This window comes from Ictalurus furcatus, chromosome 15 (genome assembly GCF_023375685.1).
Source record: "Ictalurus furcatus strain D&B chromosome 15, Billie_1.0, whole genome shotgun sequence".
NCBI classification, from domain to species: domain Eukaryota; kingdom Metazoa; phylum Chordata; class Actinopteri; order Siluriformes; family Ictaluridae; genus Ictalurus; species Ictalurus furcatus.
The window spans coordinates 14,496,962-14,569,050 of NC_071269.1; the positions used below are offsets into that span (position 1 = coordinate 14,496,962).

General features: G+C 38.6%; 1 protein-coding gene across 3 annotated transcripts; it reads right to left on the bottom strand.

Moving 5' to 3' along the window:
- Positions 1 to 2,282: 2,282 nt before the first annotated feature.
- On the bottom strand, positions 2,283 to 58,778 carry tafa1a (TAFA chemokine like family member 1a). Of its 3 annotated transcripts, none has more exons than XM_053643453.1 (6): positions 58,344 to 58,778; positions 56,910 to 57,039; positions 11,944 to 12,081; positions 4,661 to 4,785; positions 4,514 to 4,567; positions 2,283 to 3,456 (listed from the first exon to the last, which is right to left on the bottom strand). In XM_053643453.1, the coding sequence occupies exons 2-5, from the start codon at positions 57,037 to 57,039 to the stop codon at positions 4,541 to 4,543; spliced, it is 420 nt and encodes a 139-aa protein (XP_053499428.1). In that variant the 5' UTR covers positions 58,344 to 58,778; the 3' UTR covers positions 2,283 to 3,456; positions 4,514 to 4,540. The 3 variants fall into 3 exon arrangements, with proteins under 3 accessions (XP_053499428.1, XP_053499426.1, XP_053499427.1); XM_053643451.1 differs by having other exon boundaries at positions 11,944 to 12,084; XM_053643452.1 differs by lacking the exon at positions 58,344 to 58,778 and having other exon boundaries at positions 11,944 to 12,084; positions 56,910 to 57,194.
- Positions 58,779 to 72,089: the final 13,311 nt, after the last annotated feature.

Sequence of the window (72,089 nt, forward strand, 5' to 3'; positions counted from 1 at the left end):
TGCAACTATATAATTTGTTGTTATAACATTGGCATATTACTAATTTGATGGATTTCAAGTCAATATCTTCCCAATGTGTTGATATTTTAATACTCAGAAATAAATGCACATGCACTTATGTGGAACAGGGTGTGTGCAGTGGGATTACTGCCTGCCAGGTTCTGAGTGGTAAAACAGCATTTTTTTATTACATTGAATGAAAGCTAAAAATCAAATAGCAAATTAACAACAACAACAACAAAAAAAATAGCAAATGAGCTTTTTCTTGTTTATGCTTTTGAATTTTGGACAGTTGGCTTGTTTGTGACACTACCACTAAACACTGATATACAGTTTAAACACGACAGTGATGACAAAGCATTTGCTGTAAGTTCTCTCAACCAGCGAGGTATTCATATCACTAAAATATCAACCTGAAGTCTCTAAGAGAAATCTCATCTAATCTAAACGTCACTGCAACACATCAAACCACACTTCTTAATAATACAATTATATTGCAAAAAGTATGTGGACACCTGACCATAATGCCTATATGTAGGCCTTCCCCAGACTGTTGACACAAATTTGGAAGCACACAATTGTCTAGAATGTCTTTGAATGCTGTACAGTCAAGATTTCCTTTCACTAGAACTAAGGGGCCCAAACCTGTTTCAGAATGACAATTCCCCTGTGCACAAAGCGACATGGTTTGCCAAGCTTGGTACAAAATGACTCTGTACAGAGCCCTGACCTCAACACCACTGAACACCTTTGGGATGAACTGGAACACCAACTTCATACCAAGCCTTCTTGACAGACATCAGTGCCCTCTTGTGCTCTTGTGGCTGAATGAGCACAAAGCCCCACAGCCACGCTCTAAAATCTAGTGGAAATCTTTCCCAGAAGAGTGGAGGATGCAAAGGGGAAACAACTCAATATTAATGTCCATGTTTTTAGAATGGGATGTTGAATACTCAGGTGTTCAAATACTTTTGGACATATAGTGTATATTCAAACCCAACCTCCAAGTCTGTATCAAATCCCGCCAATGCTCACTAAAATACAGGGGATATATAATGGTGCAATCGTATGCCTTATTTTTGTGCATGCACCATGTATTTGTACCATAAAAATAGGGGCCATTGATTAAAATTGCTTTCCTGATTACAAAATCTGATTGTGTTCCAATATCATGGTTCTGTAAATACATTTACAAATAGAGTAAGCAAATGATCTACACTCCTGGGCCAAAAAAAGTTGTTGTTTTTTTTTAAAAAAAAAAAAAAAAGGCTAAACCCCAAATGGCAAAATATGAAGCTTTTAATGGTCTTAACAACAAATCACTGGTCATACACTTAAGCAAGAATTAAACAAATGCACTCCTGTGCCACCATTTGCTCATTTACTTTTGCTGCAGTGAACTGTTTGGGGGAAAAGCTAGAAACAAGGAAATTCATTTATATAGTCTTCTTGTACACAAAGGTAAAATCATGATAATGATTCAAATATTTGCTGTAAAATTCAAAAATATATATTTTCAAAACTATCTGCAAGTTTACCTACAAGGCTTAAACAAGGGAAAAGCTATCCCATACTAACTTACCTTATCTTTTTGTTTAATTCGTGCTAAATTTCTGACCAATGATTTGTTGCTAAGACCATTAAAAGCTTAATATTTTGCCATTTTTGGCTTGGCCCATTTTTTTGCCCAGGAGTGTACATGTATTTTTAAATTGCACCAATCAATTAACAGGGGTATAATTAACAACATAGAGAAGGCAAGGTAATATGTTTCTATAAATAAATATTAGAGCTTTTTAAATGTTAATTCACCCCCACTGTGATTTTTTGTTGTTGAAGCCATCCTTGAAGACATGGCTTACATTTAGGACCTCCAAAGTGAAACAGTGTAAATCAATAGATGGTCAAATATATTCACACTGGCATTTATTTGACATCAGGAGAATATCCCAGGAGTTTTTCATGACGTCCTCCAGTCCCAGCTGTATGCTTCCACCTGTAGACACAATCAAATAACTGGCCATCTGGTTTTATTGAATTTTACCAGCTTATTTTTTACCAATCAGGGCTAAAGGAATACTGTAGGAAAAAGGAGGATTTAATTTAATAGAGTGATTGCACTGCAGTCAATTTTCCCTTGAAGTGTACTTTTAGTATTCATCAGTAATATTGACAATTACCTTGAATTACAGTTTGAGTATTGGAAAAGTTCCAAATTTGACTGTTTACTCCTTTTTCTTTGCATTTTCACCAGTTATAGGTTTGGTATTCATGTATACTGTATCTTATATAGGTCACATCCTCCCACAGATTTTATGTTGTATGTCGAGTTTCACTGGACATTTTACTGGTGCCATGTGGTTGGCTAGAAAAAACAAACCCATAACATAAAAGTAACTTTTTTTTTTTTGTTCATTCAGGCTCTCAAAAGACTATCACCTCTATTTAAATTGATTTTCTCTGAAGTAGCATTCAGAACCTTTCAGGACTCTAACACAGAGAACATCTTAAAATTCCACATTTTACTACCTGTTTAATGAAGGCAAAAACTCCAGATAGCTGAATATAAATCTGACTCTGAGTATTTAAACTCCATGCTATGTTATATCTGCATGCAGCAGCAGGTTTCGATCAGACCTCATTGGCTTTGATAATATGTCTCATAGCTTTCACACTGGAGTCCTCTCAATGATGCTCTATTAATTTATCATAAGTTTAATGTACCAGAAACAGGAAAAATCAGCTAGAGCTGGACTAGAGCTTCACTAGCACATGGTGGATAATGAGTTCATCTTTTCAAAACACTTTACATTATTGTGCTTTCGCCTTTTAAATCACAGTTAACTGTGGTTTCAGAGTTACAGTTTAATTGACCACAACTCAAACATCATTTTTTATATGCCATTTCATCTTGTGTTTTGCTTAACCACATAATGATGTCAGATATCTGTGGTTAGACGATGATGATGTGTCTGCGAACAATTATAGGATCAGTTTTATGTCACACATGTCCTTAACAGTCCATTTTAGTTGCAGGAGAAATGCAGTGAGCTCCTCAGTGATACCTGACGAGGCTTTACCCACTTGTTCTTATGAAAAGTCTTCTTCCTTCCGTAAAGACATGCCGTAAATCTACCACTGTAGGTGAGTTTGTTAGCTCAGTCATTTCTGGAAACAAGGATCACCAGGATGTCATGAATGAACACTATATTTTGGGCAAACTGCAACAAACAGGGTAAAGTCTCAGATTACCAAGGATTTACAGCGCAAACCAAAATGAGCAGAAACAATGGTCAAATCATGAATGAAAAGATGTCCACAGACTTCCTCAGTCAGGCGATGGTCACATTATTGGGTAGAAAGTCGAAGAATGAAATAGCCGCCTGAAATTTAACATCAAGTTCACCAGCTTCCTTCCACTGGAGTAGTTTATTTAACTGTTGTCCTGTTGTACTCCTAAAACGAATAATACACAAATAAATTACTGCAATATTAATAAAGGGGAACAAAATAAAAATGCATAAATACACACTATAATAATTAAAGATGTCCTAAAGATGAAAATTGTAATGTTTAATAGACAAAATGGTCAAATTGGGATAACTGCAGTTATGTTTCTATAGTAATTGTTTAAGAAATCTGAGTTATGGCCTATTTGGATTGGATTAGTCTTACATGTAATTATTACCAGACTATCTCTGGGATTTTTAGTCCCATCCAAATCAGTCCTGTCAGTAATTTTTACAGACTGCGCATGTACAAATCTGCAAAGATTAACCCTAAGTTATATACACCCAGTCCGAATTGACATTGTAAAAATGTCATTATATCCTGTGGGGTAAGAGGTTTTTTTTTTGCTTTTTTTTCAGTAAACAAAACCAGGTATTGGCAGAGTATAAAATGCACAACAATAAAACATAGACAACATTTAAAAGGATTTGTCAAAGAAGAAATGCTTCTTTGTAATTTTAGGTCAGTTACTGAGCTCCTAGCACAGGTTTAGCCTACAGATACGTCCAGGTCATGTGACTTACTAACGCTCACGTGCAACATGTGCAGCCAAAAGCCCTACAACAAGCAATTCTAAAGTTATAAAGGTCAAAACAAATGTTTCATATTAAAATGAGGTGTATGTAGTATGTATGGGATTTTTCCGCATGTGTGACGAGCATGCGTATATCATGAAGACCCTCCCATCTCTGTGATTTAAACAGAGATGACTTATGCTGAGCGATCATAATTACTACATTGTTTTTTGTTTACTCTTAATTTGTTTATATTTCTTGTACAGCACTTTGGTTTCAACATCTGTTGTTTTAAATGGGCTTTATAAATCAATAAACTAAACTACTACAGACGTCCTCAATGCTTAACAGACATGTCTTAAAACATAATCCCTTCTGAAAAGTACTGTAATCATTTCAGCAAATGAATCATCATTAGGATTTTATAAACTAATAACCTAGTAACAGGCATGCAGTGATGCAGGGTAGATGTGCAGAAAACAACAAACCTGTTCTGCACTGAACAGCTCCCACTGCTACAATGATGTATAGGGATGGGTGTTCTGAAATAAATACACACACACACACACACACACACATTATTATGCTTTGAATAATATCTCCATGTTAATTCATGCATATGAACCAGCTCTCACCCTGGTGGTTTTGATCTTGTTCCCAGAGTAGCACATCCAGCCCGAGTTGTCTGGCAAAGTCTTGCACTCTTCTCCCTCCAGACATGGTTCCATCTCACACCACCATTTCCCCACCACTATAGAGGCTGTGAGAAAGTGCTCATAAACACTTTTTGCAGGTTGAATGGAATAGTTCATATAAAAGAAATACTATCATGGGTAATAGACCACTGAATTAATGTCAGTAGGAACAACTAGGAATTGAGACGAGACTTAGTTTGTCCATAGTTTGCATTTGCATGCACAAGTTTGTACTAGGGGTGCACAGTGGCTTAGTGGTTAACACGTTTGCCTCGCACATCCAAGGTTGGGGGTTTGAATCTTGCCTCTGCCCTGTGCGTGCAGAGCTAGGGTTAGGGTCATGTTCTCTCTGTGCTTTGTGGTTTTCATCCGGGTACTCCAGTTTCTTCCCCCTGCCCAAAGACATGCATTGTAGGATGATTGGCATCATAGTGTGTGACTGTGGCCTGCAATAGGGTGCCTTATGCCCTGAGTTGCCTGGGACCCTGTGTAGCATTAGTAGTATAGAAAATGGGTGGATTGATGGAAGTTTGCAGTCTCTAAGTCATTAAACTGTGCTTTACAGCATGGTGAACTGTATCAGCTGTATTATATATGTGTATATATATATATATATATATATATATATATATATATATATATATATATATACACATATACACACACACCTCATGAAACTTGTTGGGGTTTTTTTTTTTGTTGTTGTTTTTTTTTTTTTTTTTTTACATTTGGACAAGCAAACATTTGATCATCTTTGAAACAGTGCCTATTAATTAATAAAGTTGATGTATTTCAGGGAGGAAAAATAGCTTTTTCAATCATTTATTAAACGGAAATATTAATAGATTTGATATTCTTCTGTGGAAAAAGTAAGTACACACTTGGCCTCAGAAGCTAGTATTGCACCCTTTCACAGAAATAACTTCTTGTAGGTGTTTTGCATAATTGTCCACCAGGCTTGCCAATGGGATTCAAATTTGGACTTTGACTGGGCCATTACACAACCCTCCATTTCCTCTTTTTGAATCATTCCTTGGTGGATTTGCTCATGTGCTTAGGATCATTATCCTGTTGAAATGTCCACTTTCAGTTCAACATCAACTCAGACAGATGGTCTCACATTATCTTCAAGCACTCTTTGATATGACGCAGAATTCATAGTTGAATCAATTAATGCAAGCTGTCGAGTCCCTGAGGCAGCAAAGCAACCCCAAACCATAACAACATTTCCACCACAGTGCTTCACAGTTGGTATGAGGTGCTTCTCCTGAAAAGCTGTCTTTGGTCTGCGCCAAACATGTCTGCTGTTACTGTGGCCAAACAACTCGATCTTTGATTCGTCTGTCCAGAGCACATTATTCCAAAAGGTCTGGTCTTTGCCTATATGCTCATTGCCAAACTGTAGTCTTGCAAAGGCTTTCTCCTGGCATGCCTCCCATGCAGGTCAAATTTGTGTAATATCTTTCTGATTGCAGAAGCATGCACTTTGACACCAACAGTTGCAAGACTTACTAGCAGATCCTGTGATGAAATTTTGGGGTTCTTGAAGACTTCTTTTTGCCTCAGGCGGTCTGCTCTTGGGCTGAATTTGCTCTGATGGCCAGTCCTGGCTTAATTGGCAGTCGTTTGATATCTGTGCCATTTGTCAATGATTTTCCTTACAGTGGAATGATGTATTACAAATAATCTGGAGATCTTTTTAAATCCCTTGCCAGACTCATAGGCATCCACAACCTTTTTTCTGAAGGCCTTACAGAACTCTTTAGATCTTGGCATGATGACACCACACACCTGAATATCAAAGGAAACACCAGCCACTAGATATGAGAGGGGTACAAATAAGACAGGTTCCACCGTCACACTCTAAACAGGTTCTAATCACTGGCACCCAACCTTCAACACCTGATTCTAATTATATAGATCTGAAAGTGTGATATATGTAGAGGTGTACTTGCTTTTTCCATGTGACCTTTTTTTTGTTGACTTAAACTGTGAAAATTACTACAAACTGTCCATTTTATGTGTTATTTCACAGAGTGTATCAAGTTAATTTATAGGCACTGTTTCAAAGAGGATCAAATGTTTGTTTGTCCAAATATGTCAAAAAAATCTTCAGTTTACATGGAATGTACTTATATTTTTCAGTGCATCCAGACATATATTCCTCACTCTCCTAACTACATAACATTGCCACTACTTTACTGTAGTTCCTGAATAATTCACAATAATTACTGGATAACATGCTTTAAGATGAAGAACAAGCCAGAATGTAAAGGAGTTACTGTAAATATCTTTTAGCACACTTTAAGGTTAACACTTAAATAATAATTGGGATGTCATATTTATACTGTATTTTCAAGTTTAATATAACTGTTTCATCATCAGTCTACACCAACTATGCAAACTAAATAGTGTTGTGTGGTATAAACAGAGTTTGATAATCTGTGTTTGTATACTTACACAGACCTAAGAACTTTTCTCTCACCATCCTGTAGATAACCAATGATAAAAAAGTCAATATGTGACATGACATTAGATTCAATTGTCTAAAAATTTGTCTTGTTTCCTGTTATACGTATTGCCCTGCAAAAGGCCTTATGCGCAGTAAAATGCTACATTAGTTTATTTGATTTCATTTCACCCTATATCAACTCCCAGTCTAATACCACATACACCTATAATTCAGACAGATTTGCTGCCAGTAATGGGGCAAAATTGACATAAATACAGTTTAAGTTCATGGTTCATTTCAATGACTTGTCAAAAGATCAGGCAGTGTAGACCTTATAAAAAGCTATCAATTTCACTCACTTTGTTCTGTGAAAGAGTGATCATTTTGAAATGGCAAGAACTGAGGCATTATATGCAGAGAAGGAGAGCAATCTGGCACAGTGATGGGTGATTTATAACTGATGTGCTATGAATGCTAAAAGCTTTTTAAGCTCTCATCATGCATATGGTCGTATTGTAACAATAGAATAATACTGATTTAAACTAAGGCATATTCAGGAGCAGTGTGAATGAGCTTTTTGTCCACAATTTAAATTCTATGTAATATTTCTGTCAGACATTATACAGCAGTATATATTAGTCACAATATTTTAAATGATAGTTTCAGTGTTCTTTTTCGTAATAGTACAAGTGACAATCTTTAATGTCACTATCTGACATATTACACCTGATACCTGTTTGACAAAACTAATTGGAAAACTAAATGCTTAGGCATTTGATTTACCATTTATTTATTTCATCTCTTGAGAGGTTGGAACCATCCCTAAAACTAATTATGCAGATAACTGTTGTGTTTTTGCTCCATTAAACGATTCATAAAAGAACATGGGACGACCACAGAAATTTTTATCAGGCTTGCAATCTAAAATAAATTCAAAATGGTTGAAACTTTTCGCTATAACAGTTAGGATTTATTAGGACAAATCACAAATTATCATCATAAATTGAAACAGCGGACAATGTACTGGTAGATAGCATTAAACAAAGGTTATCCATGATCAAAGTAAAAAAAAAATATTGATTTTGATACACAAACAAGCTCATGCGTTGGCTTTGATAATGCACGCCATAAATCAATCACTTCATGTGTGTTTGCCCCATTCTCCTTTGTTGTAGTATATCATGCGATAGGGGAGATTTAACTAGTGGGTGGCAACTAGAAAGGTCAACATGAGGAAAAAAAGGAAAAAGATATTTCTTTTTCACACATCAGCAGAATTGAAAAAAAATGGAAGAAGCTAGAATATAAGGCTTGGAACTGTATAAGACTTCACAATTAAAAGAAACTGCCGGGTGTAAATAGACAAACTAATCAAGGTGAAACAAGGAACAGGTTCACACAATCAGGGAAACCAAACCAATGAGAGGACAGTTGCAAAGACAAGACTAAAATAGAAAAAAAGCACATGGTGCTCGTTGCCTTGGGAACTACGATATTCCATCTGTGCTCAGACATCTGACCTGTATGCTGACCTCTTTGTTTATATCTTACCTTGTGCAAGCAAGTAGGGCTGTGCTGCATTCCGTTTCGCAATGTTCTCGTTTTGTCTTTTTAAAAACCGTGCGCCATTTTTCTATACAGGTGCGCTTTCGCCCCTCCCTGAAAGCCAAACTCCCCCCCCCTAAGCTGTGGCATCTTTATTTTAGCTCGAGCCAACATGAGAGAAAGAGAACCTTTGGTCGACAAGAAAGATAAAACCATTTCAGCCATTTGGAAAAATTTGGTTTCGAGGAGTCCGATGTGGAACGAAAATAAATAACGTTTGGTATCATTGGAAAGCTCATTTCCTCTAGCGTCATGACAGCTGGTCTAAATACGCTCATTTCCTTAGAGCTCACTAATAGTGAGAAACTACAAGCTGATCTAAACCAGGAGACAGAATTTCATTGGCTAAGGAAGTTCAAAGTTAATTTCTGGCGACGCAATTCGCCGAAACGTGTCACGTGACGTATTTCATTTTGTTTTAAATATTTTTTTTCAGTTGGATTATATTCAAGGAAATCCACTGTTAAAAATACAATAAAAGTTTTTTTTTTAAGTTCAATAAATGCATGATGTTTCCAAAGTCAATGAGCTATCGTGTTTAATAATTGTGATCTCACTACTGACCAAAATAATCGTGATTATGATTTTTGCCATAATCGAGCAGCCCTACAAAAAAGCTACTTCTTTTAAAATAGAAATCCCAATTTTCTCCTCTCTCTGATCCTTAACTGATTCAAACTGGCCACAGTTACAAAGTAAAAAAAAAAAATCAATATCAATATAACCTCTGGCTTCCTTCAAAACTGCCTTCTTGGTTCTGATTTTTACAAAAAATCAGTTTAAAAAGCACTCTCATCCTTCATAAAGTAAATAAAATGTCTCATACATAAGCCATAAACCTGAACCTCATGTAAAGCTTTGACAGGAAATTGAAGCGTTTGCTCCTTGTGTTTCTGACATTCCAGCATATCGGTTTCATGAAGCAGACAGACAGATGCAAGTACAGATTTCTGGTTTTATTAAAACTACTGTAGCAGATAAACCAAAGGGCTAGACAAGACACAAAAACATGAGTCAAGCAAATGGTCAGGGAATACATGCTAACTTGGTAAATGTGACGCAGGTTATGGTCAAAACATTGATAAAAACAGGAAGATAAAGGTTTAGACTCGCCACTGACACAATGCTGGCACGAGATTCACAAAGGAACACTCTTTGTGTCTGGGTAATTTAATTTGAGCATTGTGATTGCAAAAAAATTGGTGTTGTTAATATTTAGGATTTCATGGACTTTTTTGTGATTTTTCGGGCCACAAATGTTTGATTTTGCTACATGGATTTTCAAAATTTGCGATGCAACATGCAGAGTATTTAAAATTTTTTTTGCAGAAAACTACTTGAATTGGTGAAATTACAATTGCACAAAATTGTTTTACACGGTCTTTCACAGTGATGTTTGTTGGTAAATGAGACCTTTTAATTGTACTCATGTTCGATGCACGTGAATCGAAGAGGGCTTTGTGATGACGTTACATGACTCGTCTTGGCCCAAATTTGGGGAAAATTTGGAATATTGCGGAGTTTGCTTGATTTTAGGTTCATTTCTATGATCAGAAAATCGCAAAATCCTGGAGGGACTGAATGATCAGGTTACTGTGAGCAGAGATAGGTGCTTGACTGGAGGCCATGTGATGAGGCTTTGGGCTGAGGATCATGAGAGTTAGCAGTTAGCAGTCTGCTAATTTCAGGAATTGCAGACAGGGGCGTTACAATGAGCTTTATCTCACATGAGATAGAGGACACTATCAATGATCTGCTTTAATGGCCACCAGTGAGACTTCAACTGCATCCATCGTTCAGCTTAACTGAGATTTACAACCACCCACAGTGCTTAAACGCAAATGAGATGGGTTAACCCTAACTATAAGTGTCTTATACTGGACTAAGCAATTCCGATAATTATGACTACACGACATTCCCTAAGGATATACATTTGAGGCTTATCCAGGTCATTATTCTTGTGTGAAATGTGGTTTTTGGTTGGTATTTCTTGGCACAGCTGAGGCTAATGCTCTTCCTGCAGTAGCAGCTCAGAGCGACTCATTTGTCAAAAGGACAGAGTGGTAATAATAAGAGGTCCTCAAGAGGCCCTTGGGCGAGGATACTACAAAAGTGACCTGAATGCAGAGCCCGCTCAAACACTGCACACTTAAACATTCATTCATTTATTCATCTTCAGTAACCATCATCATTCATCTTTATCCTGCTCAGGGCCATTGTGGAGCTGGAGCCTATGCCAGGAACACTGGGCATGAAGCAGAAATAAACACTGGATGGGACACCAGTCTGTTATAGGACACTATGTGCGCGCGCACACACACACACACACACTCACATTTAGGGGCAATTTAGAGTAGCCAATCCACCTACCGGCTTATTTCTGGGAGGTGGAAAGAACATGGGGACCTAGAGACACAGGGAGAACATACACAGAAACTCCACACAAGTTTGAGTTCAGGAACAAACCCTGGAGCTGTGAGGTGGCAACACTACCCACTGTGTAGGTCTGGGCGATATGACAAAAATATCATATCACGATAATTTAGGACATTTCTACGATACACGATGCGTATCATGATATATAATATAGCTATATAATAGCTGCCTATTATATAGATATATAAATGAACACACTGTCTGCAAAACAGTAGTAAAATCAACAAGAAAAAGTTCAAATGAGTTTGACGATACTTTTCTTTAATGCCTACAAAGATTAAGTTTTTTTTTTAAATACGTCAAATCAACAGCATCCGTTCAGTACCATTTATTTTGTAATTATTAAAAACGTTTTAAAAAATAGATCACCATACCAACGATATCTTAGAAAAGTATATCATGTAATCATTTATCACGATATCGATATTATATCAATACATCGCCTATCCCTACCACTGGGCCACTGTACTGCCCAATTATACATGTCCTGTCCTTATTATTGAACATGGCAGTGTACAGTCAGGTAATGCTTTATTACTTGAATGACCGCTGGACCACACTGTATCTCAAAATATTCTGTGAAATATGAAAATATGCACATACTGTATGCTCACTTGTATGCTCATACTGTCTACCTGAAGTCTGCAATAGCTAATGGAACAAACATGAATTTTCTGCCAAAGGGCCATAAACAGTGCAGCAGTTTCAGCTTACAGCTCAATTCACTCACCGTCCACACAGGAGGGTTTATTCCTCGTGGTTCCTGCTACTTTCCCTGGTAAACAGGAACACTTGACTGTCTGTGATCGCTCCTCGATCTTGTTTTTGTTACAGCATCTGTGTGCAGCAATCACCTCGCATGTCCCTCCTTCTGCCAAAAAGGGGGTTGGGGGTTAAAAAACAACAACCAATTAACAAAACGTCTCAGAGAGTTGAGTCTTTCTTAATCATGCCTCATGCAAAATTATTACATACAATGTTGCTAAAGTCATCGTCATCATCATCATCATTATATTATGACTCTGCATGTCATAAAAAATGAACCAGCAAACGCTGTAAAAGTGGGTGAAGTTCTTAAACTGCAGTGTTTCCAGTTGGGAAACTTTAGTTATGTAGATTAATGTTTGTCCCCTGTGATTAGCACAGTGCCGTGGCACTAAGTAAGAATGATGTAGTGTGTGTGTCGCGGTAAAGATTAGAGGCCTGGGAGGGGGCTGCTATCTGTGTAAAAATGCAATAATGAGGAGGGTGGTGGAGTGGGAAGGAGGTAACACATAAAGACAGGGGGCTTGCAGTCACACACCATGAGTGAGTGATTACTAAACACTCCAGTACGTCCCCACGGGGACGGAGGGACACACGCTCACAAAGAATCTGAATAGTACTACTGCAGTGTGGATTGAATGGAACTGAATGTGAGAAGTGAAATATTTATTTAAGTCATGTGGCTTCATGGTCTGACGTGTCGTCCAGCAAGACCTAGGTTAAATATTAAATATTAAATAGCATTTGATCCAGAGTATAAAAATATAGTAAGGAAATAACGTCTCACGACTCATAAAAAAGAAGCATGATTCATAAAACAGAAGCTTGGCGCTTGATCAACCCCCATCTGGAAATATAACACTCCCTGTTAGGTTAATGACGAGACAAACAATTAAACATAAAAGCATGGGTAGAGTACGCCATAAAGACCCAGGAGAGTGATTAGCTGACTTCCTCTCGCCTGGGTTTCCACTGATTAGGATTGGAATGGCCCAGGGTTTCCACATCTGGGATCAGGTTTGGCTAAGATGAGCAATACGCTGAATAATGCAGCTACCGGCAATAGGAGCGGGGAATGCTGGGAATATGCTGAGCACCGTGTGGGGTGTTGAACAGCGTGCTTTTGCGCTACATTAATTATGAACCGCTCCAAGATCCAATGGAGCTTCAGATAGAATGCACTGAGGTTTGTTTGCTTTAATGTGCAGATATGGCCAGTGCAGTTCTTGCCTGTTTTCCCCCTAATGCTAAGCAGGGTTGAGCCTGGCCAGTACCTGGATGGGAGACCTCCTGGGGAAAACTAAAGTTGCTGCTGGAAGTGGTATTAGTGAGGCCAGCAGGGGGTGCTCACCATGTGGTCTGTGTGGGGCCTAATGCCCCAGTATAGTGACGGGGACACTACACTGTAAAAACAGCACATTCACTAGGATGAGATGTTAAACTGAGGTCCTGACTCTCTGCAGTCATTAAAAATCCCAGGACATTTATTGTAAAAGAGTGGGGGTATAACCCCAGTGTCCTGGCGAAATTCCATCATGGCCCCCTAATAATCTCCATCCCAGAATTGGCTACATCGATCTCCACCAATAGCTGGTGTGTGGTGCAATTCTGGTACACTATGGCTGCAGTTGCATCATGGTGGATGCTTCACACTGGTGGTGGTTGAGGAAACCACACCCCACCCCCCATACTATGTAAAGTGCTTTGAGTGTCTAGAAAAGCGCTATATAACTGTAACTAACTGTCTTAATTACATAAAACAGAAACTTTGATCTAAAAAAAAAAAAGGTAACTTCTTGACAAATACCCACACTTCACTCAAAGTAAACAAGAAAACAAAATAAATGAAAAAGAAAAAGAGTGGTTCCCATCTTAGAAGTTAGAAACTGAGTTAATAATACCCCTTGTTAAATGCACTTTTAAAAATCAATAAAAATGTAAATATCATGAATATCTTCAGCAGGATTGGGGGTTTCATTAGCTCCTGAGTGAAGTCAGTCAAAACAGAAGTAAGAGAGGAAAATAGTGAGACACAGAAATCACAGCCTGAAGAAAGAGAAAAAGGCGAATCAGAGTGAGAGTCAGCGAGAAACAATGTGTTGCCTGCTGACTGTTCTAACAGCATAGCTAAGGGTTATGAATATTTAAAAAGGTGACACTGGACATCTCAGAGTCATGTAGGAGAGTGATTGCTTTTCATATCTGTTCAGTCTGTGTGACAGAAGGAGAGATGACGGTATTACTCCAGGGGCCAATGCTGTCACAGCAGTAGTCTGTGTACCCGCTTTTAATGAGCGCAACGCATTAAACACTGAGTCGAGTGTTAAAACACACTGAGTTTCGTGAGTGTGAGATAAAAAAAAAAAAACAGCTTGTGAGATCAGTTCTTGTCCGTTTGGGTGCTTGTGCTGTGTCAGATGCGTGGGTGAATGTTGGTTTGTGTTTGTATGTGCATGCATTCATTTTAAATACGGGGCACCATGCACCCACACATTCACACACATTCCCACCTAGGAGAAAATTTAGAGTAGCCAATCCACCTATCAGATTTATTTTTTGGGAGATAGGAGGAACCTGGAGGAAACACAGACATGGGGAGAATGTGAAACTCTACACAGACAGTAACACAAGTTCAGTAATCCTGTAAGAGGTCAACACTACCTGCTGCACTATCGAACCACCAATATTGTATAAATATTGAACTATGCAATCATGCCATCAGATTTCTTATAAAACAATGTCTTATAAAGTGATTAAATCTAGATCCCTTAAGAGCTTTTAGCTTGTCCCTTTGGAGTAACCCTTAATGGTCCTCTCTAGAACCCTATAACAGTGAATTTCCCTTTCAATGAGCATTCCAAGTATATCTTAATGATCTATTGAAGCTTGGAGGAAATGTCTTTATTATGAGTGTAAAGATTAGTACTAACACAGTTTGTTCTTATTGTTACTCTTTCAGAGATACTGTATCTGTACCTGCTACAGTCTTTATCACCTCAGGTGCTTTTCTGTACTGATTAGTATTATATTAATGGAATGTCCTTCACACTTCTAATCTTTTCTTTAAAATGGTTTTGTATTGTGCTGTGCTATGCATTATTAATATGTCTAATGTTTTATTACCAAAGCTCTAAGATGCTACATTGGGTATTGAGCAGAGCGGTTTGCTTTGTTGTCTTTGTTCTCAGCTTAGTTCCCAACCCCAGGTGCATTGACAAAATAACATCAATCACCTGGACTACTACTCTGTAACTGCACTTGTTCTTCTCTCATTTAAGTGTTTCTATGCAGTACACTTCAGAATAAATGACACCCTTTATAGAAATGAGAAGGAATGAATATATAAAATGATTGACATAAGCAATAAGTGATATTTTGTCCTTAAACATAAGGGAAAACAGTACAGTACATTTCAAACAGAGTGAATTTTTTCAGTACTGCACCCTTTTCAAATATAACACAAACCTTCTCCTATTCCCGCCTAGCGAGTTAATGTGCTGCTTGAATGGTTGAGTGGTTTTCCTTCACCACACCATGTGGTGTTCACTGCTGTGTCTGTCAAATTAGCTGGATTTCTGCTAATATGCAGCTCTGGGGTTGGAGTCGGTTTTCACTCCACATAATGGATAATGTATTTCCTTCTCTTGGATTGGATTTTCCCCATAGTTCACACTACACCGAGTGGTTAGATCCATCCTGTATAGAGGCACTGTAATATAGCAGTTACTATATCGATTACTGTAACCTAAAGGGTGCTTCAGTGTACTTTAAACGAAGAAACGGAGAATTAGAGCACTGTGCTTGTGCTTGTGTACAGCTTCTTTGAATCCATTTCGTCCACTCTTCAGCAGGGACCTTTTATAGGCTACCTATGTGGGTCAAGGTCATGAGGAAACTACCCTGGCACTCTGAACCTCCACTGAAGGAAACCACCATGGCAGTCTAGAACATAAGGAAGTTGAACTGCCTTTTTGCTAGCGATCGCTTCAATAAAATTTTGGGGGGAATTGCATGCCCTGGGAGATAAACTCGAATTCCATGCTTTGGTGGCCAGATAATTCAGATGACCTTGTGGTTGAATCCGGGACTTCTGCACAAGTTCATATCACCCAGCATGGTGAATCAGTCAATTTTCTTTGCAGCTTTCAATAAAGGTGGGCTCGCAGAGCATTCCCTGCTGTCCCACTGGGTGGTGGACATGAACATGTCCTATTCCTACTGCAACATTCTACATGCACAATATTTCAAGTGGTAGTGGTAGCTAAGTAGTTAAGACGTTGGCCTTCTGGTTGGACGGTCGTGAGTTCAAATCCCAGTAGTGACAAGCTGACACCTCTGGGCACTTGATCAAGACCCTTGATGCTCAATTGCTCAGTTGTATAAAAATGAGATGAATGTAAGGTTCTCTGGATAAGGTGCTCTGCCAAAATGCTGTAAATATAAAATTCAAGAAATCAAATAATATGTTCCATTTATACAGAGCTTTTCTAACACTCAAGGTTGTTGTCTAGACACATAACGTGGGGGGGGGAAATGTCTAATTGGAAGAAAAAATTGAACAGGGGAAGGCCTCATCATATGTGCACAAGAAGGTATAAAGTTGAAAACCCTGTTGGTTTTCCAGGGTTCAGAGAACCACAGTTACATACTTAACTAGCACTTATGGACGTGTCCTCAATTCAGACCACAGTATGAGTTAAATCCATAGACTGAAACGACCAGTGACAAACAAACACTAATGTCAAAAATCTGGTTAAGATAATTACTCTTAACACTGATGTTGTCTTTTAAAACTTTGCCCATTGCGCTGATGGGTGCCAAAAATTCTGGAGCCATCTGTGTGTACACCACACACTTGAAAAGCACATTTCATGGTCATATGAAGGCTGGCATATGGAACAGAGGCACTTCTCATCAGGCTTCCCCAATTCCCAGTTGAACTATTTCATTCTGGTTCCTTTGTTTGGCTTTTTCAGACTGTCTTTCACAGAGGACTACCCCTTTAAAATTTATGTATGAAAAGTGACAACGTTATTTTCCGGTTGAACTTTGGGGTTAGTAGTGAAGGTCCAGCCTCTAGCACTCTATATATCATTTCAGTGTGAATGGGCTCATGTGTATCTACTTATACAGACAAGCAGCTGGGGAGACTGATCCATATATAATTCAACATCCATAATGATACATGGGGATGTGCAATGTGACGAAGAAGATGAAGAAGAAGCAGCTTGCATTATGTTGTATACAACTAATTCCATAAATACTTCTATGTAAAAATAGTATAAGATGCATGTAAATCCAACTCAAGGACCTGTTTATACACTTTTTAAATGTACAACTATTGGCAAACATGACTCTTAATTCTTTAGATTCTTTTACAGTTTTGAATATAAACACATTAAAATCTAAACAGGTTCCTATATAGCACAGAATAGAAGAATATTGAAAATAAATGTGAGTAAACTGTGGAAAATAGTCCAATACCATACAAATCAGTAGAGCTGCAACAAGTAATCGATAAAATCGCTAATAATTGATCAAATAATCGATAATAATCGAAAAATAATCGATAAAATCAATAATATAATAATAATTCTGAAAATCATTGTCAATGAATCTCATCATCGATTAGTTGGTCTACGCACGTCACGGGTCACGTTTACTCACTGCTTTACTTCTGTTCCGAAAACACACTTTGGAGAGTAAGCCGCTTCCTAGGCGATGACACATGACTCAGCATATAATGTCAAGTGAAGTGCGGTGATAAAGACTGTACATGCCAAAGTGCATAGGTCAAACATATTCTCTGTATGTCAAAATATTTAAATTATGAAAGCAAACTTCAAATATTCAGTTTGTTACACTATTTCCTCCTATGTTATTACCTCATTTGTTTTAGAATATATGGTTACTTCTCTTTACAAAACAGTTCCTTTGATACTGTCAATTTACACCAAGTTTCCAGTCATGTCTCAGACATGGACTATCTGTAATTGTGTATAATAATTATAAATATTTCTCTCTTTTTTAAGCTCTACTTTGCTGTGCAATCACTTTCAAACACAAAAATGTTAAACAATGCAGTGCAAAACCTTGCATTCCTGAAACCATGTTCATTAATGCTTAGTTTTATTCATATTAATAGGCATGTAGGGCGAATGGGCCCCAGGATTTGTTTTTTTGTATAGAGATTGTCATGAATTTCCCTGGTTTATGTCTTCTCTCCGCCCCGTTACGTTATTGGATGTCTCCCTCACGTGTCATTATTATTCACAGCTGTTTATGTTTTACCTTTGTTTTCATTAAGTACTTAAACCCCTTGTGTGTCTTTGTTCGCTTCAAAGTATTGTGGGTGTTTGTACCATACCAAGCCTTTTGAGCCTCAGTTTTGTTTCATGGTTTTTTCTTTTTCTTGTTCTCGTGTCTTGACGCTAGTCCTAGCCCAGTTAATGCCTGTTTGCCGTTCGCCTGATTCCTCATTTGTTTTTGACCACGGTTTTGCCTTACGTTTTTGGATTTGTCTTCAATAAACGCTTTAACTGCATTTGTATCTGTCTCCTAAAACCTAATACATGACAGAATACTTCGCCTACAACATGGATGCAAGCTTCCTCAATGGACTTCCTCACATCCTTATAATGGATTTTTTTGGCTGCCCTGAGTATTACCTGTTCGACTTCCAGTTACATTTTTCAAGCCTGGCGAATCCCAAGCCTGACAAGAGGCAGTGGCTAGGGTTCATTTTGTCCCAGTTCTTTGGCACAGCCCACCAGTGAGCCGAAGTCCAGAGTACACCCCTATTCTGGATGATTCTGGATGGATGGATCTTTTGGCCTGGGGCTGGACCAGTATGATGAGTGAGCCTGTTCTGCTGTTCACCACCTATTGTAAGAATGCTGACAGTGCGGCCTCCACAGCTCCAGCCCCAGGCCGACAGGATGGCCTACACAGCTCCAGTGCTCCAGCATGAGACCCACGAGGTGGTCTCCCCTGCAGAGCTCCAGCCGGAGTTCAACGTGGTGACCTCAGCTCCAGAGCTCCAGCATGAGACCCACGAGGAGGTCTCCACTGTAAAGCTCCAGCCGGCGGTCAATGTGGCGACCTCAGCTCCAGAGCTCCAGCATGAGACCCATGAGCTGGTCTTCTCTGCAGAGCTCCAGCTGGAGGTCAACATGGTGACCTCATCTCCTGAGTCCCAGTGTGAGAACTATGAAGTGGACTATCCAGCTAGGTCAACGAGGCGACCTCCCACACCATGTTCCTGTCTGAAGCCGACAAGACGGCCTCCCAAGCCATGTTCCTGTCTGAGGGTGAAGACATGGCCAACCAAGCTCTGCTCACGCCTCAGGCCGACAGGACAGACAACCAAGCTCTGCTCATGCCTCAGGACAACGGGACAGCCAACCAAGCTCTGTTCATGCCTCAGGCAAGACATCAGGACGGACAACCAAGCTCTGCTCACGCCTCAGGCCGACAGGACGGACAACCAAGCTCTGCTCACACCTCAGGCCGACAGGACGGACAATCAAGCTGTGCTCATGCCTCAGGACGACGGGACAGCCAACCAAGCTCTGCTCACGGCTCAGGCAGGACGACAGGACGGACAACCAAGCTCTGCTCATGCCTCAGGGATGGAGAACTAAGCTCTGCTCACGCCTCAGGCAGGACGACAGGATGGACAACCAAGCTCTGCCTACGCCTCAGGACGACGGGACGGCCAACCAAGCTCTGCTCAGGCCTCAGGCCGACAGGACGGCCCAGCAAGCTCTGCTCACTCCTGAGGCCGACAGGATGGCCCACCAACCTCTGCTCACACCTGAAGGTGACAACACACCTTCCCAAGCCTGATTCCTGCCTAACGACCCCAGCGAGCCTGTCCCAGCCTCATGTCTGCTCCTTGAGGAACCAGCTATTTGTTGGACAATGCCTGCCTTGGGACTTGGAGGGATGCGTGTTTTTTTTGCCCAGAGGGAAAAGAGGGGGGGAGGCCTTTGGGGGGACTCTCACGTCTGTCACGTCTCTCATGGAGCGTGGAACGAGCAGCGCGCTCTACTGCCCAAAGTGCAACAGCCCGTGTTTCCGGATTTTTCAGTGACATTGACTTTGTTTACTTTTACACGCATGTTTTGTTATGGTTTATGTCTTGTCTCCACTCCTGTTACATTATTTTCAAAATTCTTAAACTTTCTGTTGGAAACTGTTTGTTTCCATGGCTCTGAGGCAACCACTTCAGACTCAGCAGAGGATGCTTCATTTCAGGAAGGGCTGAAATGAAGTCTTTTTATGCATGCAAATTCATTTACAAAGTATTATTATTATGAGTTTATTTTGAGAGCTAATTATTTTCGCCATTCTCCTATAAAGACTTTGAGACAATCTTCCCAGGCAAGTTATTACAGGATACGAGTTCTCGCTTTGTCTGCAGTCATTCCTCCATGGAAATGGACTCAGTGATGCCTTTACAGTGTCACTGTGTGAAAGATGTACTTTTTTCCAGTGAATCCTGATGGCTTACAAGTGAATGTCAGTTACTGTCTCTTTCTCTCAAAAAATCTGTCAAGCAAATTTGTTAGGCAGCCAGATGGTGCGGCAGATAGTATTGCCACCTCACAGCATTGCGGTCACCTGTTCAATCCTGAGCTGTTTAACAGACATTGACATTATTGCTTTCTTTTATTTATTCTTTATCTCATTTCAGGGAGGAAGACAATTAAATTCCTAATCAGCTGTTGACACTCCTGACTATCACTATATTACAGCTAAGTACTTTATTGTGTAATTGTTCTGGTAATGGGCACTGGTGTAAAAACCTTGTATCTAAGGTCAGTCCACAAAAAAAAAAAAAATTATTGTGTCTGTGTTAGTGTCTTATGAATCAGCACCCCAATAGACGGAGTTGTGCCTCTGCTTCTTGCTCTTTGGTAAGTTACAGCCCCCCTGCACAGCTGTAGAGACGCCCCCTCCCCATGCTGGTGATGTATATGTATGAGCAGTATTTTTGTAGAAATGTCAACTAATTTTATATGATCAGAAGTGATATTCATATTTGCTCAATTTGGATACGCCTAAAGAGACAATGTCAAAATCATGCACATAATCTGAATGTTTGTAAGTCATTTCGTACACATGTTGCCAAGGGGTATGTGAACCAAAAAATAACTTGTGAATCTCAAGGACTTTGACTTCCAGTTTGATGCTGTATGACACGCTATTTGCATGTCTATAGCATTTCTGCATTTGTTTCATACTCCTTAATAGAAATTCAATTCAATTTTGCTTGTATAGAGCAAGAATAGAAATACAGATATAGGGTCACCTCCAAAAGCATTGAAATGACAAGGCCAGTTCTATTGTTTTTGTTACACACTGAAGACATTTGGGTTTGAGTTCAAAAGATGAATATGAGACGCCAGATCTGAATTTCAGCTTTCATTTCCTGATATTTACATTTAGATGTGTTAAACAACTTAGAACATGCCACAATACTTGCAAACAGGAAGAATTCACTAGAAGAATTGGACACTGTATATCCATCTGTATGTAACAAATAAAGAACTTGAACTTGAACAATGCCCCTGTGCACAAAGTGAGGTCCAGCAAGACACTGTGTGCCAAGGTTGAAGTGGAAGAACTAGCCAGCAAAAAAGCCTGAAAAAAGGCCTGACCTCAGCCCCACTGAACATATTTGGGATGAATTGAATTACTGATTGTGCCCCAGGCCTCAGTGCCTGACCTCACTAATGCTCTTGTAGCTGAATGAACACAAATCCCCACAGCTACATTCCAATATCCAGTGGAAAGCCTTCCTAGATGAGTGGAGGTTATTATAACAGCAAAGGGGAACTAAATCTAGAATGGGATGCTTAAAAATCACATCAGAATGGTTAGGTGTCCACAAACCTTTGGCCATATAGTGTAAAACTGATTTGAATTGAACTGAATCATTGTTTATATGGAGGAATAAAAGTGGACCAAGAACATACCCCTGGGGAACCGTAATGAGGCTGTAAAGTTAAAGTTCATTCTACAGCTGTCTTAACATCCTAGTATTAATATTTGGTTTCAGGGTTTATGTTTAATTTAGACAGCATTCAGTCATCAATCAATATCTATGACATTATTAAATAGACTACATAATAGATATTAATTCAAACTGAGTGAGCACAATACCCAACTGATGGCCTGCCTGTAGCGCTGATGCTGCACCAGGAGCTTCATTACCCTGGGCGGTTGTTAAAGCTCCCATAGCATAATAGCACTATGTTTCAGATTGACTATAGGATTCTCTAATTGATCCTCTTTGTTATCATAGTGCCAAAATATATTACCCATTAAATGCGTTTTAAGGAACAGTCAGGGACACTAAAACTATTTTAAAGCTTCTCCTAGGTCTTTGGGGTTTTTTTTTGTCACAGGCGTCTTTGGGTACAATCTTTTTAGGGTGGTTAGTTTTAAATAAATTACCCACTGCCTGGAACAATTAAGAACCAAAAGGCTAATTACAATCTTGCCCCACTCCTATTTAATGGACATTTCAGGGACAGATTACGCTGCTTTGTCATCTCCACCACTTCATTTGTGCATGCAACTTCATCACTGCTGTAAATGAGCCCAGTTATTGTGGTGTTATCATAAGAATTGATGAGCTGTTTTTGGTGACCAGTCACAGGCAAACAGTAATGGCAGGCTTGGGCAGCAGCCGTGACATGACAATGTGTCCAGGATCAGGTGAAATGAGGTCCTTTTTTTATCACTTGCAAATTAATTGGGACACACAGTGTCATAGATGTGAAGCTCCACTCCATTGCAGCTGCTGTGCTTTGCCACTCTTCGTTTCTACAGTCAGCTCAAAAACATATTTGAGTGAGATACAATGGATATAAAAAGTCTACACTTCCCTGTTAAAAGGTTTTTGTAATAATAATAAAAAAAATTAAACCAAGATGAATCATGTCAGAACTTTCTCTACCCTTAATGTGAAATTACAATTTATAAATGTTAAGTGAAAAACAATCAGAAACATTTAGGGGGGAAAAAAATGTCACAATAACCTGGTTGCATAAGTGTGCACACCCCTTTATAATTGCCGATGTGGCTGTGTTCAGAATGAACCAATCACATTCAAGGTCATGTTCAAAAGTAATTATCATACAGCTGTCATCAATTATTCTGATTAACCCCAAATTAAGGTCTGCTGTTTCTGTGGGATATTTTTTTTAAATCTTGGATTTATTTGACTGCTGAAGCCATGGTCTGCAAAGAGCTGACAAAGCATGTACAAGGCCTTGCTGTTGAAAGTAATCAATCAGGAGAGGGATACAAAAAAAATGTCCAAAACATGAAATGGGCCATGGAACACTGTGAAGGCATAATCAACAAGTGGAGAAAATGGAGCACCACATTGACATCACCAAGAACAGGACGTCCTTCCAAAATTTACGAAAGGACAAGACAAAAACTTACCAGGGAGGCTGACAAGAGACCTATGGCAACATTAAAGGAGCTGCAGGAATATCTGACAAGTACTGATTCCTCTCTGCATGTTGCAACAATCTCTCATATTCTTCACATGTCTGGGCTATGGTGTAGTGTGGCTAGATGGAAGCATCTCAAAAAAAGCTCAACTAAATCAACTCAATAGAGGTGGCAGCTGATTTTTTTTTCAGTTGGAACTCAGGCTTTAATCTGTATGGAAGAATAATGAATAGCTCCAAATACCAGTCAATTTTGGCACAAAACCTTAGACTTCTGTTAAAACACTTAAGATGAAGAGGAATTTCACCTTTCAGCATGACAATGACCCAAAGCAAACTGCCAAATCGACAACGGAATGGCTTCACCAAAACAAGTTCAAGGTTTTGGAATGGCCCAGCCAGAGTCCAGATCAAAAGTCAACCAAAAATCTGTGAGGTGACTTGAAGATTTAGAATCCTTTTGCAAGCAAGAATGACAAAATATTAGTAAGTCATGATGTGCCAAAATGATTCACTCTTACCCAAAAAGACTGCCATGATATAGGTTGCATAATAGATATATAGGTCACAATAATAGTAGAAAAGGTTCTGACATGATTTATTTTGATTTTATTTTTCCATCGCAAAACCCTGCCATTTTAACAGGGGTGTGCAAACTTTTTATATCCATTATATCTGGTGAGCTGAACAGTATAAGGATTAATTTAAGGCTATTCTTCTTTAGAATACACAAACAGTTTTGGTTTTAAAAAACACTGTTTTAATGAATATACAGTGGGGGAAATAAGTATTGGACGCATCAACATTTTTTTTCTGTAAAAATATTTCCAATGAGGCTATTCAAACTCAAGAAATCAAACTCAAGAAATCCGGAAATATAAAGAATTCACATCATTAAAGTCCATAAATGAAGTTATGTGTAATAAAGAGGAATGACACAGGAAAAAAGTATTGAACACACTAACTGAAATTTACTTAATACTTAGCGGAGAAGTCTTTGTTTGTAATGACAACTTCAAGACGCTTCCTGTATGAAGAAATTAATTGGCCACAGTATTCAGGTGTGATTTTGGCCAATTCTTTTAAACATATTGTCTTTAAATCTTGCTCAATTGGATTCAAGTCAGGTGATTGACTGGGCCATTCTAAAGCCTTGATTTTTTTTCTCTGACAGCAATTGAGAGTTTCCTTTGCTATATGCTTTGGATTGTTGTCCTGCTGGAAGTCCACCCACGTCTCATCTTCATCATCCTGGTGGATGGCAGCAGATTCTTCTCAAGAATCTCCCGGTAAAGGGCTCCATTCATCGTTCCTTCAATTATCTGAAGTCTGCCAGTACCATGCGATGAAAAACAGTCCCACACCATGATGTGTCCACCTCCAAACTTCACAGTTGGTATAGTGTTTTAAGGGTGAGATGTGCAGTGCCATTTCTTCTCCAAACATGGTGTGTAGTATGACAGCCAAAAAGTTCAATTATGCTCTCGTCTGACCAGACTACACTCTCCCAGTATTTCATAGGCTTGTCCAAATGAGTTGTAGCAAACTTTAAACGAGCTTCGACATGCTTTTTCTTTAGTAATGGAGTCTTACAGGGTGAGCATGAGCAGTGGAGTGCATTGCCTATTGTTTTCTCTGTGACGATGGCACCTGCTGCCTCCAAGTGTTTCTGTAGCTCTTTCCGAGTGGTCCTTGGCTCTTGGGCTACTCTTCTGACTATTCTTCTGACTCGCTGGTCAGAAATCTTGTGAGGAGCTCCTGTGCGTGGTTGGTTGATGACGGCATGATGTTGCTTCCACTTGAGGATAATGGCCCCATTGGTGCTTACTGGAAGATTCAGAAGTTTTGAAATACGTCTGTATCTGATTCCATCAATATGTTTTGCAACAATAAGGTTGTGAAGGTCTTGGGAGAGCTCTTTGCTTTTACCCATCATGAGATGTTTCTTTTGTGACACCTTGGTAATGAAAAGCCTTTTTATAGACCAACAATTTACTAACCCAGCTGATATTAATTTGCACACATAGGGGCATAATTACTTACGGATTTCAGCCGGTTCCTTGCCTTACTTTGCCTTGGAGAACTGCTTTTTCTTAGAGTGTTTCCGCTAAGTATTAAATAAATTTCAGTTAGTGTGTTCAATACTTTTTTCCTGTGTCATTCCACTTTATTACACATAACTTCATTTATGGACTTTAATGTTGTGAATTCTTTATATTTCCGGATTTCTTGAGTTAATACTGATGTCTGGTGAAAATTTTATGTGAATAACCTCATAGGAAATATATTTACTGAAAAAAATGTTGACGAATCCAATACTTATTTCCCCCAATGTAAGTGCTGTTTATTTCACACACTTAATTGCTTTCTATCCTCTGGACCTGAAAGTAAAAGATTATTTTTCACACCTTCTTGTAGAAAACAAGAAAGAGAAAAAAAGGCTGATGGCTTGTTTGCCAAGTCCAGGTTTATTGTGACAACCATGCCAAGTCAGACTGCTTGCTTAATAGTTAAAATGTTTAAGGTATCTAACAACAACATACGTAGAAAATAAAATTAAGACAGGTGAAAATGAACAGTTGTCAAAATGTTCTTTTCTTTTTGAGCACTACTGGTCCTACTCCATATGCTAACCAGGAATCCTAGTTACTGCTACATCTAAAAAAAAAAAAACAGCATGAGCAATACAATAAAGAAATATAATTGCAGATACAAAAAATGATCTATTTACTTAAGGGCAGTTATGAGGCTATATTTCACCTTCATTTATGGCACTTGAGTCTGGGATGACCATGCCCCATATAAACTCAGCAAAAAAAGAAATGTCCTCTCAATTTCAACTGCTTTTATTTCCAGCAAATTTCTTGACATGTGTAAATATTTGTATTAACATAAAAAGATTCAACAGCTGAACACATTTCACAGACATTTGACGAACAGAAATGGAATAATGAGTCCCTGAACAAAGGGGGGGTCAATATTAAAAGTAACAGTCAGTATGTGGTGTGGCCTCCAGCTGCTTTAAGTACTACACTGCATCTCATCCTCATGGACTGCACCAGATTTGTCAGTTCTTGCTGTGAGATGTTACTCCACTCTCCCACCAAGGCATTTACAAGTTCTCGATCACGTCTGGGTGGACACATGGTTACACGTGGTTTGCCACTGCGAGGACGATCATCTGTCCTTCCTGTCTCCCTATAGTACTGTCTTAGGCGTCTTACTTTACAGACATTGCAGTTTATTTCTCTGGCCACATCTGCAGTCCTCATGCCTCCCTGCAGCAGGCCTATGGCATGTTCACGCAGGTGAGCAGGAACCTGAGGCATCTTTCTTCTGGTGTTTTTTCAGAGTCAGTAGAAAGGTCTCTTTAGTGTCTTAAGTTATTGTAACCGTGACCTTAATTGTTAACGCCTGTAAACTGTTCGTGCCTTAAGGACTGTTCCACAGGTGCACGTGCAATAATTGTTTATGGTTCATTGAACAAGCATGAAAAACATTGTTTAAACCCTTTCCAATAAAGATCTGTAAAGCTTATTTGGATTTTACAAAATTATCTTTGAAATACAGACTCCTGAAAAAGAGACGTTTTTTTTTTTGCTATAACAAGAGAATTATGAACATTTTCTCTGAACCTTAATTAAAGTGAGTATTCTTTTACTATTTAGATTCCACTTATATTTCCACTAAGATCGGAATGGATACCATAGGTTAATGCTGCTGTATTTTTGGTTTTGCTGTCATGTTTTCTGATCTGCTGTTGCATTTTTTGGTTTGTTAATGTGTTTAAGACTTAAAGCCCACAGCAAATCTGTCATGCTGAATGTCTACTAATAAAATGTTCTAAAATACCACTGAACACTTTGATGACAGGGATTGAAACACCATCCAGGTCTGCTACTCTGCAGATATTTGCTTTACATTACATCCTGCAATGTAATGCTCATAGAGGAAGGACACTGCTATGTTCAGTCCCCCTTCGGCATAGGACATAAGACAATTATTCAGCTTAGTGGATATACAAGCAATTAATTTGAGACTATTTTCCTGTGACAGCTGGTGTGAACATGAAGAGAAATAACTTGCATACTGCATGCAGGTCACTATAAAGTAAGTCCTACTACTCCTACTACTGTCTAATTAGGCACCAGCAGTGTGTACTGTCTTGAGGGATTCACAGCTCATGTCCTCGGTAAGTATCCCTCCAAGTGCCACCTGCACTTTTGACAAGGAGGTTCCTCTTCTTCATAAAATAATCCACCAGGCCATCAGAATATAAACAAACAACAACAGTACATAAACATGCACAATATGGCTCTGTCTATGAATTTATAAACTGTGGTTAGGTGAGTGCAAAAGAGACAGGGAAAGTGAAAAGGCAGAGTGGGGAGAGAAGTGAAAAGAACCTCAAGGAGAGTGAAGAAAAAAAATCAAAGGCAAGTAAACCATCTTCGCTCTCTCTCTCTCTCTCTCTCTCTCTCTCTCTCTCTCTCTCAAAGCTGGAACCCATACAGATGGATGTGTTCAGAGACTCTTCAATTCACACACTGCACCTGACCACACTGAGGCTCATATTAAATTCAGGTAGCTTCACTGAGGTGTGAGGGAAACATTTCGCTGATCCATCACTTGCTTAGCAGCACAAAATAAAATGTTCTACCTAAAGTTTCCAAGCTAGAACACACACACACACACACACACTCTTGCTTGACATATTTACATATGTATCAGAGCTAAGCTAAGCAGTGTTGGCAAGACCATGTACGCAGACCTACTGGGCAACGATGGATACATCCATCCGTCCATTCTCTGTACCGCTTATCCTATACAAGGTCGCAGGGGAGACTGGAGCATATCCCAGGGAACTCGGGGCACAAGTTGGGGGACACCCTGGGCAGGGTGCCAACCCATTACAGGGCACAGTCACACACACATTCACACACTACAGACAATTTAGAAATGCCAATCAGCCTAAAATGTATGTCTTTGGACTGGGGGAGGAAACCGGTGTACCTGGAGGAAACCCCTGAAAGCAGGGAGAGAACACGTAAACTCCGTGCACACAGTGCAAAGGTAGGAATCAAACCCACACCCCTGGAGGTGCGGGGCAAATGTGCTAAGCACTAAGCCACCGTGGATACATGTCAGGGTATTTTTCCACATAGTAAATGATTCACATAATTAAAATGGACATCCACAAACGAATGTCTTTGAACTGCCTGCGTTTGTTTGTGGATTTCGAAACACTTCTCAAACTGACTTGTTTTTTTTTCCCCCACTGGGTCTGAATCGGCTAATCTTTTTGCTAATACCCACGTTTCTTTAGCGATGAATGTAGCCATTAAATGATAGGTGGATATGTTTATCTTTTATTTGTGAAACACAAAGCTATCTCACATCTCACTAATTAAATTTTTTGATGGACACTCATGTTATTTATTTTTGGAAATTATGCTACACAAATACCCCCACAGATAAATATACCAAAACTATTCTTCCACCTGTTAGGACTGATTTGCGGAATTTCTTTGTATTTTTTACAACCCCAATTCCAAAAAACTTGGGACGCTGTGTAAAATGTAAATACAAACCGAATGCAATGATTTGCAAATCTCATAAACCCATATGTTATTCACAATAGAACACAGAAAACATGTCAAATGTTTAAACTTAGGAAATGTACCATTTAAAGAAAAAAAATAAGGTAATTTTGAATTTGATGGCCACAACAAGTCTCAAAAAAGTTGGGATGGGGCAACAAAAGGCTGCTAAAGTAAGTGTTACTAAAAAGAAACAGCTGGAGGTTAATTGGCAACAGGTCAGTAACATGATTGAGAATAAAAAGACTATCTTATAGAGGGAGAGTCTTTCAGAAGTAAAGATAGGCAGAAGATCACCATTCTGCAAAAAACTGTGCCTACAATTTGTGGTGCAATTTTAGAATAATGTTCCTCAATGTAAAATTGCGAAGACTATGAATATCTCATCATCTATAGTACATAATATCATCAAAAGATTCTGAGAATCTGGAGAAATCTCTGTGCGCAACGGACAAGGGTGAAAATCACAAGGGTGATGGATTATGAGATTTGCAACTCATTGCATTCTGTTTTTATTTACATTTTACACATCGTTCCAACTTTTTTGGAATCGGGGCTGTATAAGAAAGGGAATATGGGTACTGTGCACAGGCCCACCGAATAGGTAATGCGCACACCAGCAAAATCGGAACAGTGAGTACGAACCTGCAGTGCTGTGTGTCAGGCAAGTGCTGATTAGTTGAGCAGGGAAGTGTAGCCAGTAGCACTGAGGTTGGGACCTGAGCCGGTGTAGTTTTTTCCCCCCAGCTAGACATGGTGGACTACTCCAGCACTTTATTTCTATTTCTACTTGCACATACTATTTTCTAGGGAACACAGTTCAGTCAGATTCCCCCAAATGTAAGCAAATAAGTCATTTAAGCCTTATTAAGAGAGTCTTTCTTCCCTTTTAATAAACACAATAAATAGACTGATGGCTTTCTCTTGCAAAAGAAAATTCACACAACAAGGAGTGCTTAGAACAAACACAAATAACTCTTTTTACCTGCTGATCATGCCAATTAACACAAACAAGGAAGGATGCAGTTTTGCAAAAAGAGGAATTCAATTCTGGCAGCAATTTATTTCTCTTAATGTCGAGTTTATCTAGGTGAGCTTTAATACAATCATGAGCCTCGGAAGCATGATCCAGCCGCGCTTTCTTATTCCATAAATATACAATTATTTTGGCGGAATAATAATCATTAAGTAGAGATCATGTCGTGGTATCTTTATTTTCCGCTCAATCCACAAAACTATTTTGTTAGAAGAATAGGCAATGTACGACATTTTCAGGGTAATGTTACTACAAATTATCCTCAAGGCCAGTGAAAACAGCTCTTTATCACATCCACTCCTTTCACTTTCATAATTTCATAGAGCTGCAACAACTAATCGATAAAATCATTGATTATGAAAATCGTTGTCAACGAATCTCATTATCGATTAGTTGGTCTGCGCACGGTACATTTACTCATTACGTTATTTCTCCTCCGAAAACACGCATCGGAGAGTAAATACTAAAGTTCTGTACCAAATGACGTACTATACACTTACACTATTCCCTACTCTACCGTCTAGTGCAGTATTTCTCAACGTTTTTCATCACCTTTGACCTAACCACATCACCCTCAACGTGACCTCAATGCCCAACCTCAAGCACAAATGCATCACTCTCAACTAAACCACACCACCCTCACTTTTTTTAAAGCAACTTTAATTGAAGAACACGTGAACCTTGTTGTGATGCCTGTACAAATTTGTGTTTGATATATGTTAAAATATACTGTAGTTACTAAATAAAGTTAATATGAAATATAACACAGAAATGTGGTTGATTGAATGGAAGCTAGAATTAATTTTTTTTGAACCACAGTATTTGAAATTTCTAAAGATTAACTTTAAGGTCTAAATAAAAATTAAATGAAAATTGTTCATTACAGAAAGTTAAGGAAAATAAGTCACTAAGATAACATAATAAACATAGCAATTTGGCAATGATTGGAGTGCGTTCCACCTCTGCTTTTAGGGGACATTTAGAGCACAAACAGATCAAAGCATACATTAAAGGACACACACACACACACACACACACCGTTTTCATTGTGTGTATTAATACATCCATGCTTAATTCTCTCTCTAAACTGGCATCAGTTTTCAAAAGACATTCACTGGGTCTTTTTAGTTTTTGAAACATGATTAGCACATTGGGGGACATCTGGTCCACGATGAAGCAAAACAAATATATATACACATACACGCAAAAAAAAAAAAAAAGAAGAAATTTCATGGTTAAGTGATCTTACATTGTTGCTTTACTTCACTTGACATTAGTAATAAACACATTGTGAGTCAGAGAGTCAACTGGAGGAAAGCGATACAGTTCCTGTTATAAAGTGAAGCATGTGTGGCTCAGCGGCACTGAAGGTTTTGTCAAGGTGACCGTGATCTGACTGAGAGCTCAATCCCCCTGTGTGCTGGGGTGGAGTCTGACGGTGCTGTCAACAGCTCTGTCAACAGTAGCTAATGAGACTGCAGACTGATCTTACACTCACGCACAGATTTACACATGCAGAACTGGAGCACTGCAGCTACCCCATAATTCTTTATCCCACTCGAAGTCCACCATCGCAGTGTTTCCTCTCCTAGGACAAAACTGAAATTGGTGTGTACCTGCTGGCAAATTGCTGATCTCTCTCAACCCTCGCAACAATTTTGTGATAGTGTAGAGGGAGCACAGAACACATGACTGATCAAATTCACAATCAAACTTATTTCCACTAGATGGAAGGATGAACAGTGGGGCAATGAGCATAGTATCTTTATCTGTCTAAAGGCAATTCACGGTAAAATATATCATATAACATTTCTTTTGTTGCGCATGAGAGGCACAAGCGTTTTAATCCGCACTGGTTGTGTCAGAGACGTGTTAAACTTCAGCCCTTTCATCACCCCTATTTTCTATATGTGTATAAGTGAGCATAAGCTCGAAAGTAATCACAAGCGCTAATATTTACAATGATGATCTACAAAGATGTCATGATTGTACAACCTATAGATTTATAGAAAAGTGTTTGTATGGTACTGGTAACCAGAAAAATAATAGGTTGTTTATTTACCGTTCTCATGGTCTCATGCCACCTTTTTATTGTGTAGTAATTACCAATGCCCCAGCTGTGTTTTGATTGACGTGTCTGCACATTTGGGTCTTATGTTTTTTTAAATATATTATTCACTGCCATTTTTGTGCACCTGTTTTTATAGCTCCCTTTATTCCAGTATTTTTTACTATTACTCTTTTTGATGTTGTGCATATCTTTATTTAAGATTCAGTGTGTTTTGGTAGATCTGCAATTCTGCTTTTAATTTTATTGTTATGCTACTGTAACATAATTTCCCTCATGGGAACAATGTCTGTCTGTCTGTCTGTCTGTCTATCTATCTATCTATAAAAATAAGGTTTGCTGTTGTGCAGTGTGAACGGAATGTATGGTTATGATATACGCAGCCACAACACTTACATTGGTCCAGTGTGAATTCAGAGATTGTACCTGTCCATTACTCTTTGAATAAATATAAGCTGACAGCAGCCTTTACACGGAAACTTCCACAAACAGCAAAGCACACTGACTATTACTGTTAACCCGGAGGGAAAATCCTACCAAGTCTTTTTCATATCTATAAGAGGTGAAGTCCAAATGTAATATCGCATACCAAATAATCTGCACTCTGGCCCTGATTTACAGCGATTTGAGTGTGTAACATGTGCAAAATTAATAGCACCTGTAAAGCTGATTGATTAACTAAGAAGGGCCTGTGGGGTATTGTGTCTTTCAAATGAGGAAAATAGCATGTCTTGTTCATTATACACATTTGCCTTAATGAATGTTTGGGGTGTTTCTACCTAAAAGTGCTAAATACATTAAGTGCTAAATTGCAACAGCAATGTGATTTACTAAACTTGAAAGTGACTTCAGAATGGACAGGATTTTTTGTGCAAATTAATATGTCTGGAGACCAATTTGTGGAAATCTGTTTCTGCCAGATAAAGACATTGGCTATGTCCAAATATGCCTACTACCTTACTATACAGTAGGCAAAAAAGCAGTACACCAAAGGAGTAGTATGTCCGAATTCTCAGTATTCATAAAACAGTAGGCGAGAAAAACCCAGATAGCTTGCTGCTTTCACCAAGATTCTGCAGTACGAAAGCAATGGACATTGCGCTATCCACATAAGGCGATGGGACTGCTGCAGAAGAGATGTTAGAATCAAAAATGGAGGAAGGCAGCACGTCGGCTCTTTTTAAGTTGTAGGTTACATGACAGTGCCAACATGGTGAATGTAGTATGTCCTTATTGTATTCATACTACATACATATACAGATCAGTATCAATGGCCGAGCAGTCGGTACAGAATCTGGCACTGTATGCAATTTCAGATTCAATCATTCACTAGGTTTTAGTACTGTGAAGGATGCATTTGATTATGTCTCAAAATGTTTCTTAAAATAATGACCCGGCTTGGGGAGTAACGGAATACATGTAACGACGTTACGTAATCAGGATTAAAAAAAACTGGTAACTGTAATCCGTTACAGTTACATAAAAAAACAAAGTAATCAGATTGCAGGTATATTTTGTAAAAAGAAAAAAAAAAGGGAATACTATAAGGATTATGTTTTTTTCACTTAAAAACAAAGAAATGAATCTTTCGACATAACACTATAGAGACAGCTGCTTGATTATAGTTCTGGATATCTCTTGCAAGTCGTGGCTCCTGGTGAATGTGCAAATAAATTATGCACAAAGTTAATTTGGTAGAAATGAACACAAACTGTTCTCTGAAATGCTTTTGTTAGGGTGACCATACGTCCTCTTTTTCTGGGACCCTAAAAAAAGTGTCGAAATTTGAGAAAATGTCTGGGACTCGGCTTTAGTTTCATTATGATGTGCTTATGGTGTAATACTGCAACATGTGTGCACATATGTGCATTCCTTTAACCCCTCTCTGTAATTCTCGCCTTCTTGCACACTGATTGGTCTATTATTAAAGGCTTGTAGGAACTACTGGCCAAATTCCTGCCTCTCAACCGTTAGCCTACTCTCAGTAAACGTGCGAAGGTGAAGCGCTGTTGTGTACGCATCCACATAGCAGCAAATCACAGCTGTCCTTAGTTGAAACAATGCCCATGGCCATATAAGGTCATTTTTAATTTCATGTTATCACATTGCTTCGTATTACATGGCCATTCAAATGTGTAAATGATGATAGAAGATACACTCGTAGCATCTGATATGTTATACAGCTTGGCCGGTTAGCTAATAATGCCAAGGTCAGGGGCATACAGACCATTTGTGGTAGCTCAGTGGTTAAGATGGCGGACTACTGATTAGAAGGTCATGAGTTCAAAACCCAGCACTGCCAAGCTGCTGCTGGGTCATTGAGCAAGGCCCTCAACCCTCAAATGCTCAGTTATATAAATGAGATAAAGTCACTCTGGATAAGGGTGTCTGCCATATGCCATAAAAGATATAAATGTTATTTTATTCCATGGACATTCAAAAGAATGTAGGAAAAATATAAAACATGGGCATAGTGAAACCAATTTTATTATACGTACATATATACATATACATATATATATATATATATATATATATATATATATATTCATATGCATTTGCATATGCATTATATATTCATCTGCATTCATAGTAACACTGTTTTAACACTATTATAATTAGCCTTAACTAGAGATGTGTGTGCACTTTAAATACATCCTGTGCAGTTATTATTTTAGTTTGCACCTGTCTGTGACAATTCCTCCTGCATGAAAGCAAAACCCTCCTGCTTGTGCAAGTTTTTTGTTATGTCCTGTGGGATCCCAGTCCTGATGCACAACTCTAGTCTCAACCAGATGCCTTGTGAATACCTTTCTAGCAATCTTTCCGGAAAAAAAAGAATAGTACATCTCCTAGTTGTATCTACAATGAATCCATTTGTATCCGTTTAGAACACATTATCTGTTCGTTCTGAATAATGTATTCATATTTAGTTATATCCTTAGTGCTAAGCAACAGTCAGCAATTGTATCCCTACAGAGTTTACTGGTAGATTTACTTTATCAACTGGCCACTCAGTGTATCTTCAGTACAGACAAGTCAACACAAGCGCAGTGGTGGCTCAGTGCTTAAGGATTTGTGCAAATCCCAGCACCACCACTGTCACTGTTGTGTCCTTGAGCAATATCCTTCAAGCTCATCTGCTCAGTTGTTTCCGGTCTCAACTGCAAGTCATTGTGGATAAAAAGCATCAGCCGAGTGAACAAATGTAAACAGAGAACATGTGTACCTGTGAATTCAAAATGATGCACACAGAAAGATTTGAAAATGTATACCTCACACAAACAACTCTACACTGCATGTACAGCTGCGGTCGGAAGTTTACATACATTCATCATGAACATGAAGGTCAAGGCAATATTGGGCTTTCAAAAATTTCTTTGAACTATTCTTTTTCTGGGGAAGAATGATTGCACAACATACATCTTTAATAAAAAAAAAAACAAAACAAGAATTTGGTTCACAAGTTTAAAATTATTTGGGATTTTCTGTAGTCAACACAAGGTCAAAATTATACATACAAGGTCAAAAATATTCATACAGCACACCTAATATTTAGTTGAACGTCCCTTAGCGAGTTTCACTTCAAGCAAATGTTTTCAGTAGCCATCAACCAGCTTCTGGAAGAATTCTGGTTGGATATTTGACCACTCTTCTTGGCAGAATTGGTATAGTTAAATGACATTTGTTGGTTTCCTGGCCCTGACTCGACTTTCCACAAATTTTCAATAGGGTTGAGATTTGGGAAGGCCATTCCAAAAGCTTAATGTCTGCCTGCTTTATCCATTCCACAACCAGTTTTGATGTGTGTTTGGGGTCACTGACCTGTTAGAACACCCAACTGTGTCCAAGTTTCAACCATCTGGCTGATGGTTTGAGATTATACTGAATAATTCTAAGGTAGTCCTCCTTCTTCATTATTCCATCCACTTTGTGCAATGCACCAGTTCCACTGGCAGCAAAACAGCCCAGGAGCATAATGCTACCACCACCATGCTTAACAGTTGGTACAGTGTTCTTTACTCCTCCAGACATACCTCTGGTCATTGTGGCCAAACAACTCAATCTTTGTCTCATCTGACCATAAAACTTTCCTCCAGAAGGATTTTTCTTTGTTCATATAGGCTTGAAGGTATCGATTTTGGAGCAGGGCTTCTTTCTTGGATGGCAGCCTTTCAGTCCATGGTGATGTAAAACTTGCTTGACTGTAGACAGTGACACTGATGTTCCAGCAGCTTCCAGTTCATTTTTTTTAATCAGTTCCCCATGTGTTAATATCTCTCCTGTTCTCAATGACATGGTTTGATTTTTTTTAGTCTTGTCCCAGAAGTCAATAAGAACAATAAGTTTTATTTCATGCACCACAGAGATTGTCCCACACTTTCATACCTGTTAAAAGGATGAATAATGAAGAAGGAAACTTCTCATTCTGAAAGAAAGAAGCAAAACCATTCAAGTATAATCTTCTATAATTACTGATATAAGATAAGAGTACTTGTGCTAGTTATGTTGATTCACATTACAGGCAGTTCTAAAGTAAAAAAAAATAAAAGGGGGTTTCAATGCAAGCCGGACAGGGAAACAGCCCCTAATTCCAGACACCTGCCTCTACTTCTTTTATATCAGAAATGATATTAGTTCATGCTTTTATGCTTTTGCTACTCACTACTTTGCACTGGCAAATTAAAGCAGCGACTTCCCATTACTTTCCAGTAGTCTGTAACTTTCCAGAAAAATAAGAGAAATATGACGGATGCTCCTTTTGAAATGTTCTTTAAGACTTATGGTCACTATTAATTATTTTCCGTATCATTACTGTTTTTTTATGTGGACACATTTTGAGGCTCACAAAGGGTCTCATCTACAGCATGAGAGATTTCAATTCTGAAGTGGCCCTTTTAAATTAATTCAGCTATTATTCTCACAGTGGGCACAGTTTACACATGGGTGAAGCAAATAACAGCTGAAAGTCTGAGAAAGCCAGTCACAGATCACTAAAGGAGACAGGGGGTTTATGGAAAACCGCACATGCCTCAGAGCACTGCCACCAGTGCATGGTATAGAAAGCCAGTCCGCTCAGTGTGTCCCATATATATATATATATATATATATATATATATATATATATATATATATATATAGGAAGAAGAAGAAGAAAATGCAGATCATCTCCAAATGTTGTGTGAGCCAGTGTTGATTTCAGATGAATGAGAACAACATGATTAAATATAAGAGAGAGGAGGGACAGGAGATGTGCATGGGGAAGAAAGGGGATTTTCAGGACAGTTGGTGAGTTTGAGAAAGCAAGGCACAACAGAGCAGAGGCAGGGAGTGAGGAAATATTTCGACCCCATCAGTATGTGCTCCCTCCAAGCCAGTCAGACTTGACAGTCACATTCAGAGGAAGGATGAAGCACAAGTGGAAATGATCTAGGGCATGAATCATATTCAGCCTGAGCTGAAGGGCCTTAAGAACAGTTGCCTGCTAAGAAATATTGTGCAGGCTTTGTTTGGGCAGCATGATGCATCTCGTGCTTACAGTATACCGTCTAACTACAACTCCTCCTCCTGCTCAGAGCAGGTCAAACACAGTTAAAGTAAAAGGAAGAAAGTAAAGGAAAGACATGACTATAAAAGCCTCAATCTCACAGTATCAGAATTAAAGAAGCAAACATCTTAAAAGAAACTATCAGCAATAAAACGCCTACACAGGTTTTCAGTCATCCGTGTTATTTTGAAATAATAACACCAGCAGAAGTATTTTAAGGCGGCTGACCATGCGGTATAATCCTGAAGACATTTCACTAGTTCTATTAAATTGAACCAACGGAAAACTGATTTTTTTTTAAACATTAACACGTCAATGAACACTCATCAGCCACTTTATTAGGAACACCTACAGGTCAAGAGCTAAAGTTAATGTTCACAACAAAAATATGACCTCAATGACTTGGTGGCAGATAAGCTGGTTTTTAAGTATTTTAGTAACGGCTGATCTTCTGGAATTTTCATGCACAACAGTCTGCAGAGTTTACCCAGAAAAAAGAAATGTCTTGTTGATGACATAGGTCAGAGGAGAGTGGCCAGACGGGTTCCTGCTGACAGGAAGGCACAAATAACCACACTTTACAAACATGGTGAGCAGAAAAGCATCTCAAATGCACAACATGCCACACCTGGAGATGGATGGGTTACAGTAGAAGACCACATCAGTTTCCACTCCTGTCAGCCAAGAACAGAAATCTGACTACAGTGGACCCAGTTTCACCAAACCTGGACAGTTGAAGATTGGAGAAACATCACCTGGTATGTCCAGTTAAGGTGAGCTTGTTGCCACTATTGTACAGTATATAAAACCATTTCAGAGTTATTATCACCCTTCAAATGGCAAAATGTATTCTACATAGTGTCTTCAAACTTTTGGCCAAACAGTTTGCCATAAAGAAGATGTACAAGCATACTGTCCTTATAATGAGGATGATGGCGAGGGAAGAACCCAAAGATCACAGTTTGGGGATTGCACATTTTGATTAATTCTTTGGGTTGTGAACTTTCAAAATCTATTAAATACCACTTCAGTAAGAACAAGCTGTTGGGGAGAGTTTTGCAAAATAAAAAAATATATAGTTAAAAAAAATTAAAGAAATTTTAACAAGCAAGAAGGAATTTTTAAACCCATTTTCTTCCAACTATACTGTTGTTAATTCCCACCCGCTAGTTAATTAAGCATCCAATGCATATTTTCAAACAGTTTCTCACATAACAGCTGAACACACTTGGAGGAGACTGCCATCTTCTGCAAACATAAGCTAACAGACATCCATAATTGGCTAGCCTAGCTCCAATCATGCCGAGGAAAGAGTAATTTTGTAGGATTTCATACAACTAATAAAATACTATGATTGCTATCTCTTCCCAAACCTATATCTTATTCACCTTTTATGAGAGTTGTGTATTTTACACTCTCCTGTATATAAGACTGTATTACAAAACCATGTTGGATGTGGACATGCATCTTCTCCCTTATGCTGTCTTTCACAGCAGTGTACAGTAATTAGGAGCGCTTTACTACCTCACTGAGGTTATGAAGGGGCCGCTGGATGGGCTTCCTCATATGTGGAACAAGCTGAACAATTTCCCACTTAACGCTTTAGAGAAGTGCTTCAAACAAAGACAATTATACAGTGAGGGCTTCGGCCCACGTACATTCGTAATTGAGACATGAGAGCTAGCCAAAAGGGCTAACTCAATTTTCTCTTGTATGTACAGGCAGACTGAAACAAATACTTTTTTGTATTCAATTAGCTGAGGTATTATTCAAAATTCTCTTGAATATAAAGGAGGTCTCGGATTGTTGGGCCAGCTAAGCCTACAGTAACCTCGGTAGACTGTAAAGTCTACTGGTTCACCCAACATCCTGAAAAACACACCGCAAAACAGTGTAATTGTCCTTTCATCCTCTAGTAGCTGGAGAAGATGCTGTCCTTGTCTCAGTTACATCACTCAGCACTCCTTCATTATCCTGCAACTTCATTATTTGTTGTTAAAATGCATAAGTTAAAGAATATAGGATAATGATCCAGAATCATGTTGAAGGGATGCCATGATAAGAGAGATTTTATGCTATTATATAACAATACAAATAAAGGACAACAGTTTATATGAGATTATATGAGAAAAGTCTGATTTTATATATATAAGCAAGACAGTGGTCGTCCTGGAGGTGTGTTTGGGGTCGTTATCATGCTAGAATACTGCATACTGATCATGCTCTGCTTCAGTATGTCACAGTACATGTTGGCATTCGTGGTTCCGTCAATGAACTGTAGCTCCCCAGTCCCGGCAGCACTCATGCAGCCCCATACCATGACACTCCCACCACCATGCTTGACTGTAGGCAAGACACACTTGTCTTTGTACTCCTCACCCGGTTGCCGCCACACACGCTTGACACCATCTGAACCAAATCAGTTTATCTTGGTCTTATCAGACCACAGGACATAGTTTCAGTAATCCATGTCCTTAGTCTGCTTGTCTTCAGCAAACTGTTTGCGGTCTTTCTTGTGCATCGTCTTTAGAAGACGCTTCCTTCTGGGACGACCATGCAGACCAATTTGATGCAGTGTGCGGCGTATGGTCTGAGCACTGACAGGCTGACCCCCCCACCCCTTCAACCTCTGTAGCAATGCTGGCAGCACTCATACATCTATTTCCCAAAGACAACCTCTGGATATGACGCTGAGCACGTGCACTCAACTTCTTTGGTCGACCATGGCGAGGCCTGTTCTGAGTGGAACCTGTCCTGTTAAACCGCTGTATGGTCTTGACCACCATGCTGCAGCTCAGTGTCAGGGTCTTGGCCATCTTCTTATAGCCTAGGCCATTTTTATGTAGAGTAACAATTCTTTTTTTCAGATCCTCAGAGAGTTCTTTGCCATGAGGTGCCATGTTGAACTTCCAGTGACCAGTATGAGGGTGTGTGAGAGCGATGACACCAAATTTAACACACCTGCTCCCCATTCACACCTGAGACCTTGTAACACTAACAAGTCACATGACACCGAGGAGGGAAAATGGCTAATTGGGCCCAATTTGGACAATTTCACTTAGGGGTGTACTCACTTTTGTTGCCAGCGGTTTAGACATTAATGTCTGTGTGTTGAGTTATTTTGAGGGGACAGCAAATTTACACTGTTACACAAGCTGTACACTCCCTACTTTACATTGTAGCAAAGTGTCATTTCTTCAGTGTTGTCACATGAAAAGATATAATCAAATATTTACAAAAATGTGAGGGGTGTACTCACTTTTGTGAGATACTATCTATCTATATATATATATATATATATATATATATATATATATATATATATATATATATATATATATATATATGTATGTATGCAAAACAAGAAAATCCAAACCCTACAACACACTGAGAAATGAATGCATGTAATGCATTTAATGTTAAGACTGGAATAGAGTTGCTACCCTGCTGCCATTTTAAGGAACCTTCAGAACGCATCAGCCTGCATCTTTACCAGGAGACGAAGCATGCTACCAGTCTTATTCAAGCTAAACTGGCTGCCTATCAAGTCACAATTTGATGACGAAGTCCTGCTCATGACATTTGTAGTGCTGAATGGTTTAGTGGCAGTGTATCTTGCTGATCTCCATAAACAGTATAGTCCATCCCAGGTACTTTGCTCAGCTCAGGCAGACCTACTGTTAGTCCCAAAAAAGATGTTTTTTTTTCTGGTGGAATATTAAAATATAATAGTGTTTCAGAGAACATTAGGAATGTTATTTCCATTACTGTTTTTAAATCCAAATGAAATATTTGTATTAATTGACATATTTTTAATCCTGGTACTTTTGTATGTAAATCCCTTCAAGTAAAGCATTTCTAAACTAAATAGTCTAATTTAGTTTTAATGGCAATTATTCTTGTAAATGTCTGTATCTGAGTGACAAAGTGATGACCAAGTGGACAAAGAAATATTAAAAATGGCTAAATTGACAGTTTTGCATTTATATAGAATCACAGTAGTGCCCGAGTTTAAACCCCACATGAATGTCAGTTTCTTTAATCACCATGTTTTAGCATGCGAATTCAAAAGCTTTAAATCTATGCCTGAGAAAGCCTTAGAGACAGGCTGTATAGTTTTGTTAGTGTTTTAGTTTCTGCATTCTCTCCTGCACAATAAGGCCTGAATCACACTGGGCCAATTTAACTCTCATTACAAAGATTAGTGTTCAAGCAGCCCAGGGCAAGAGAAAAAAAACATCAAATTAATACGTCTTAATTCAAGCACAGCTCTTTTATAGCTCTGCTTAGTTGCATTACTAAGATGGCTCTACATGCAACTGGAGTCGGACTGAGTAACACGTCTTATTAAGCCAAAAGATATTCCATTCATTTGTATTCATTTGTGTTCATTTGTAAATTAGTTTTTCAGATGTGGTGACCAACACGAATATTGAACATCTACAAATTTTGCAATCGCAGAAATTTGCACAAAACCAAGCAAACTCCACAGTACTCAGAGGAGCATGCAATTTTTCAAAATTACCACAGAATTTCCACAGATTTGGACCAAGATGTGTAATATGACGTCATCACAACACACATTCAGCCTAAGCCGTTTTTGATTCACGCCCGTCAAACATGAAAGGTCTCATTTACCAACAAACATCACTGCGAAAGACCGTGCAAAACAATTTCATGCAATTGCAGTTTCATCAATTCAAGTAGTTTTCTGGAGAAAAAAAAAGCACAAAAACTTGAAAAGCACGAAAAAAGCCGAGCAAAATCAAGCAATTTTGGCCGCAACAATCACAAAAAATACTGTCCGGACTGAACATTGTTAACTACTTTTATTGTCTTTCATTAAATCTTGTTCTGAATTTATATATATTTTATATATAATAATTATATAAATTTGTCTTGTGGTCTCTGGCACATTTTGCTCCTATGAGTTCTTTTCAATGAGGGAAAGTTCTCTCCTGTTCTGAAAGCATCATTGTGTCTAGCACTCTAGTAAAACTCAGTAGAGGAGGATATCCTCAGCACCTCACTACACCATCTTGCCTTGCCTCTTTCTTTGTTTGAAGTGCCTTTCCGTGTGGTGAAGAACGAACACTTGTATTTCATACTGCATGACAGGAAATATGGGTTTATTATTGATGGTGAGCCAGTGGTGAGCTTTTACAATCTAATGTATTTGTTCTTTTCTTTTCCCTTTTACCAAAGCAAGAAAATAACAGGCAGGAAAGCATGACAACTCTGTACACATCTGTACAAATCCAAACCAAAAACGGACTGCAATGCCTTTTGCATAAAGTGAAGTATTAACAGACTCAATTAACATGCAAATATAAGAAGCGATAAATTGTTGTCCTGTATCAGATTCACATTGTATCACTGTATGGTTTCTATTTATGTGAAAACAACTCAATTTCCACTAAGATTTCTTTCTCGCCAAAAGAGGTGATTACTTCTATTAGTGGTATGGCAAGCTTACTGATTGATTACCACCCTGTTTGCTGATAGCGCTTAAGCATGCAAAACAATTACCTTGCTTTGCTAGAGGTTTTGCTGCAGGGAGAGAGGGGTGGAGTCACCTCTGAAAACAGCTACTCCACACTGGCATGTTTATTAATGCACTGCGATTCTATAGGAAGGTAGCAGCTGAGAGTAAGGCAGTGTGGGAGGGATGAGTGCAGTCTAATCATTTAAGCTGTTGGCAACCAAAATCCATTTTCACCAACCGCGACCTGTACGGTTTTCAATTATTCTTGCTGTTTAAACAATTACACATGAACATATTCGTGTTACGCATGCTGCATTATTCATCAAATCCAGTGGGGAAAGAAGTTTGGCTGCACAAATGCAACACTAAATTTTACACCCACAGATGTGGGAAGGAACTGAAAAGTCGGAAAGAATGAGCAGGCGTAAGGGTCACCACTGGTGTACGCTGGTATATTTTAGTGTCTGTATGTAGGTTTTTTTTTCCTTGAGAAGTAATTAAAGATTCCTATTTATGGGTATGATGCACAGTTCATGAGATTTCTCATATTTACTCAAAGGGATACATGTATTAACATTTATATATACGTTAAGTTTGTCAATAGAAACACAAAAGAACATACAGGTTTAAAACAAATGCTAGACAATAAGTATGAAAAGATGCGGTGGGGGTGCAAGTTGTGCTACAGAAAAAAACGTTGACCCGACGACGATGCCACAATCATCCAAGGCTGGGAGTCAAGAGAGCAAAATTGGCCGTGCTCTCTGAGTGGGAGATATGCTATACTCTTTCTATAAACGTTTTCTCACCTGTCAATCAAAGCAAAACTATCCAATCAAGGGGGTCTGTGAGCTCATGTATGTGGAAGAGGGCAGATAATGCGTCCCTTTAAGTGTTTTATGCTGTTGAGGTTGGCTTCACATGTGTCAGAGGAAGCTCATGTCTGCCCCACCCTTCCCGGTTGGTAGCTGTTGTGTGATGGGAAGTGGGTGCTAATTGGCAAGATCAAAATTTTGACTACATGTGCAGCAAAATAATGAAACATTAATATTTTTTGCTGTTTTTCAAGTTTATTCAATAAATATGTAACTATAACGGAAGCATATCTCTCCTTAAATCAAACAATAATTACTAGAGTATAAGGCCCTAAACACAACTTGAACTGGATGAATGATATACGGCAAATAAGATCACATAGCTAAAAAATATTGAATATGTTTATTGTAAGCATGAACAACCAACATGCCTGCCAAAACACAGATTACTTCTTACTCCTGCACACTAGGTAGGTTAGAACAGAACGGCACTGAATATACTGTGTACTGCAGTACATGCCACATGAGAATCAACCACAGAAAAGAACAGATCCAGAGGCAAAAGAACAAAAGTTTGTCATTCCAAATTTACTCCAGTAAGAACAATCTCAATAAACTTACAAAACTCAATAACGCACATTATGTTTGCCACAACCTGAACCACACTGTGGTTCTCTCACACTTTACAACCACTTAGGGTTTAACTATGGTAATTTTTTTAAATGTTGTTTATAACAAAAATAAACTGTTCTCTTGAATAGTTCACTCTTGGTCATATATTAGCCTGCACCTGCCTGACCTGAAGAAGTATATTTAACAATGAGCTGCAGGTAAAAGTCAAGCCACGAATCTGCGTCTCTGTGGTCCTACCCTAATGGCATCACCTTAGCACACACACTGTGTGTGTGTGTGTGTGTGTGCAAGAAAGTTTAAGTAAACCTGTTATTTCCAACTTTAAGCAGTTTTCCTATCGTTGCACTTCATAATATGCTTAGCAATGTGGAAACTCATATTGGGATAATGAGACGTTTCAATGGTTTGCTTCCATTCAATCAAAAGGATACCATTTATGATTTTCATATGTTTCATGTACCTTCACACTGAATCTAGCTCAGAAAGGCTGACTGACAGAATATTTGTATTCTTCCTGAAACTCAAGAATCCATTGCTATTCTGGATAGGACCCAGTCCTGGTAGAACCTGGCTGCTGCTGCTCCACTATTTGATTCAAAGTGCAGTCACTGTAATCCATAAATCATAGGCGCACCGTTTCTTCACCCAGAAATCATATGATGCATTTCCATTTGGAGAGAGCTAGAGGATTTTAAAGCGAGACGATGCATGCACTTACTGAACACACTGCTCTGGCTGCATACCTCCTAATTATGGAGTTGTCAACATTTGTTTCTCCAAACTAACACATATATAACTCTATTAAAAACAATACAATTAAAAAAAAGACTGCTTGGCTATGTATCACTACTGGTCTTTATTTTGTCGTCTTGACTATGGGTCCCCAAATCATCCGAAACAGAAAAACTCACCAGATAACTGAAGTGGGTCTGTTATGACACAGTGCTCCAAATGAGCCTATTCCATAAACATGTGAGAAATAAAATGATAGGATGACTGATAATGAAATGAAATACTTCAGAGTTTCACATGTTGCTGCGAGGCTTGTGCGAGGATCTCTAAAACACAAAATGTCATTCAAAGATAAACTATATAAAACTAGATATTAAATACAGAGTGCCCCAAAAGTCTCCATACAGTACATAGGCAAAAATGAACACTTTTTGGTGTTTTTAATACTTTCATAGTTTATATTATACTGTATATTTTTTTTCAGATAGCCTTTATGAATGCCTTTGACAAAAGAAGAAGATATTGAAATCATTCTCATGGTTGGATAGGGAAGCTGTCACAAGGTTACGATGGACTTTAACAGGAAACAAGGCAAGAACATCACACACAACATTGTTGCCAAACATTAATGATAATGAGTCTTTATTGATCACATATACATTACAGCACAATGAAATTCATTTATTCGCAAACCCCAGCATGTCATGAAGTTGGGGTCAGACATGATACAGCACCCCTGGAGCAGAGAGAGTTAAGGACCTTGATCAAGGGCCCAACAGTGGGGACTTGAGAGTGGTGGGGCTTGAATCCCCAACCTTCTGATCAGTAACCCAGAGCCTTAACCGCCAAGCCACCACTGCCCCAAATTCAGAAAGACTCATAGTGTTGCAGCCCAACCGAGAAGTGGACGTCCATGAACATCCACTGACGGAAGCACAAGCGACGTGCTGCTGGCAAACATAGTCCCCTATCTATGGAGACTTTTCAGACATACTGTAGATTGTGTGTGGTGCAGTAGGAAGCATTGTCACCTCACAGCTCCAGGGTCTCTGGTTCAATCCTAAGCTCGGGTTATTGTCTGTGTGGTTATTCATAGTCTCCCCATATCTGCTTGGGTTATATCTAGGTAGCCAGTAGGTGAATTGGCCACTCTACTCTACTGTAACCCCTACTGTATGTGTGAATGAGTGGGTAAATGTGTAGTGTCCCATTTGGGGTTCTGACACTGAACAGGATAAAGCAGTTACTAAAGATGAACAAATGAAGGACTAGATGGTAACTATGAGAACATCACAGTGTTATAAAACTGTGTTATATTCGCAATATTCAAGGAAGTAATGTATATACAATAATATAGAATAATTAAATTTCAAGGCTAGTGATGAGGGAAGGTGTGCACACATACTGTAAAGCACTTTATTGTATTTACTGACATTACACCTGTAAGTCAATTAAATTTCTTTTTGCCTTTGAGACACAGTACAATTAACTTAAATATATTTTTAAATTCCTGAAATAAATAAATAGGTTATTGGGCAGTAAACAATATACTATAGCAAAACAAATACACTGCTGTGAAAAAGTATTTTTCTGTTTCTGTGTATATCTCATACTAAATAGTTTTAGATTTTCAAACGAAATACAAAATAAAACAAAGGCAACCTGACTAAACACACAATACAGTTTTTATTTTTATTTTTTTTTAACGAGCAAAAAAAAAGTTATCCAACAGCTATCACCCATATGAAAAACAAAACTGCCCCCTTAAACTTAAAATCTGGTTGTGCCACCTACTCTACTCCTACACTTTAGATCATTGTCTTGCTGCATAATCCAGTTGCACTTGAGTTTCAACTTACGGACTGAAGATTGGATATTCTCCTTTAGGATTTTCTGGTACAGAGCAGAATTCATGTTTCCCTCAATTATTGCAATTTGCCAGGCCCAGGAGCAGCAAAGCATCCCCACACCATCACACCTCCACCACCATGCTTGACCGTAGGTATTATGATCTTTTTGTGGAATTCAGCATTTGGTTTACTCCAGATGTAACGGGACCCCTGTCTTCCAAACAGTTAGACTCACTAGTCCACAGAACAAAAAGGTTTGAGGATCATCAAGGTGTGTTTTGGCAAAATTCAGATGAGCCTTAATGTTCTTCTGGGTTAGCAGTGGTTTTCACCTCACCACTCTTCCATGGATGCCATTTTTGTCCAGTGTCTTTCTGATAGTGGAGTCATGAACAGTGACCTTTATTGATGCAAGAGAGGCCTGTAGATCCTTCGATGTTGTCCTTGACTCTTTTTTGACTTGCTGGATGAGCAGTTGCTGTGCTCTTGGAGGAATTTTGGAAGGTCTGCCACTTCTGGGAAGGTTCACTACTGTGCCGAGTTTTCCATTTGGAGATAATGGCTCTCACTGTGGATCTTTAGAGTCCCGCAGCCTTTGAAATAGCTTTGTAACCCTTCCCAGACTGATGTATTTCACCTTCTTCCTCATCATTTCTGAAATTTCGTTCAATTTTTGGCATAGTATGTTACTGGGTAAGACCTTTTAACGAACTTCATGCTGTTGAAAAAGTTCTATTTAAGTGTTGATTTGATTGAACAGGGTTTGCAGTAATCAGGCCTGGTTGTGTGTAGTCCAGCTGAACACTATTATGAATGCAGTTTCATAAATTTGTGGAATTAGTAACTACAGGGGCAAATACATTTTTACACAGGCCCAGTTGGTATTGCATAACTTCAATAAATAACATTATCATTTAAAAACTGTATTTTGTGTTTACTCAAGTTACCTTTGTTTTCTCTTAGATTTTGTTTTAATTTCTGAAACAATTTAGTATATGATATACACAAAAACAGAAGAAATTAAATACTTTTTTCACAGCACTATATGTAAATAAGTGGTATTATCCCGTATCCCCTTTTTACTAAATCATTATCCCTTATTTACTAAATCTTGTCATCTACAACCTCTTTTAGCAAGCGTGTCTAAGTTACAGCTCCACTTAATTTTACTGGGTTCCATGACAGTAACATAATTACAAATAACCCATAGATCAAAGAATAAAGAATCAAATTGATGGTGCTGTAATTCAGTCAGCAGTTACTCGGGAGGTGAAAGCAGGTGACATTAGATCGGATTGGTATTCATAGACACTAAGAAACAGGGGAAAAGACAGGAAGTTTGAAAGTAAGAAAAAGAGCCAGAAAGAGAGAGTGGCGTGCAGCAGATGGAGAAGAGCCGAGGGTCAGAATTGCCGTTGTTTCTGCAGGGAAAAGCCACTGTCAGAAAGGATGGACGGATGAGGCAGAGATGGATGTCAGCATCTCTGATAAAATAATGTACCTTCAGGACCTGAGTTATGTAAGACTATTAAGCTGTCACTGTGTGCCAGAGTGCATGCAGGCAGATAACCTTTGTTTTGCGTAAGATAAAAAGTTTTTTTTTAAAAACCCTCCATTTCTCTGTTTGCTTTCAATGTGGGCACGCAACTAGCAAGGCGAAAGCAAGAGAGCCTCTTCTGCTGCTTTCACTCCTGTGATATATTTAATACACACTAGGGCGAGTGAAATGTGGAGCTTCAGCCAGGGCCCTGATTCTGTCAGAGATGTTTTGTAGCAAACACAACGGGCAGCGTGAACACGCCCTCAGTCTGTGTTTAGTGCCGGGTTAATGCTTAAAGATGAATTCAAATAACAGGGCTGTGTTTCACTTGCAACTTGCACAGTAAAAACATGCTGAAAAGAGTTTGTGGGGCCGTGTGGCTTATTGCGATATATAATTAGAAAGGAGCTTCCAATGTGGCTTTGTGTACGGTCAAAATAAATTACATGAGCACTGATATTATATGTAAATTACAGAAATATTCACTTGTGCTAATGTTCAAAAAGAAAAACTAGAATAAGAAAAAAAAAAGATTTCACACATTACCCTTCAATAGCTCTCTCTCTACGTTCTCAAGAAAAAGAGTACTCTTCAGTTTGTCCCTCTGGGGGAAGGCTGAAAGGTTCTATTTAGAACCCTAAATGATATGGGTTTGCTTTCAGAAAGGTTTCCACATTTAATCCTTTTAGAGCCATAAAGCATCCAAAGAACCCCTGAAGAACCATTTTTCTGAAACGGTAGTTTTTTTCAACTCAGGTGTTTGTTGACATCTTTCGGGCCCAGAAATTATTTCCATCCCCTGTAGGAACAGAGCTCTGCCAATTTCAGCCAAAAAAAAAAAGCAACTCATGAGAAAGTAGAAGTCGGTTTTAATTAATTGGTACCAATAAAGGAATGCTGAAATTATTGGTTATCTACAAAAATCAACACTGATAGTTTATCCCGGTTGCGTTCACTGCGGAAGCGGCTGAGAAGGGTCCGCTGTCATTATACGGTATGAGAGCGGCCTCTAGAGGAGAAATAAAAACTATCGCTGACAAATTTTGTTGTGTTATTTGAAGTGTATTTCTATTAATTTTGGATGTGTCTATTTTTATTTGTTATTTAGAGTGTTACTTTTTGGTTCAGTTTGGATGTATATATTTATTTACTTTAATATTTTTAATAGTTAATATATATTCATATTTACATAGCCTAGTTGTTTCATTTTAAAAAGTACAGTACATTTTCATTGTACAGTCAAGTACTGTTTATTTTTGTAATAAAATTCAGCAATATTTTACTTTGAGTGTTATGTTTTCATTCAGGATCAATTTTAAAAACTATTGGTTGATTAATAGGTTATCAGCAGGCACCGCCCAACTTAGTTATCAGTACTGGTAAAATCCACTATTGATCAACCTCTAATACAAAGTTTTACCATAGCGGGTGGATGGATAGATGGATGGAACAAGAAATTGTAGTTTACTTCACTGCAATTGCAATTCACCTCACAGGCAGCAGAGGGCCCAAAGAATTACAAACTGCTTCTTTAATGGCAGATGTCTAGCTAGTACAATGACTGTAGATCATCTGGCACACATCTAGCAGCTTTTCCAAAGCTTTAAGCACAAAAACCGACAGCATGATCTAAGGTGTAAACATCTTAGCTGAGTCGATCAAAGAACCACAACTGAAAAAGAAAGATATCCTAGTAATACGTGCCATGGTCAAAGACATAGAGACATATTGATCATGGTGCTCTTCCGCAATGCTACAGAGCCCTCTACTGATTCACATTCAGCCACTAATGATCTTGTCGGTGGAGCCTTTAATGTATTTACCATCCTGGAGGGCTTGTTCTCGCATCAGCTACATGCCAAGCAGGAAAAACTATACTGCCGTATGAGTGAGCAGTGAAATTAACTTTCTCACAAAGCACTGCTGGGATGAACCCCTAAAATCTGACCACAAAGAAAGAAAGACTATTTACAGTTCTAAAATTCTCAAAGCTTTCCCAGAATACCTTCAAGGGAACAGAATATATATGTTGAATAATTAACAGCAAACTAAAAATGGTATCTATTTCTTTGTGCTTAAATGAACTCCTCAACTCTGACGACAAAGAAATAAATACCACCCATATATATAATATATACATGTTCCCATCAAGGGAAAGCTTTTACTTCCTGCCGGGTTGCCTCGTGGGGTGCGTTGTCTATATAGATTAGTGTAACGTAGATAAAGCATGGGTGCTTTCTATATCTGGCGAGTTCCAATTCCTGACAGTGAAATATGCTGCTTATGTATGCATGACAAACATCATCTGCTTTGTCCGGTTTCTTCCTTCCACAGCGAATAAAGACCCATGATTTTGGTGATTCACCCGCCACTGCCAGTCCGTCTGAGACTCGGAGAGAGAGAACAGCCGGCCGAACATCTGTGGACAGAGCAGCTCCATCACACCTACTCACTCTGTCTCTCTCTCTATCTCTGTGTCTCTCCTTGCTCTTCTTCACACTGAGGCACATACATAATTATCTATTCTGAACCCTGCAGGTAGAAAAAGCAGTGCTGCAAGCCCTCCAAGCTGCCTCAGCATGCACACTGAATTCAAAACACAAAAACAGGCCTGTGCCTATTAGTATTATTGTCCAAAAAAACATCTGTAGCAGATGGACCTTATATTCTGATGTTTAAGGAGAACTATATTTGTAATAAATAAATAAATAAATAATAATAATAATACAAATTTTACATTAAGACTGATAATCCTTATTTTGTCAAAGGGCATGAAAATATGACAGTACAACTAAAGTCAACACTCAAATCAAATACAAGTCACTTCATTGCTGGATGAATTCAACAACATGAAATTCTTCCATCTCAAGATGCTACTAGGAACAATACTGAAACATGATACAAGACGAATTGAATCAATATCTTCTCTTATAGGAACACAGACATGCTATTCTCCTCCTGTTCATGATTTCTATCTATGAGGTATTTTGTATCATTATTAATGGCATATTCATCTGTTATGTCCATCACTGATTCTTTGCCCTGAATCTATTAGCGCTGAACCCCTGAACCTCATGTGGTATTGTAATGAAATCTGCACTTACGTAAGCTATGTAACAGTGTTTGTCTTCATCCTGCTAGAAATTCAAATTCAAACATCTGAATTTCAATAACTGCTCAGAAATGCTTGAGGAAAATCTTTGACTCGTGGTAAGAAATAAAAGGAAATGTTCTGTATCTGCCATTTGTAATTGCCTTCCCTGAGAACGTTTTGGTCACGTCAATAATTTCGATGAAATGGCCACTATAGAAACACTAATAATTCATGACCTGCCAACCCTGAAACTCTGGGCAATCAAAAATCCTTTCAAAGTATCCAATACTATTACTTACACACACACACACACACACACACACAACCAACCAGTCTTTTCAAAGTGCTGATATTCTAAGGCATGAAGGTGACAGGACACAATGGTCATAATAGTACATAAATGTAGCACTTAACTGCCTGAGCCAGCTGACAGTACAGCAGATGCGAGCGATTTATGCCACTGGTATCAATTGATTTTAATTTTTTTTCCTTTTCAGCCATTCATTTCTGCTTTACCACATGCATGTCTGTACATGTGTACAGACAGTGTCTGACCCTACCACACATTTGAGTCTCAAATACAAACTGATTCTGAAATAAAATGTTATTTTGTACAAAGTGATTTTAGCAGGTATTGACATCATTATGATAATCGAAGAAAAACCCTTCGATTATCATAATGTGTAAAAACAAGATGTGTGTTTTAACCTCAAAGACCCATTGTCTCTGGAGAACATTCAGAGCTTCTGCTTGGTTATTGGTGCATGATTTTTTTTAGAAAATAGGACTAAAATAGGAAATGCCAAACAGTGTGTTCTCTCCTGCTGTGCTCTTTCTGCTTTTATATATGTTTTTTTTTAAAAACCTGGTTTTTAACATACACTAGGTTTACTCATGAGGTCTAACACTTTCATGTTAAATTTTGTTAGTTTGCTTTGAAGTCCCAGTGAACAGTCATTCATTTATCTTCAGTAATCTAACGTTACCCTGTTTGAGGTGGATCAGAGCCTATTTCAGGACCACTGGGCATGAGTCAATCCACCAGGCAGCATGTTTTTGGGAAGTGGGGACACTGGAGCTCTGAGGCAGGAACACTATCCACTGCACCATTGTGCCACCTCCCAGTTAACAAGACGGTACAATATTGAAGTGTCTGCATGATAATACATTTTTAGGCAAGCAAAAGTATAGGGACAGATAAGTCTTGAAGTAAATTAAAATAAATAACACCTAATATTTGGTTGCATATCCCGTGCTTGGACAAACAGTTGTGTAAAATTTTAGTCTGAAGTTTATATTTGTAACACTCAGTTCGTGGATTTTATTTTAAATAAATGAAAAAATGGTACTGAAAGTTTGCACCCCCCCATCCGATTAATGGATTAATCGAAAAAATAATCGGCCAACTAATCGATTATGAAAATAAAGTTAGTTGCAGCCCTATTTGGCAGTATGTTTTTGGTCATTGTCCTGCTGAGTGATGAAGTTCCTCCCAATTATATTGGATGCATTTCTCTGTAAATTGGCAGACAAAAAGTGCCTCTTAACTTCTGAAGTCATTCTGCTGCTACCATCATGAACAAATACTAGTGAACCTGTTCCAGAAGCAGCCATGCATGCATTTGAAGTCTTCTTCGAAAGGTGGATTGTGATACCTTCGCTGCTGTCCTGTGGAGGTTGGTGACGTCACTGACTGTTGTCTTTGGGGTTTTCTTCACAGCTTTCTTCAACAGTCTTCAACTGTTGTTGTTTTCCTTGGTCGACCCATTCAGTGTCTGTTGGTCAGTACACCAGTGGTTTCTTTCTTCTTCAGTACATTCCAAATTGTTTTATTGGCTATGCCCAATACTTGTGCAATGCCACTGATTAAGTATTTATTGTTTACATTTACGTTTACACGTATTCATTTAGCAGACGCTTTTATCCAAAGCGACTTACAAATGAGGAAATACAAGCAAAGTGATATATCAAGCAAAGAACAATACAAGTAGTGCTACCATATAAGATCTATTAATTGAGCTCTATTAAAACAGAGTGCACAGAGTAGAGGTGTAAGTGCCAGAGTATGTTGTTGTTGTTGTTTTTGTTTTTGTTTTTTTGGGGGTGGATAATGTGGGGTTGGCATTTTATGGGTTAGTTACATGCTCACGTAAGAGGTGGATCTTTAGCTGTTTTTTGAAGATAGTGACAGATTATGCGGTCCGGATTTAGATTGGAAGTTCATTCCACTACTGAGGTACAGTTAATGTGAAGGTTCTGGAAAGGCCCTTGAGCCACGCTGAGTAGGCACTACTAAGCGTCAGTCACTGATCAATCGCAGATTGCGTGAGGGAACATAAGCCTTCAGGAGAGAGTTGAGGTAGGAGGGTGCTGTTCCAGACAAGGTCTGGTACGTGAGCATCAAGGCCTTGAATTTGATATTGGGCAGCTACAGGAAGCCAGTGGAGGGAGATGAAGAGGGGTGTAACATGGGTCCTTTTGGGATGGTTGAAGAAGAGACATGCTGCTGTTTAAACAATAAATCGGACAGGACACACCAGGGTAACAAGAAACACCTGTGAGTCCCATGTTCCAATATTTTTTGCTCACCTACAAATTGGGCAGTCTGATTCAAAATGTGCTATGTTCTATATTATTTAACACATTTACATATACATAAAAGGAAAGAAAAACTGAACTTCTATACTCTCTTCTCATATTCATATTTTGATCTCAAACCCAAATGTCTTCAGTCTACAGCAAAAACAATTGAACTGGCCTTGCCCTTCCAATAGTTTGAGACGGGACTGTAAAGACCAGATGAATTTGCTGATCAAACTGATCTAAGAGCTGTATAGTGTGTAGCTTAATAAAATATGGACTCCCAGCCTGCTACACCACACAAAAACCACAGTACAAAAACAACTGTTGCATACAGTATATACTGAACCTGAATTATAAATTGACGAGAGTAAACTGGAAGGCTGCATTTGCTAGTTTGGCTTGCTAGCTTTCTTTTTGTTCACTTGCAAGTTTCGTTTTTGTTTGCTAGTTTGCACAAATTTATACAGACCGTTGTCACATGTGAATGTACAGTTTTGGTAAAAGCTGACTGGCACAGAGGCGTGACTTTAGAAATATTATTGGTTCGGATAAAGCTCACGTAAACTAGCACTGAAAGAAAACAATTCTGACAAAGTGTATATAGATGATCACAAATTAGAACGTCACCAATTACTCACAATTTAGATGGATATTGTGGTTCAGGAGTATCATTAACATACATAGAATGTATTCACTAGATTTTGCTTTAGAGAGCAATTACTGTAATTATGCCTATTTTTTGTTTTAACGGTTAAATTACAAATGTAATAATTAAGAAAAAAAAGAACAAAATGAAATGGAATGCAATTTGTTTTTCCCAGTTAGCTTATTGCCTGACGCTGCTTTTCTTTAAAACACACACACACACACACACACACACACTCAGACACACACACACACACCATTCTCCACCTATTTAAACTAGTTAAAAAAGGTTTTTCAGCTCAGAGTGTTACTGACACCTTAATCTTCTCCAATACTCCTCCATTTGAGTGGGAAAGGAACACTCCATATGGACACATAAACAGTATCTCATGTGACTCATTTCTCAAGCTCAAAAATACCTAATGTGAGCTTACACAATGGTGCAAAGCTCATAAAAGCTCAATATGGGCAAATGTCTCACAGAATTGTTATTCAGATTTACGGTATGCTGAAACCTCCCAAGCTAAAGCGCTTAACCTGACAATAATAGTGGCACATTTACTGGAGCCATAGATACTCTGAGGACTATTCTCATCCCCTGAAATGTCCCCCATTCAACTTCATCTCTGATAAGATTCTTAGTGAGCAGGACTCTTCCTTTAGCAATATTTCCACTCCAACGAATAATCACTGTAGAATCATAGACACAAAGAATCAAAGAATTAACAGCAACTTTTACTGGACAAGAGAAACCGTTAAGATATTTAGTGTAAAAGGGTGATATTATTCTAAAAGAGTCTGAAATATAAAATCAATTCCAATTGAAGCCCCAATCCCAGTAAAGTGGTTTAGGCTGGATCAGTTAGCGTGAGTGGACCAGACTCCATTTGCTATTAGTGCCCTCAATTTAAGGTGTGAGGTTACGGGTAGCAGCACCTCGGCACCATGACAAATGAGGTACTAGAGAGCAGCTACTCGAGTACTGGCTAATATGTCACTCCAATATCACCATCACAATATAAATTTTATAAGCTTTTGCAATATTCGCATCCTCAATTCTTTCCTCTGTCATTAGATTTGTACTGAATTATATTTCGATAAAATAGACCTATGAGTGAATTAGTCGCTCTAATCAGCTCAGACTGCTGATAATGAAGCATAATTAATGCTAAAACATTGTATGCTTGATCATATTAATAATATTTGCACTTGGATTAAATAGTGCAACCTGATATAATTACAGTCGTCATCATTTATTTTAATCCCCTGGGACATATTATCTTGTGTTCAATTTTTATGCCTGAATCGCTCTTTTCTACGTTCTCTTTGTGACTGAACAAGATAAATAACTGGGTTAGATGATGGGGACTTAAAAATGTCAGTAAGTCAATTTTTCTGACATGTTTTGCCATCCAACTCATTTTCTCCACAATTACCATGCGCAGTCAAAAATGCTCTTTGCTTGCCAGACATTTTGTGTTCTTCTAAGTCTGATCACCCAAAGGGGGTTTCTATTGCTTCGATTATGTTGTCCATCTAGTTAAAGATAGAAAAAAAACATCTAAATATTGGTCTAACAATGACCAATAGGAACCCAGTTTGCCCCTATGCAATATTTTCACATGGTTGGTCAATGGAAAACCAGCACTCAGAAAGATGTAGAGGCTTGCAGCTTTAAGCAACTTTTGGAATGCAAATGTTTTAATGTTCAGCTATGTGTGTGGGTGTGTGTCTTTCATCGCTTGAAAGAAATCTGCAGCGCTCTAGGGAGTTTCAGTAGGCAGTAGAGCACAACACCGGGATGGAGATGAGCCAGAACCAGACTCACCGAGGATCTGGATGTTGGTCCCAGGTGGTGCCAGGTGCTGGTGTATGGTCTCATAGAAGGTGGCATCACACACCAACATGACGGTCACACTGATCCACACCCACAGCAGCCACGACATTTCCACACCCATCTGCAGACACACACAAAGCACATGCACTCAGCAGCACTCGCCAGCTTTCCTTCAGCTCGCTTTAGTCAATATCACGCTGCAAAACTTTCTCCCATGAAACATATCAATACAGTGTCGCCTACTGTGCATTACTCTGACCTCTTTCCTTAACTTGCTCCCCCTCGCATACACCTACACAACAACGCTATTCAAAGAGTAATGGAGCAAGTTTTACAGTAGTCTTCGTACTTTGGTCATAATATAAGTTAACGGTAAGGTCAGATTATCACAGTGTTTCAAATGACTTGGTTTTGTTGTTTAGTTGATTGAGAATCTGTTGAGGTGATTATAAGAAATCTGCTGCTGTCTCAGATGGACAGACAGACAGACAGACAGACAGACAGACAGATAGATAGATAGATGCAGGAAGATATACAGACAGGTAGATAGATAGATAGATAGATAGATAGATAGATAGATAGATAGATGCAGGAAGATATACAAACAGGTAGATAGATAGATAGATGCAGGCAGATAGACAGAAAGACAGACAGACAGACAGATAGATAGATAGATAGATAGATAGATAGATAGATAGATAGATGCAGGAAGATATACAGACAGGTAGATAGATAGATGCAGGCAGATAGACAGAGACAGATAGATAGACAGACAGACAGACAGACAGATAGATAGATAGATAGATAGATACATGCAGGAAGATAGACAGACAGGTAGATAGATAGATAGATAGATAGATAGATAGATAGATACATGCAGGAAGATAGACAGACAGACAGACAGATAGATAGATAGATAGATAGATAGATAGATCGATAGATGCAGGAAGATATACAGACAGGTAGATAGATAGATGCAGGCAGATAGACAGACAGACAGACAGACAGACAGATAGATAGATAGATAGATAGATAGATAGATAGATGGATAGATAGATAGATAGAGACATTCCTCCTGGGACTCATATCTTCCGGCAGACTTCTTTCGGCTGCACCCTCGCTTCCCCTCAGGCCAAAATTAGATAGGAAAGTCACAACTAAGTTATTGGGTTTTTTTCTGCTTCCAAACAGCTACTCAGTGTAAGTGGGTCTGAGTGCTGACACACTCCAAGTATACTCCAACACTGTGCATGCTGTAACTGCAGCCTCCTGCACGTGCTAAGCCATAATAATGCCCCATATGCTACCAGTCTTTGTACTGCTCTTCTCTTCTCTTCCATAAATAAATCCTAGATTAATCCTCTCTAACAACACACAGGGAGGAGAAAAAAAACTACAGGAATGGGCTAGAAACTAATCACTTACCTGTGATCAACTAGAACCCGCCAAATGATGGACTCAACACGTTGCGCTTAATCCATCCATGATGAAGTTGTGAAATATTCCACTCGTCCTGCTGCCTCTGTGCTCTTTAGCCCAACTCTCTCCTGTCCCTCCTGCTTCCTCAGGTAGCGTTAGTCTGAGCGAGCGCTTAAGTGGAATCAGATCAGACTGAAGACATTAAACAGAGACACTGGAACAGAGTGACAAACGCGCTGTGTGTCATTTCCAACACCGCAGTGCCTCTCAATTTACCCCCCAACCGCCACGTCACTAAACCCGGGCGCGAGGACGAGTTTGCCTGCTCACATTAAAGCGCGAGACTCTCTCTCTCTCACACTCTCTCTCTCTCTCTCTCTCTCACACACTCCCTCTCTCTCTCTCTCTCCCTCTCTCTCTCACACTCACTCACTCTCTCTCACTAACTCTCTCTCTCACTCACTCACTCTCTCTCTCTCTCTCTCACTCAATTACTCTCTCTCACACACACTCTCACTTACTCTCTCTCACTTTCTCTCTCACTCTCTCTCTCTCTCACTCACTCACTCTCTCTCTCTATCTCTCTCTATCTCTCACTAACTCTCTCGCTCTCTCTCTCTCACTCACTCACTCTCACCAGTCCTTATCTATCTATCTATCTATCTATCTATCTATCGAAATGTTCAGATGAACAGGATGCTTCAGACAAAACTCTTTCCTCAGCTATGAAGCAAAGTGCTTCTAAGGTTTGGCTTCACCTCCTACCACCCCAGCCACTACTTGCTCAGCTGATGGAGTCTATCTATCGATCTATCTATCTATCTATCTATCTATCTATCTATCTAGATGCTTCAATCTAGCACCTTTGGTTTGGTTTGGCAGTCTGGATAAACTCTTCTCCAGCTTCTATGTAGAATACTAGTACATAATATGTCCTGAAAAACCCCTTAGAAATCTAAGGACTAGGAACCATCCAAAGAAACCTTAAAGAACCCTTTATTCCTAAGAATGTATGATGCTTTTTGTCTGTCTATCAGTTTCTCTGTCTCTGTAAACTGCTGAGCTTTTCTCAGCTTTATTCTCATATGCTCTTTTCTGAATTTCTGGGAGTTTCTTCACAAACAACATAATCTGTTTTGGTGTTTCTGTTTAGAAGGTTTAAAATTCTTCTCTTTTTTTTCTGCCAAGCACCTTATAATCATTCATTTACCTTCAGTAACCACAGGAATACACACTGGAAAGGACACCAGTTCATCTCCGCTCTTATGAACATGAAAAATGTAATAATTTTTAAATGCACCATGCAAACATGAGCATAAACTAGGGGTGTAATGATCAGATGATTCGGATCGATGCATCCATTTACAAAGCAATGATCATAAATTGATTATTATTCATTATAATTGATTATTGATTGATTATTAACTATTATAACTGATTATAAATTAATTATTATTGAAAAAGAACCAACAACTGAAGTGTTCAAAATGATTAATATTCTAAAACTGATATGTAAATTAGGCTAGCAAGGTGGTTTGGCATTAACTCTGATACTTAAATAGCCCTTCTCTACATCATCATCCTTCCGAAATGAATTGTAGGCCTAATCCAGACTCTAAACAAAGATGGTTACATATCAATCGGAGGTGTTAATCGTATCAAATCATATCTTAGCAGATTCAGTATATTGTCAAATATCAAACTGTCACCTTAAGAATCGAAATCATATCATATTGTATGGAAGCCTGTCATTTATACGCAGTTGTCTTTGTTGCGTTCATTTTTGGACTACAATTTCTTAACCCGTAGGCTGCAACTTAGTGTCATATCTTATGTGCCTTGTCTCCTTTTCTGTTGATCAGACCACATGGTATTTTCTGCAGGTAAGGTTATGAACTAAATGTCAAATACTAGCCTGAGGTCTGGGGAGAGACGTTTTTGTATGCTGCTGTCCTTATGTGCTTTTTCATGTTCTGTCACATATTATCTTATCTCACTCTGTCCATCAAATGTCAGATCGAGAGTTAGCACAGCATCAGCAGAGGTCTTTAAAAGTCATGTTATCAATGTTAAAGTTAACATGTCTAAAAACAAGCAAAACCAGCACAACTGAAATTTAAACTGCAAATATAATGAAATCATCCTCACACAATTTCCTTTTGATCAGCTAAATGCATGAACAGAGAAAGAGAGCAAGAACTGTAGCTGATTCTTTATTGATTTTTTTTTCTCTTGTAAGAGAAAAAGCTTTCAAAATAGACTGCATTCAGGCTGTTTTTATATTGGTTTAAATTTGTTTAAATATTGTAAAGTTGCCTGATTTAGTAAAGACAGCAAATGGAGTTACAGTGGTGCTTGAAATATGTTCACACAAGTCACTTTACCAAAGAATGGTTAAAGAAGAATAAAGTTAATGTTTTGGAATGGCCAAGTCAAAGTCCTGATCATTCCTCAATGAAAAGTATGTGTGCAATTGGATCATTGTCTTGCTGCATAATCCAGTTGCACTTGAGTTTCAACTTATGGACTGAAGACCGGACATCCTCCTTTAGGATTTTCTGGACAGAACAGAATTCAGGCTTCCCTCAATTATTGCATGTTGCCCAGGCTCTGAAGCAGCAAAGCATCCCCAGACCATCACACTTCCACCACCATGCTTGACTGTAGGTATGATGTCCTTTTTGTGGAATTCTGTGTTTGGTTCATGCCAGATGTAACGGGAACCCTGTCTTTCAAACAGTTCCACTTTCATCTCATCAGTCCACAGAACATTCTCCCAAAATGTCTGAGGATCATCATGGTGTGTTTTGGCAAAATTCAGATGAGCCTTAATGTTCTTCTGGGTTAGCAGTGGCTTTCCCCTCACCACTGTTCCATGGATGCCATTTTTGCCCAGCGTCTTTCTGATAGTGGAGTCATGAACAGTGACTTTTATTGATGCAAGAGAGGCCTGTAGATCCTTTGATGTTGTCCTTGGCTCTTTTGTGACTTCCTGGATGAGTAGTTGCTGTGCTCTTGGAGGAATTTTGGAAGGTCTGCCACTTCTGGGAAGGTTCACTACTGTGTCAAGTTTTTCCATTTGGAGATAAAGACTCTCACTGTGGATCTTTGGAGTCCCAGAGCCTTTGAAATAGCGTTGTAACCTTTCCCAGATTTATGTATCTCAATCATCTTCTTGCTCATCATTTCTGGAATTTCTTTTAATTTTGGCATAGTGTGTTCACGGGTAAGACCTTTTAACCAACTTCATGCTGTGGAAAAAGTTCTATTTAAGTGATTTAAGTGTAATATTTATTTGATTGAACAGGATTTTCAGTAATCAGGCCTGGTTGTGTCTAGTCCAGCTGAACCCCATTATGAATGCAGTTTCATAGATTTGGGGAATTAGTAAATACAGGGGCAAATATATTTTCACACAGGCCCAGTTGGTATTAGATAACTTTTTTGCTTGAATAAATAACATTATCATTTAAAAACTGTATTTTGTGTTTATTCAAGTTGCCTTTGTTGTATCTTAGATTTGTTTTTAATTTCTGAAACAATTTAGTATGTGATATACACAAAAACAGAAGAAATGGAGTGTGATGGAAATGTAGATGGAGAGCATTAAGGACAGAACTCCTTTTAACATACAGAATTGTCAACTTTCATTAAAATTTTGGACATTCACACCAGCTACTGTTCAGGCCCATGCTGATTGTTGATTATATGTACAATTTCTTGAAATTAATGACATTCTTGATTTGCACATGAAACAAGACGAAAACCAGCTCTCACCACCAGCTGACTGTAGCTGTATATTTATTTATGAAAATGTATGACAGACAGAGAACTCTTTGAAAAGTTTGTAATAGTTCAGGTTATACGGTAAGAGGTGAAATGAATGGGCTTTGCTGCTTTTCTTATGACTACATTCATAGAAAATTCATACGAGATTGAGTTGGACCTCCTGCCATGTAGGGCATCAATGACAGGCCTTAGCCAAGGGCATCAAGCCTCAGGATGTTCTTCCTAAGGTCAAACTACAATGGAGACAGACATTCAACAATAAAGCCAGTAGACCGTATAAGATAAATCCTCTTTGCAGAGTTCAGTCAATGAGAAGATCATCACCCCTCAGGCCTGGCAGAAGAAGAGAGGGATGAATAATACCTCCATCTCTTTTCCAAACTCCTGATCCTCTCTCCAATGACACTGCAAAAATTGTACCCAATATATTTTAGCTCTAACACACACATACACATTTCGCTTAAATGGCTTCTGTAGAGCAGTCACTAAAAATAAATACAGGAATCATTCGTAACTGTTATATTCCCAAACCCTTTCTATGCCGGATTCATAACATAACCTGGAATATAGTGTGACTGGAAGTCATTATCTGACAAAGCAAATACTCTCGCTGCTGAAACTGTCTTATTCCTGGCAGTTACATTTCCCTGCCACATCCACTATCACAGCCAGCCAGACAGCTCTCTCTCGTAAGTGCCTTCTTTCTCAGGTCCTAAAGAGATTACTAATAATGCCAAGAATCAGAGAGAACTCTCACTCTTTCCCCTTTAGATATCCCTTGATGTTTGTGCTGCAACCAACACTTTTAATGTGCATATATTTGGGTGGTGGATCTAAACATTAAGGTGTGTGTGCTTGGAAATGTCGAGGTGTGCGTCATTACACTGTTTCATTACACAAGTTTCATTGCATTGACCTCTCTTTTATTTCTATGGCCATTAAAGAAGTGTAAGAGGGGAATTTAAATGGGTATATTCTGAGTCTCTGAGGTAAGGACATTCATCGTGAGCTGTCCACTATGATGGGGACTCTGATTACATTTAATCGCTGCAAGGCTCGCTCGCACAGAGCATGTGTAGGATGTGGACGTGATTAATGTAGCACTCACTTTTATCTTATCTCCAAGTGTCACAGTTGGCAATGTTTCAGATCTGGCTATTAGTCTAATAGACATGCTTCAGCAGTGAGGCAGGAGAACAGTGTGGGATATGAGGGAGTGTCTGGAGTGAGTTAAGCACAAGTATGTGGGCAGAGAGGGGCCGGAGGTGAGCTGAAATCATGATGTACTTTTTCATGAGCTCCAGGCATCTTGCACTCACTCTGATATTGCAGTGGGGAAACAGAAATGCTGTGGGCCAGGGGCAAAAGCACACACTCACATTAATGTGCGCACACACAAACACAAACACACACACACACACACACACGCACGAGCACACACACACACACTATTTTCCCTCAGAACACATCTTTCTGATTCCTGCTGTCATTAGTAATCTCTTTAGGACAGGCAGAGGGAGGCACTCAGAGAAAAAGTGTCTGAGGACAGTTGGATGAAAGGAGATAGTGGAGGAAACAGAGAGAAATACAAGCAGAGAGAAGCTAATAGACACATGAAGGACTGATTAATAAGGAAAAACTATATGAAGATGGATGGACCGGTTCTGAGACTTTCAGGAGTGAGTGTCAATGATCATTCACACGGCTGGCATTCGTGCCTGGGCGGGAAGCCACACTGTCCCCAGCAGGGGTTTCAGCAGCACAGACAGCAGCAGGCTGTTACTGTCACATCAGCAGCACAAATCAGTGGACAGTGTCTGCAAACGCCTGCAAGGAGCCAATTAACCCTAATTGGGGATGGCACGAAGGAGAGAGATGCAGAGGAGAAGGTGAGTGAGAGGACATGTACTCATCTAATAAACAAGCACTCTCTGCTCCTCCCAGAGGAAGTGAACAGAAAAGCTGTTTCCTTTTCCATGCTGACAAACGAAGGGTCCCTGGAACCTTAAGCAGCACTCGAGTGAATACAAAAAAAATCCACCCTATTCAGAGCACAGCCACATATTCTTTTCTCATGTGTAATTTGCACTAGCTCACCGTGTCACCACTCTACTTAACGTTTCAAAAAAACAAACCTTTATTTCTCTTGATGTTGATTACCCTTCTTCCTATATTGAGCTTAATACAGCCGGCCAACAACGATCTTCTTATTTCTGAATGTTTGCAAGTGCACAGCAGCAATTTGGAAATTAATGAGCGAAGGTGCCACAATCGATGCTGAAAATGAAACATGGGCAGATGGAATTGGATGTGACTGTAGAACTGATTTGTGTGGAATGCTAATGAACATCTCCAGAGAGAGCATATGTTCCAATCCTGGTTGGGGCCTTCACTCCTCTAATGAACCTAAAGACAGAACTGCTAAGCCACAATTTTCTTCAACGCACTGTCTCTTTTTCATTTCATATGGAATAGAGTTCTCAGCATAATGGAGCGATGGCCTGAAAGATGAGGCAAATCAAATGAAGGAGGAGGAGATTAGTCAACGTTTGACAGCATTTCATGGGTGAAGAGTGTGCTCTTTCTTTCTCAAATGTTCTGGTGCAGATGCCACGGCCCATGGAGAACAATGACAGTTAATAGAAATGTCGAAAGATCTTGTAGCTGCCTTTTTTCTCTGTCAACATGTTAAGTCTGGACAAAAGATTATAAAAGGATCCAAAGATGTCCTTGAAATTGAAAGTGAAAATTGTACTGTGAAGGCATAAGTGAGGGTTTAAGAGAAACAGCAGACACACTTACATCTCTGCAAAAGTGATTGTAGACATCTGCCTCAGATATAGAATCCACAGATTCTGGAGACTGATCGCCTGACCATGAAATTCACACACAAGTCGTTTCAAATACTGCAGGACCAGCAGAATTTGGACACTACAAATCATTTTAAGTCTCCCATCAATGACTGCCCATCTAATTTTGCCAACTTACATATATTGACTCAGAAGACATGTCTATCCCAAGTATCTTACTAGTGAGGTAAAATGCAATCTAAGCATATAGCCTTGCAGTTGAGGGTTGAGGGAAAATAGCATCCACAGATTTCAATTCACAGTCTCCCAGGAACTAGCACAGGACTGAACTCTCACCCCAACCCCCAACCAAACGTACAGGTTTCACTGCAGGTCCATGTTCATAACTGATCAACCCTCACAGCACGTACCGGGGAGTCCTTTTATCTCTGCCACTTTTGTCCTTCTGTAGAAAATTAAAACCATTGTGTGAAATGCCCATAAAGTAAAGTAGTTGAAAAAGATATATTTTCTTTTTTGAACTGTTGCTTGATTATTGAGTGCATATTTCCATTTTTTGTTTGGATCATACATCTGTGAGATCACAAGGTCTATATTTATCTGTTCCAATTCAGCAATCTCACAGAACTTCTCTAATGAACTCAGCTCCTTATAAAGAACACAAGCTAATTAATTAAAATCTTGTGGTGTTGTGCATAGACTAGAACGAAGTACCTGTAAGTCTTGCACTTCTAACATAATCCTGGTGAGAGTCACTGCTATAATGTCAAGAGCACAAAGCACCTATGAATGCCTTTGTGTGAAACTTATTAAGGGTACACTTTTCATACATTTTTCACAATTTACTTTAGTGCTCATGTGTCTGCAAATTCCCCCAGAGAGGCCAATACACCAGTTTAGAAAGGGGTCATTTCAGATTTCAGGTACTCTTTGCCCTTTTCCCTGTGACCCTCTGGATAAAGATAGTGGGACCAACCAGATACTTAAACAATTGAATCTTTTTTGTGGAAATTACATCACCCTTCTGGATCAAGGAATAAACGCTTTGTGATTTTATAGGGCGATTCGATCCCACCTGGAAAAAGAAAACAGAAAGCAGAGGGTTTTTTTTTGTTGTTGTTGTTGTTTTGTTTTTTTACAAAAGTTTAGTGGTGCTGGTATAAAAATGTTACCTGTTATGTTTCAGTATGAATTGATCATGTTGCCTGAATCTTGTAAATGGTTCTTCTTCAATGGGAATAGCACATTCACAATTTAGAGCAAAATTCTATGGTTACTTTTCTATGATTAAACTTTATACTGGCTTTCAGGAAAGGCTTATTAATGTAGCTATGGATTTTGTTGACTGCTGCCAGGAGCATTTATTCATGTGAAAAGCAGTCCAAGACAGACCACATTCTTATTTCTTCTGTCTCTGAAAATCCCCACATATACTAACATCAAAAGCCCTAAAGGTCTTCTGCGTTTGGTTTGTTTGATAGGAAATGGAGCAATTTTCTTCAATACTTCCCTAAAATTATCAGGGCCAATTGCTAGCCAGCACTCTATCTTTTCCTCTTGTCTAAATGGATGGTTCTGTCTATCATGTGTGTGTGTGTGTGTGTGTGCATGCTCTTTGCAGTGAAAAACAAAGAACATGTTCTTTATCTGCAGAATGGGGAGATTGCAGAGTGATAGGCAGTTGTTGTGTCGGGGCTGCCAAAGTAACATGCCTGCAGGGACACACCAACTCAAAAGTGTTCTCGTCTCTTCTGTGTAATCAAAACATCCTTTTGGGTGTGAATTTATTTCCTTATAATGGATTAGTTTAAGAAAAAGAAGAGTAAAGGTCAATCGAGACTGCTTGGAGAGGGTTTTATTGAATAAGTGAAGATCTAGAGGAGCGATCTAAAAATAGCAAAACATACAAACCTAACAATCACTTTTGGGAATTAAACAATTTGGTGCAATTATGTTAGAGTCAGGTTTCAGAATGTGAATGCACCAAGGTACAGTATTCTGGTTTCGGAATGTGAGCACATTTAAGCACAATATTATGATTTGGGAACTTGAATACAACTGAGGTACAATATTCTCTAAAGCACACTATACAGATTTCGGAATGTGAACACAGCAAAGGCACAATATTTTGGTTTGGGAATGTGACAGCACGTATGGCACAATATTTAATTTGTGGAATGCAAACACTCTTAAGCATCACTTTCAAGTTTGGCGTTGTCAACACATTTGAACATAATATTCAGATTTGCGAATGTGGACATACTTACAGACAAAATTCCTGTTTGGATAATATGAACACACGTATGCACAATATTTTGGTTTGGGAATGAGATTACACTTAATGGACAATAGTGCAGTTTGGGAATATGACGAAACCATCAGCACATTATTCAGTTTGGGTATGTAAACGCACTTAAGCACAATATTCTTGTTTAGATATATGAACACATTATTCATTTTTTACTCCTTTGATTGTTGCATGAGCCCATAGAAACACATCTATGTTTCAACATGCCCTTGCTATTGCAGATGCAGTTGAACTTAATAACATATTGAAGAATCCCTGTATGGAAAGTCTTTCTTTCTGTCATAAGATTCAAGTTGAAATTCACGTTATACTGTAGCACATATACAGGACAGCAGTGCTGAGCTTAGAATTCCTGAATCTCTGGATTGACCTGAAACAGAATTATGGAGGAACAAGCATACTAAGGCTATTTAGGATAGCCTAAATATAGGATATTTAACCACAGGTGTATTACAATACATTTAAATGCACCTCGCTATCCTCAACCCCTTAAAGTCTCATCTTAATATTCAGTTACTCATATTCATAAAAACATCAACCTAGTCTCATAGAGAGACAAAAAATGTTCACATACAACTTATTTGCAGCACCATCTGTATGATGAATATCACTGTTGTGTCAAATAATGTATTAAACTGTGCTTGTAACAAAACAGTGATATTCATCATGGAAATAATTTGTATGTGATTGTTGTTTTTTTAATATGAGACAGGTTTGGAAAAGATAAACAATTAACTGGATGTGTGATATCAAAGTCGCGTTAAGATTAGTTATCTCTGTTTATAAGCCCTTTAGCTCATCCCTGTCTTTGATACAGGGATCTAACCGATTGTCTTCAGTGGAAAGTAATTTTAAAAAGACGAACAGCATTTATCACTTTCATGGACAGCCAAGTGTTTTAGTTTCAGGTGATTTGTTCTGTGTGTCTCTTTGTTTCCTTCTACTGAATACATTTCTTCGCAGATGGACAAAATTGTGAATTGTAGTTTTGAATTGTAAATCTTAAACACTCTAACAGTAAGAGGGGTTTTTCCACTCTTATGCTGGTAATCACCTGAAAAAGATGATATTTGGGGTGGGGGAAACCCCCACAAATGCCAGTTCATCAATTATTAAAATTGAAATATCTTATCATGCAATTTAAAATAATCAATTAAGGTCTGTACTGATATAGACCTTAAAGTGAATTTTAAGATAACATCAGAGTTGGACAAGGTACTGAGAATTATTATTTAAGAGACACGAATAATGTGCCAAAATCTTGGCAGGAAGTATCCTGCCAAAAAGTGTATTCAAGTCAAAGTAAAAATGTTGCAACTTTTAAATGTAATAAAAGTATCAAATTAAATGTATAAAAAAAAGTGTTTAAAAAAAGTAACTGATGAAATTAAATTAATGTCATGTATTCATGTGAAAAGTAACCATTACATTTCTAAAACTTTGGACCACACTTCATATGAACAGTTATGCTATGATGGTTAGGACTACAGTTGCTATGATAGCTTTAGGACTGCAATTGCCATAAACAGTTTTGAACTCAAGTCTCCATCAGTGAGCAGTGTAAAAGTTCAACAAAACAGACTACATGTAAAACTGTAATGAATTTCCAGGTTACACAATTGCACTATTTGACCATGTAGTACATGAATATAGAAGGGATTTATTTATAATTGCACTATCCGGTGTCACCCAGATGAGGATGGGTTCCCTTTTGTGTCTGGTTCCTCTCAAGGTTTCTTCCTCATAGCATCTCAAGGAGACCTTGCCACCGTCACCTCTGGCTTGCTCATTAGGGAGAAAATAATACATTTAAAATGTATATCCTGAATGTATATATTTCTATATAGCTGCTTTGTGGTAATGTCCATTGTTAAAAGCACTGTACAGATCAAATTGAATTGAATTAAATTGAATTTAAACTTTGAGAAGATGATTTTCTGCTTTAAAGCAACTACGCCATTTTGCCTGAAAACATCATCCAATCTCTGAAACTTTACAATATTTACAATTAGCTAGAATTTGACTTGCTGTCTAGCCAAATATCCATGCTACTGGAATCGATACTGGCATTAGCAAAGAAAACAGGCTAACATGTTTACATGTAGCCAGTTATTGTTAGCAAATTAGCTAAACTTTCCTCAACATGCTTTTTCCATATTAAATCAAGTCTGTGCCTTCTAGGGAGGCAATGGAGACACCTTATTTTATAGTCCTCTTTACTTACTCGAGTATAGTGAAACATTTTACTGAGGTAGAGCCAGGGGCTATTATACTCCATTTCCAAACCATAGTCCAGTGGCTTATCCATGTTCAGATGCATATGAATAGCTACCATGTTAATTACATTGTGTAGCATGAGATCACTACAGGTGATGAATTGGTAGGGCACTACAAATGAATTCTTGATAATTTTTTTCTATATTGATGAACTTGATTGGATGCTACACTGAAATGACTGGATGCCAAGCTGAGCCCGTTCAATTGATCCATAACGTACAGATATTGGCTGGAATGAGAGGAGAAGAGACTTTAGAGTTTTGTAACGAGTACCGTGAATGTCTAAATAAATTTTTTTTTAAAGTAAGGAGTAAATTCTAGGGAATTTAATAAAATATTCAATTTCAATAATACTCAAATACAAGGTGTAGATGTAAATACGGCAAAATAATACTTAAGTATAGTAAGAGAGTACAATTGCTTATGTTTTCCACCCCTGTATAACAGTAATGTCTTCACAGTAAAGTAAATACTAATCATGCAATCTAGACTATAAAAAGTGAAATGAAAATTTCGAATGAAATACTTTTTTTAGATCATACACCTTTAACAGTGTGACTGTGTTTACTGTTACAAGAGCTATAGAAATCAAATTGAAAACTTGAAAACACTGGTGTCACTAAATTACAATGTGACTGTGACTGTAACTGCCACAGGACAGTTTTGAACTATACACTTAAGTCAGATCACTGATATTTATTCAAGATTCAAGTATAATATATATATATATATATATATATATATATATATATATATATATATATATGTATGTATATATATATATAAATTGCTAAACTGTGTTTTATTGTAACCTTTTTTTTCTTGCACTTCATTTTTCTTCATGCTGAGAATACCTTCTTTCTCCCAGTACAATGCAATTGGGTGATACAGTTGCCAGGCGAACATTTCTCATCCTACAACAAGAACCTCATGAGTCAGGTTTATTACTTTTTAGAGAAACGGTGTCCTGACTTAAGCGTGCTGAAAAGACTGATAATTATGATGCCGTAAATTTACGATGTGCATTTCTGGAAGACCCAAAGCTCCAAGAGCCTGTCACAGGCCTGTAATGCATTATTGATAAATATTGCGCCTTCATCATTCAGCCAGTGCATTTGTCATATTTTAGAGGTACATTTGAGAGGCATTTCTCTTCTTTCACTGTGTGTGTATGTGTGTGTGTGTGTGTGTGTGTGTGTGTGTGTGTGTTAGAGAAGGCCTTGAAGACCATTCTGAAAAATGTTTCCCACAGGATGTCCTTTACTGCCACAAAAATCCTGTTAGCTGAATTATCTCTGATAATTGCTTTACAATATCAGCCACTGGTTTACAATACAAGTGATGAATCTAACCTTTTCTTCAGCTCATCTATTACACTGAGATGACTTGCTACTTGGTCTGTGATGCACTGTCATCTTGTTTGATATCATTTACAAGCTGCTATATTTTAGCAGACATAGATGTGGTTGTATGTCTACATGTCCTCTTATGTAATATATTTTTATTTTACAAGAATTACTGAGGACGTTTACATGGACAACAATATTCCGATATTAACCTGATTAAGACAATACTCTGATTAAGAAACTATTATGTAAACAGCGATTATTGATGACCTTAATCCGACTAAAGTCATACTCGAAGTAAACACAAATCAAATTAAGGCATGTGGAGTATTCCTATTTTACTCGCATTATGGAAGTGCATTATAGACATGTACACGCTTTAATCACGTTTAATTAACGTTGTGTGAGAGTTTTCACCACATTTTGCGACAGGGTACGTACACACATGGCAGTGCTCAAACGAGAGAGCATGGCTGCGTCCGAAACTGTGTACTTACCTACTATATAGTAGGAGAAATACATGTACATGTACATCCATCCATCCATCCTCTATACTGCATATCCTTTTCAGGGTCATGGGGAACCGGGAGCCTATCCCAGGGAGCATCAGGTACAAGGCAGGGTACACCCTGGACAGGGTGCCAATCCATCACAGGGCACAATCACATACACATTCACACACCCATTCATACACTACGGACACTTTGGACATGCCAGTCAGCCTACCATGCATGTGTTTGGACTGGGGGAGGAAACCGAAGTACCCGGAGGAAACCCCGCAGCACGGGGAGAACATGCAAACTCCGCACACACAGGGCCACGGTCATGGGAATTGAACCCCAACCCTGGAGGTGTGAGGCGAACGTGCTAACCACTAAGCTACCGTGCGCCAGAACATGTAATATATTAGATATTTTACTTACTTGATTCTTGCATTTGCTTACTATTGATTACACAGCTATCCAATTTCTACTCTAATTGGAGGACAAGTGAAGCAAAACAAAATTCCAGTTTAGCCTGTCTTCTTTTCAAAGGCAATCTGAAAAGGCTTTTTTTCCCCAAGATTCCCCTGCAGTTGCTGTTCACCGTGTTAAGCAGTGCCCTGGCAGCAAGCCGCTAAATCACAGGCAATAGCTTCAGTGAGCAGTAACTACAGGGGACTAATGAAGCCCGAGAGTCTACACACTGTACTTAATCATCACTTTTACATGAGCTTTGGACA

Excerpts from the sequence above, each read along its gene's own strand:
- tafa1a (XM_053643451.1), bottom strand. The coding sequence starts at position 57,039 with ATGGGTGTGGAAATGTCGTGGCTGCTGTGGGTGTGGATCAGTGTGACC. Across the intron at positions 12,085-56,909 it reads GACCAACATCCAGATCCTCG|AAGGAGGGACATGCGAGGTG; the intron begins GTGAGTCTGGTT and ends CCTTTTTGGCAG. Across the intron at positions 4,568-4,660 it reads ACAAGATCAAAACCACCAGG|AACACCCATCCCTATACATC; the intron begins GTGAGAGCTGGT and ends TATTTATTTCAG.